The 67,780-nt window shown below is 35.6% G+C and overlaps 12 protein-coding genes across 17 annotated transcripts; 7 read left to right on the top strand and 5 right to left on the bottom strand.

The window, feature by feature from the left end:
* Positions 1–7,761: 7,761 nt before the first annotated feature.
* On the top strand, positions 7,762–11,358 carry LOC108213435 (uncharacterized). 3 transcript variants are annotated; one of them, XM_064088861.1, is made up of 5 exons: positions 7,762–8,032; positions 8,576–8,825; positions 8,923–9,612; positions 9,679–10,132; positions 10,297–11,358. In XM_064088861.1, exons 2-5 carry the CDS (start codon positions 8,579–8,581, stop codon positions 10,955–10,957), a joined length of 2,052 nt encoding a protein of 683 aa, XP_063944931.1. In that variant the 5' UTR covers positions 7,762–8,032; positions 8,576–8,578; the 3' UTR covers positions 10,958–11,358. The 3 variants fall into 3 exon arrangements, with proteins under 3 accessions (XP_063944931.1, XP_017240715.1, XP_017240716.1); XM_017385226.2 differs by having other exon boundaries at positions 7,763–8,032; positions 8,923–10,132; XM_017385227.2 differs by lacking the exon at positions 7,762–8,032 and adding an exon at positions 8,050–8,432 and having other exon boundaries at positions 8,923–10,132.
* A 2,906-nt stretch (positions 11,359–14,264) lies between these two features.
* Positions 14,265–19,438, bottom strand: LOC108214679 (uncharacterized). Its single transcript, XM_017386816.2, has 4 exons — positions 19,250–19,438; positions 18,574–18,749; positions 15,921–18,490; positions 14,265–15,793 (listed from the first exon to the last, which is right to left on the bottom strand). Exons 2-4 carry the CDS (start codon positions 18,595–18,597, stop codon positions 14,551–14,553), a joined length of 3,837 nt encoding a protein of 1,278 aa, XP_017242305.1. The 5' UTR covers positions 18,598–18,749; positions 19,250–19,438; the 3' UTR covers positions 14,265–14,550.
* Positions 19,439–20,460: 1,022 nt separating this feature from the next.
* LOC108210929 (uncharacterized) lies at positions 20,461–24,140 on the bottom strand. The gene is made up of 6 exons (XM_017382391.2): positions 23,708–24,140; positions 22,764–22,990; positions 22,297–22,407; positions 21,992–22,147; positions 21,603–21,844; positions 20,461–20,973 (listed from the first exon to the last, which is right to left on the bottom strand). Exons 1-6 carry the CDS (start codon positions 23,974–23,976, stop codon positions 20,650–20,652), a joined length of 1,329 nt encoding a protein of 442 aa, XP_017237880.1. The 5' UTR covers positions 23,977–24,140; the 3' UTR covers positions 20,461–20,649.
* Positions 24,141–25,253: 1,113 nt separating this feature from the next.
* LOC108211692 (uncharacterized) lies at positions 25,254–27,311 on the bottom strand. Of its 2 annotated transcripts, XM_017383357.2 has the most exons (5): positions 27,177–27,311; positions 26,212–26,294; positions 26,043–26,116; positions 25,814–25,940; positions 25,254–25,743 (listed from the first exon to the last, which is right to left on the bottom strand). In XM_017383357.2, exons 2-5 carry the CDS (start codon positions 26,224–26,226, stop codon positions 25,480–25,482), a joined length of 480 nt encoding a protein of 159 aa, XP_017238846.1. In that variant the 5' UTR covers positions 26,227–26,294; positions 27,177–27,311; the 3' UTR covers positions 25,254–25,479. The 2 variants fall into 2 exon arrangements, with proteins under 2 accessions (XP_017238846.1, XP_017238847.1); XM_017383358.2 differs by lacking the exon at positions 26,212–26,294 and having other exon boundaries at positions 26,043–26,172.
* A 1,543-nt stretch (positions 27,312–28,854) lies between these two features.
* LOC108210786 (septum site-determining protein minD homolog, chloroplastic) lies at positions 28,855–30,339 on the top strand. The gene has a single exon (XM_017382200.2). It carries the CDS (start codon positions 29,071–29,073, stop codon positions 30,055–30,057), a length of 987 nt encoding a protein of 328 aa, XP_017237689.1. The 5' UTR covers positions 28,855–29,070; the 3' UTR covers positions 30,058–30,339.
* Positions 30,340–34,589: 4,250 nt separating this feature from the next.
* Positions 34,590–38,797, top strand: LOC108210519 (heat shock protein 83). Its single transcript, XM_017381844.2, has 3 exons — positions 34,590–35,099; positions 35,562–35,842; positions 37,065–38,797. The coding sequence occupies exons 1-3, from the start codon at positions 34,835–34,837 to the stop codon at positions 38,619–38,621; spliced, it is 2,103 nt and encodes a 700-aa protein (XP_017237333.1). The 5' UTR covers positions 34,590–34,834; the 3' UTR covers positions 38,622–38,797.
* Positions 38,798–40,668: 1,871 nt separating this feature from the next.
* Positions 40,669–43,592, bottom strand: LOC108210893 (small ribosomal subunit protein eS10z). The gene is made up of 5 exons (XM_017382351.2): positions 43,453–43,592; positions 43,305–43,353; positions 42,367–42,646; positions 42,153–42,288; positions 40,669–40,926 (listed from the first exon to the last, which is right to left on the bottom strand). The coding sequence occupies exons 1-5, from the start codon at positions 43,453–43,455 to the stop codon at positions 40,864–40,866; spliced, it is 531 nt and encodes a 176-aa protein (XP_017237840.1). The 5' UTR covers positions 43,456–43,592; the 3' UTR covers positions 40,669–40,863.
* A 1,779-nt stretch (positions 43,593–45,371) lies between these two features.
* LOC108211217 (heavy metal-associated isoprenylated plant protein 39) lies at positions 45,372–46,693 on the top strand. Its single transcript, XM_064090693.1, has 3 exons — positions 45,372–45,449; positions 45,581–45,656; positions 45,968–46,693. Exons 1-3 carry the CDS (start codon positions 45,444–45,446, stop codon positions 46,480–46,482), a joined length of 597 nt encoding a protein of 198 aa, XP_063946763.1. The 5' UTR covers positions 45,372–45,443; the 3' UTR covers positions 46,483–46,693.
* A 2,389-nt stretch (positions 46,694–49,082) lies between these two features.
* Positions 49,083–52,827, top strand: LOC108211216 (pentatricopeptide repeat-containing protein At4g21190). Its single transcript, XM_017382755.2, has 6 exons — positions 49,083–49,232; positions 49,408–49,495; positions 50,752–50,850; positions 51,076–51,219; positions 51,304–51,516; positions 52,429–52,827. The coding sequence occupies exons 2-6, from the start codon at positions 49,409–49,411 to the stop codon at positions 52,792–52,794; spliced, it is 909 nt and encodes a 302-aa protein (XP_017238244.1). The 5' UTR covers positions 49,083–49,232; position 49,408; the 3' UTR covers positions 52,795–52,827.
* Positions 52,828–53,703: 876 nt separating this feature from the next.
* On the top strand, positions 53,704–57,271 carry LOC108213302 (probable WRKY transcription factor 27). Of its 3 annotated transcripts, XM_064088859.1 has the most exons (5): positions 53,704–53,917; positions 54,021–54,166; positions 54,522–56,080; positions 56,196–56,309; positions 56,405–57,271. In XM_064088859.1, exons 3-5 carry the CDS (start codon positions 55,734–55,736, stop codon positions 56,847–56,849), a joined length of 906 nt encoding a protein of 301 aa, XP_063944929.1. In that variant the 5' UTR covers positions 53,704–53,917; positions 54,021–54,166; positions 54,522–55,733; the 3' UTR covers positions 56,850–57,271. The 3 variants fall into 3 exon arrangements, with proteins under 3 accessions (XP_063944929.1, XP_063944930.1, XP_017240573.1); XM_064088860.1 differs by having other exon boundaries at positions 53,704–54,166; positions 55,683–56,080; XM_017385084.2 differs by having other exon boundaries at positions 53,704–54,166.
* Positions 57,272–58,525: 1,254 nt separating this feature from the next.
* On the bottom strand, positions 58,526–62,439 carry LOC108211246 (ribosome production factor 2 homolog). Its single transcript, XM_017382790.2, has 7 exons — positions 62,308–62,439; positions 61,041–61,119; positions 60,732–60,935; positions 59,409–59,654; positions 59,081–59,323; positions 58,919–58,984; positions 58,526–58,790 (listed from the first exon to the last, which is right to left on the bottom strand). Exons 2-7 carry the CDS (start codon positions 61,107–61,109, stop codon positions 58,671–58,673), a joined length of 948 nt encoding a protein of 315 aa, XP_017238279.1. The 5' UTR covers positions 61,110–61,119; positions 62,308–62,439; the 3' UTR covers positions 58,526–58,670.
* A 1,751-nt stretch (positions 62,440–64,190) lies between these two features.
* LOC108210843 (probable NADH dehydrogenase [ubiquinone] 1 alpha subcomplex subunit 5, mitochondrial) lies at positions 64,191–67,659 on the top strand. Its single transcript, XM_017382277.2, has 2 exons — positions 64,191–64,609; positions 67,281–67,659. Exons 1-2 carry the CDS (start codon positions 64,291–64,293, stop codon positions 67,481–67,483), a joined length of 522 nt encoding a protein of 173 aa, XP_017237766.1. The 5' UTR covers positions 64,191–64,290; the 3' UTR covers positions 67,484–67,659.
* Positions 67,660–67,780: the final 121 nt, after the last annotated feature.

Here is a 67,780-nt window from a genome sequence, read left to right as displayed (position 1 = left end):
TAATATATTTAAATTCTAAAAGTTTCAGTATTAATTTCGAATATAATTTTGAACATGTAGATAATATGGTAGTGGCCTCTATATCCTAACGAATTTGAATATAGAAAAATCAGTTCAAATGTTGTTTTTATCCATAAACTTTTTTTTTAAATATAGTACATATTATTACTATCAATGCTATCAGATTGCAAGTGTTATATTTCATATTTACATATTCTGTTAAAAAATAAGACGTAATAGTTATGTTCGAAATAATATGATGACACACAAATATTATTTAAAACACAACAAAAACTAGAGTCCCGTGCCTCGCACGGGCTTTTATGCTAGTTTAATCATTAAAAAACAAATGAGAAATGAGTTGGAGATTACCTATTTATAAAGAATGAAAAGTGGATCCTAAAATTTAGAGTTTGAGTGGGGACTCTGCTAGAATGAAATTTTGTCATATTTTTCAAAATTTTAGCTTAGAACATCATATAGCTAATCTGCCGAGATGTTCTAAATTACCGATGTCGACACGGGTTATAAACTACTTTCTCATTAAAGATTAGAAATTTTAACAGATAGAATCGTTCCGGTCCAATTTACGAGTTCAAACGAAGAAAATTGTGCAAACTGTGCATGTTAAATTCTAATCGTCTTCTTATATTTATATAAAAGAGGATCCTTACTAGGATGACATGGGGTCTGTCACATCTCTCCATCTAAAATTTTTATTTTCCTATCAATTCTGTGTTTTCTTGATTTTTATTCCTATTTAAAATAATCAAACTCTTTTTGCTTTCCCATCTTATTAATTATTTCGATTACATCCTTTTGATTTTGTTCTTGGACTTCACCGACTCTCCTCAACTTTCATTTGTGTGCTCCACCTTCACGTTTCTCCGACTCTCCCTCTCAAGCAGCCTCACTCTCTCCCCTCCCCGCCCGTTCAATCACCCACAAAAACCAATCTAAATTATTGATCATCCATGCCTCAAGAAAATCGGGTCTCTTTTGGGTCCGAGCAATGACACTCTTTGTCCGCGGTTTATGGAGGTCCGGGAGAAGGTTTAAGCTCATTTGTGACGCTTAGAGGAAGATGCTAAGCAATTGGCTGAGATTTGTAAAGTAAGTTTAATTATATCATGCTTTTTTAATTTTCTAAATTTCATGTTCACACCACATGATTATTTTTCGAAAAGGCTTCTTCATGATGCATATTGTTGTATGATAAAGACAAGTTACAAATGATATTTTAGTGATTTAATGTAGATTCAACTCGAACAACACCTCTTATATTCACTCTTTATTTTGTTTATATTATTAAAAACAAGTCATGTGCATAAAAGTACAAAAGAAAGTGGATGGGGAGAGAATGAGTGCTTACAAATTTATTATAAAATATTAGTTAAGAGTGACTAGTAGCGTTACAATTGAGGAGAGAGAAAAGAAAAATAGGGAGTTTACAAAGTGACTAGGAGTCTATTGGAGCAAGCAAAATTACAATACTCTTCAAATTTCAATTTAAGAGCTATTATAAAGAGGCTATTGGAGATACTCTTAATGGCTAAAGTCCAATAACAAAATCAAAAAGATGTAACCGAAATAATGAATAAGATGGGAAAGCAAACAAAATTTGATTATTTTAAGAGTAATTTTACGAAATATTGGCTGAACTTTAAAAATTACAAACTGGAATTTATTTTCGTATTTTAATAAGATGACTGCCGTTGAATAATCGTCAACGGCACTACTACGGGAACCGGAAATAAAAAGAATTTTAGATAAAATTTAAATGTCATTAACAGTGAAATTCCCATAATACCCCTTCACACTCCCCTTCCTCCTTCATCTTCCTCTTTCCGGCGGCGGCGGCGTCGTCCCAGTCCCATCCTCTCCCTCCAACCTCTGTCCAGCTCTCTTGCTCTCTACCTCTCGCTCCCCCTCCCTCATCTCCCCCGTCCTCATGCTGCTGCATAATGCCGGAAACCCAGCCCTCCCCCCCTCTCCTTTCTTTTCTTGCATCTGCCTGCTTAAAATCACCATCGCCGTCGTCGGCCTTTCTCCCCCAACCATCTTTCTCCCTCATGCTCACTCGTTGCCGACGATGAAACCACTCACCCTACAACATACCCATCAACGACTACAACCTCCAACCTCTACCCACCATCTCTCTCTTAATCACCCGTACTCCATCTTTTCACCTTGGCCAGCATCATGTGCCACTGCCTAGTTACAATCTGGTTGTGTGCCACAGCCTCGTTATAATTCTTCTTCAATTGGATTTGGCTCAGTGGGCCAATCTGGAAATAAAGAACTGGTAAGAAAGGTGGCAATTTTGGGCACTTAAACAGCAACTCAAATCACAATGGTAAAGCTTCAGAATCTGAACAGGAGCGTCGCACAGGTATTGCCTGGACAGAGGAAGAGCATAGGTAAATTATATTGTTAATTTGTTTATGAAATTAGTGTAAAAATCCGTTTTTACTCTTTTTTTAATTTTTTTATTGAACTTAACGGCCTAGATTTAACGGGGACATTGACAGCAGCCACCTTATTAAAAGACGGAGTTAAAGTTGAGCCACCAATTTGTAGTTCTTGAACTCGGCCAACATTTTGTAAAATTTGAGAAACTACATCCACCACTTTATCATTTACTCTTATTTTAAGTAGAAGTAAAAATCAAGAAAACACAGAATTGATAGGAAAATAGGAATTTTAGATGGAGAGATGTGATAGACGCCATGTCATCCTAGTAAGGATCCTCCTTTATATAAATATAAGATATAAGATTTATTATTTTTTTATAATTTTCTCGAAACACAAAAATATTCGCATTAAGATTATAATTATGTGTTGTGGGTGACAAAGTTGATTGGGTGAACAGTAAGTACACAGGATTCAGTTAGGAAGGAGGTTATTGAATCTGTAGGTGACAAAGTTGATTGGGTGAACAGTGAGTACACGTCTATAACATGGAGTTGTATTAAGAAGGTTAATTGTAATTTAGGGATTGAAGCTAGAATTATGCACAGAGGACATAATGGGTGATTTAGTAATCAGGTTATAATGCATATATTGATCATTTGTGTGGGGATTTGCAGCTCCGAGTCCAGGTGGTCGTGTCAATATTTCTTGCTACATTTGCTGGATTTGGAGGAGCAATGTGTGGAGCTTATTTTATAATTGAAGTGCTGAAATTGCATAGAAGGTGGCTCTGGTTTAGAAACCAGCAACACGATTTTGATGAAGCTAGGGAAGTGCAGCAGTCATCAGGTTCTGATCATGCGCCTCGCTCAAATCTATTTAAGCCCAGAAGCCAAAAATTTGTGGAAGGGAGCCAACTCAATTCATATTCCACCCAGTTGATTTACGTTACAGTGAACAATGTTACAATGCACTATCCTTTTTAATCTGTAAAAAAAAAAATTAATGTGAAAATAGAGAACTAAGATGTGGATATAAGGGTATTTTCCTTGAGTACTGGCAGGTGATGTCTAATCAGGGAGTAGTTGATTCGATAAAAAATGTACGGGAGTACTCAAAGGTGGCTGCAAAACATATGCCGAGGAGGCTCGTACTAAGAAAAAGCGACGATGGTATTTCCTGCATTGTTGTAAGGTTTCAATAGTTTTACTTCTATAGACCTTTAAGTTCTATACTTACATTCTTTTATGTTTCACCAGAAAACACCAGTTTAAATATGTAAATGGGAGACAAATTTCTTAACTGTCTTAAAATTTGTTCTGTAATTCGTGTTTTCAAAGATTTATAGCTTAGTTGAGTGACATATTAATTTTTTGTTCACAGCTAATTCGGTTCTGGAATCCGTTCATTTTTTTTGTTTCCAATTCTTTTTTATAATTTACCCACTTTTTGCAAGTTGGTAGTATAAGCTAATATGAATTGTATGTTTGGGGTGTTGCTCATTCTCCTATATATAGGGACCGAGAATTGTTGAATATTTGGCATCTTCTTTTCATTTGTGTTCACCTTTACTATGAAACATCTTATATGATGATCTTATATGTTGGCATTCGAAATGATTTCGGCAGGCTTACTGTTGGAGATATATCGTAAATTTTCCTAAGCCGGAATATGCTCTTAAGAGAGCTGAGGGTAAGATGCAACTTTTTTATTTATTACATTAGTTTAGCAGGTTTTGAATTTATTTATATTTTTGATTGTGGCATTAGTGTATCGGGATGTTTTAATGATGTTTGGTATTTGACCATGCAGAGCTGATTAATGTGGGTCAGAAGCAAGATGCTCTGCAGTCTCTTCACGATCTGATTACTTCAAAGAGGTACAGGGCATGGCAGAAGACACATGAGAAGATTATTTGTGTGTGTGTTTTGGTTGGTTCTTGATGTTAAAGTTTGAATCTTTTTGACGGTTTGAAATTGGGTTTGTTGAGGGTTTTGTAAAGGTGTGCAACCATTAGTTATTGAATTGGATCAACCGGGTAATTTGCATTTTTGCTCTTTTTATGAGTTTTCTTTGGTTATTGGAAATTGACATCTCAGCTTAGGAGTAACAAAGTATAAGACAACCCAACTTAATCCTATGACAATATGACATTCACCCGATCAAACCGCATATGACACAAGATTACTATTTATCAGTTTATTTTTCCTTAATCAGATTATTTTTCCCTTGAACTTGTCTCTGTGTGTGTCCGTGTGTGTGTGTTTTTTGGTTGGTTCTTGATGTTAAAGAGAGGGGAGATCAGTAAGTAGACTGCACATTGACAAGATTCTTCTTTTGTACCCAAGGTGAAGTTATTTCTTCCGCTGATAGGTCATATATATTTAGATTCTAACGACGAATTGTGAATGTAAAATATAGCATATCTAAGAAACATTTTTGGTTTATTTACCAAAGAAGTGAAGTGATATTAGCATATATATATAGATTGCTTAAAGCTGCAAGATGATTTCCAGATTTTGTAGCAGACTGGTGGCAAGGAATGCAGATATTATCTTCTTCATTACATAAATCTGTTCATAATGAGTTCTCCACAAATTTTTAGCGTCCGTGATAGCTACTTGAACTTTGTAAGTTCCATATAACAAAAATTTTAGTGCCTTAATCGTTCAGTAAGTTTTTTATTATTTGTAAATAATTTTCGCTTTCTTTGTTGGGTGATTAATACACACAGATGTCACAAGACTGAATTACTGCTAAAGGAGTGACATCATTTCGCAAGACTCTCCATGCACCTGACCAAGAAACAGGTTCAAGGAATGATTTCTCTTATGATGTGTCCGATGATGTAGCCTGTATCAGCCCTCACCTTATGGATTATTATCGGTTAAGGATCTTTTACTTTTAATTTCAAGTTACCTTTTGCTTTCCATTCCATGATCTATATCTAGAGTCTCACTAACCCGTTGGCGGATTATTTATGTATCTTGTAATTCACATTTCTCTTATTTTTTATTGATTTTTCTCTCTTCTTAATTATTATATATGTGATGATATTTGCCATGGGCAAATACATGTAGTTAATCATGACTACGTGATTTGTATGAAAATTTTATAATCTCATTATTATGATTTTATTATTTTAGTGACCTATATTAGTTTGAAATCTGCTATTAATCTATGATTTTTGTTTGGATTTCATTTGATTTATCAATTAGTGTTGGTAATTTTACTTGTAAGAAGCTTGGTGATAGTTTGGCTTTTGCTAAGATACCTGATGGTGGCATGGCTTGCTATATTTGATGCTTTTTTTCTTTATGTGGCCAGTGGTCGCTTTGATTATCATAATGCCTTGACAAAATCACTATTAGAGGCGCAAAGGTCAGCAGAATTTCCTTCTAACAATAGCATTCCTCGGAGAGGTGATTCTGCCCTTCAAGATGGTACATTGTCAGGGGCATCTAAGTTCTATGCAGCGGAACTCGAGGCTGCTGGAGAAATGGAAAATGTGAGGTGTGCCATCCTTTGGGGTACCGATTATTTTCTGAAAGCTGCTGACAGAGAGAAACTGTTTATTTAGGTCCTGGCTTAAGTAAGTAAATCTCTCTCCCTCCCTCCCTCCCTCCCTCCCTCTCTCTCTCTCTCTCTCTTGAGTATATAAATTTCGGTGTAATTATGTTTGTCTATCTCATCTGTTTATGTTCAAAGATGGCGATGAACTCAAGTTGGCAACAAGAGAAGCTGAGAGAGTTCTGTCAGGCAAACAAAATCACGATAGCTGCTTATTCTCCTCTTGGAGGGAGCCTTCTGGGGAACCAAAGGAGTGCTTGAATCTGAGCTTCTAATGGATATTGCAAAGCCGATAGGGAAATCTGATGCTCAGGTTGCTTTGAGATGGGCTTATGAGGCTATGGTGGCTTTGTTATTGTGTTCAGGAGCTTCATAAAGAAAGACTAAGTAGTATCTATAGATTTTTGACTAGGAGTTGAGCGATGAAGAGTCCAAAAAGGTTGCTGAAATTCCTCTGAGCAAGGCAAACCTTTGTGAGATGTTAATCTTTGAAACCAGTCATGTGATTCAGAGAGTATATCAAACATGTAACCATCCTTTAAATATTTATTGAACTTCACTCTGTAGTGAGGTTCCTTTGAGGCCTCTGCAACTTCTCCTGTGTATATTTTTTTATATTTTGATAATGTATATATATAATACAAGGATTAAGAAATTATAGTTCATAAAGTTTTTTTTATAATATCTTATATTTATATTTTTCTCACTCGCGTGAAGCGCTTTTTTTTTCACTAGTTTGTGTAGTAAAAGAAAATGCAGTAGAAAATAGTCAAAAATACAGGGGATGTTTGGCCGGGCTTTTAAGTCCGCTTCAGGATTTATGAGTCGGAAGCACTTATTTGTACTTTTTGTGTAGAAAGACAAGAATTATTTATAAGAAACTGAGAATACTATTTTTTGGGGCTGTCTGGGGAGCAGAAATAGAAGTTGCTTCTGTCTTCTATTTTTCTTGACTCGTTTGTGTAGACAAGCAGAAGCACTTTTAAGAAGCTGAGAATGTTAACTTCTCTCTCAGAGTTTCTTCTCATTTTCCAAACAATTTATCAACTTATTTATTTCTCACTTCTAATCCACTTCTTTACTTTAAATAAATAATCATTTTTCTTAAACTTGTCCAAATGGCCTCATTGTTTCATGGATTCACTTATTTTTCAAACACTTTAATCACTTTTAAGTCCTAACTTGCTTTTAAATTCTACTTCATTTTTTTACTTTAAACAAAAATCACTTATTTTAAGCTCAAGCTAATTTTACATGGTGTAAAAACGAGCCGGTTTTAACGAGTCGAGCGAGCCAGCTCGTATAATTTTACACTTAATCGAGCCCAAACCTCTACCCGAACTCGGCAGGGCCGCCCGACTCAAATTACAGCTCTAAGCTCAACCCAACGGCCCATCAATCATAATTAGATGCTAAAAAGAAAACTGAGAAAAAAGAATATGTGTGCAGGTGGGTTTGCTTTTAAGTGTTTTTGTACTTGGTACGCTGTTTCCAGTTATTCACATATCGAAACTGGAAGTATATAATGCACAAGTTTTTGCTTTATTTCCCCACTTTCCTTCACTTTACTAGAAAGATTCTAAACTTCTAATCACAACCTACGTCTGCTCCTGCAAAACATAATAACACTAAATTAGTTATACTGTATATACACTTTTGCAATCTTTAGTTAGCTATTGTATTATATTATTGATATAATATAATATGTAAATAAATAAATCGAGATCTACTAACTATGGGGGAGTGCTGACTTTATAAGCGGGGGAAGAAGTCAATAGGCCGTAAAATATAGCTTATTAGTTATACAAGTTGAACTCATGCTCCTCTAGAGCTGTTTGAAATTATTTTCTTAGCCTTGTTTGCTTATTATCTTCAGCTAAACATACATCTGCAGAACACACAGAATCAGCCTATGTTAATGCAGTAGACTTGGAAGATACAGAAAATTAAAACACTTTCTGCACAAATATATCATCAGCTCATATGATAGAAGTCATGTTGTCAGTTGTGGTTTAGAATGCAGTGAGATTCTGATCAGAAGCTGTTACAGGTATAACATTTCTTCGATTATTGATTTGTTTTACGCGATATTTTTCGTTCTTGACACGAGTAAGGATGATCTTGGGTTTTTTTGGAATGTGGTGAAATGGTGATGATTTGTTGGAGAAGATTATTTGTATCTAGTTGATACTCTGGTAAGATATTATGATTTTGGTTTTTGTCTTGGATATTGTGAAAATATTGCTAGTTTTAATGACTTGGCAGCGGCAGAACCAGGATTTTGGGACGCACGTGACTTGAATTTTTTTATATATATATATATGGCTTAGCAGGCCTAAATTTTTTTAGATTTTTGAAGATCGGTTGGATTCGATTTTTTTTGAAAGAAAAGAAAATCGACCGGGTTAGGGTTTAGGTTAGCCCCTTGATTTCGCCGTCCGCCGCATATCGTAAGTTTGCCTTTGTATATGATATATAGCAAAAAAATTGTTATGTGAGTTATTGATGCAATCATTTCCATGATTATTTATTTTTTAGTGTTCTGAATTAGTGAGAATTTGATTCATTTTCATGGTTGTTTGGTTGGTGGCAGACTATGTATCAGAAGCTATTAGCCCACATAATGGAGGATATGCCGATCAAGAAGAGGAGATTCTGGAAGCATTTTGTATCACCACCACCTCAGGCGTGTTCACGGACACCTAAAGAGGCCAACCCCTTTGAAGCTGACCAGGTTTTAAAAGGTACATTTCCTGCGAGTCAGAAATCGCATTCTGAATTTGGGATCATCCATGGGTCTGTTGCAGTTACATCTGCAGATGGTCCTAGTGAGGCCGGAAATGGTGAGGGGACTTGTTCATATATCGGATATATTAATTCTTGATGTTATTTGCTAAAAGTCTTATATTACTAATGGTCCTTTTGTGATTGAATTTGCAGCAAGAGCTGCACAGGCACCGGATGCTGTTGTGACAAAGGGCAAAACTCTGGCATCAATTGAACCTGAAAGTTTGGTTAAAAAGAAATCAGAAGATAGCAAGAACTTATCTGTTCAGGTTGATTCCTTTACTTCGTTGAATGATATTCATAGCGGTAAAAATGATCTAGCATTGGGGAATTCTATCCCTTTGAAAATCAATAGACTACATTGGGATCTTAACATTATGATGGATGAATGGGAGAAACCCAATGCTGAAAACGTCAATCAGCAGATGGGCAATACAGAAGATGTGACTAATAATGGGATACAGAACGAGAAGGCTGCATCTGATCCGGTCAGTATTCCAAAGCTAGAAACCCCCTCGTCCGTGCTTAATGAGACTAAAGGTCCTGATTCTAAGAGGACTGTGTTGCAAGTATCCTCTGGGCTCATGAAAACAGAAAAAACAAGTGATGTGTTTAAAACTCAAGATCCTGCTGTTGTTATTGACATGAATGAGCTTAATAACAACGTCCATTTGGATCATTCTATATGTACACATACTGAACAAAAGAATAGTACTGCTGACATACCTGTTCAACATGATAAAGATATGTCCAGAACACCTGCAACAGGGCTTTGCAAATTGTCATCACAAAGTGATACTACTGAGAAGAGTGATTCTGTTTCATTTGGCATGCCAATTGAAGGTAAGCGTACATGTTATGTAGATCGTATGAAAAATGATGGCAGTGCTGATTTCAAAAGAAATTCAGGGAAGGACCCTAGGCTTACTTCTGAAGATCTTTCATCTGGTTGCAACAACTCGAATGTCTCTGGGAATAATACAGGTCATGTGGTTAGTATGGAATGCATGAGCAACCTACAAGCAGGTTATGATTCTCCCATGGAAGATGGGGAACTAAGAGACCCTGATGCATATAGCTGGAAGAATAATGATGTCAACTTCTCAGAAACTGGACAGCTGGAGAATGGAGTGGTTAGTACAAATTTTAAGGATGCTTTTGAAAATAATTTCAAGAATGGTCATCAGTTTTGTGATTATCAAGACGATGCCAATGCAAAAGGACAAGATGGTGAAATTGATGACAATGGTTCACAAACAAGGGGGTTCCGAGCAAGGAAATACAGAAAGCTATCATCACATGATAAAAGTCCATATAATGGTAGCATAAAGAGAAAGAGTTTTGCATTGATGCAGCACCAGAGGTAATTCTCTATCACTTCCATACACCATGATAATTTTTTTCTAGCTAATCTCTTTCTGTTTCAGATCTGAATATTTGATAATCCTTTTCATGATACTTTCATTCCCTTGCCCTATTTTGCTCTGATTACAGCAATACCAATTAGTACTATTTCCCATTGTGTAGGAAAACTGAGAACAAGGGTTATGAGGTTGACTTTCCGCTCACCTGTCATGAATCAAGAAGCATTAATCCTCATACTTATCATAATTCAAAGGATCGCTACCATTCCAGGCTAAGACGTGTGGATTCTGGCCCACCTGCTAGGGGCAGTGAAATGAGCTTGTATGATAAAAAGCCATTTCCAGATAAATTCTCAAATGAAATTTATAGGCCCTCCACTAGAAAGCGATTTCCAGCTGATAGAGATGATTCGTATGAGAACTACAGGGGATCTCCTTTCCCAAGAGGCAAAAACAAACGTAAAAAAAACAAAAAGTCTGGTATGCAACGTGGTATCATAGCGCCGAAGGAGAAGGAAGGATACAATGAACGCTTTCCTGAGAAGTTTTCAAGCAGTAGAGACCATAAATCCTCTACCAATTTTGTTCATGATGTGCATATGAACAGACTCTACAGGAAGTCACAATCAGAATCTTCTCTGTGCTCCGCTACCCATGTCTTGAATGGACAGGACCGAAGACCTTCTGACAGAGTGTCCAGGCACAGCCAATGGCAGGAGAACAACCAGGTAGAGTTTTCCAGAAGATTGAAGCCAGATGATAACTTACGTTCCTTAGCAATGCAGGGAGTAAAGTCATTGGTGGTTACTAATGATAGGAAATAGTTTCGCGAACAGTGATACTGAGAGAAGTAGACATGATGGTAATTTTAAGAGTCTTAACAACATTAGTTTGAGTCTTGGAGGAGAATGTTCTGCCAGAACCAGGGGCAGAGGAGATGAAAGCCATTGTCGGTTGACTTCTTATACATGTACCATCTGCTAGTTTATATCATATTGGGGAATTTAGGGGGCTGTTGCATAAGATTTTTTCAGACTTGATCGTCAAAATTCTATGCAAAAGGTACTCTCTGTCCTTTCTTTTAACTTCCGAGAGAGAGATCAGGCAAACTAGCCGTTGCTCTCCTTGGTTGTGCCTTCATGTTCAAAGCATGACTATTAAACCTTTGCTTTCTTCGGATTTCTTTATCTTTGGATTTCTTTATCAGTAGTACTTTTCGTTCTTGTTTAACTTTTAATGCTTTGCACCTGCATAGATAGGTCTCAAGATCTTTAAAGTCTGTTTACCGGTTACGAGCCTATGTTACCCCGACTCGGCTAAAAGTGTCTGAAATGGAACGTGACTGAGTGATGGACTCAGCAATATTTTGAAATTTTACAGGTTTTTGTCCTAAAATAAGTTTCTAAGTGGCCATAACCATGTCTGAGTGTCGAGTGCTCGACACAAGTACTTGAGACAAGATGAAGAGTCGGGTAACATAAGTTCTGATATTACACAATTTCAGCACATCATAGGTTCCCAGCACAATGGTAATTCCTCTTCCTACTGCAACTTTTGCCATGCACTCTCCTATGAAAAACTTAACTCTCTAGAATTGGCAGTATCATCCATAACGTTAGTAGAGTACCATCTTTGTTAGTCATCTATCTAAACTTGATAATATTGTGTTTCCTCCCGATTATTTCCTTACTAATTCCTTTCTGGGGTGTCTATGTCAGTTCTTTACATTTTTGAAAATGGCAAATTTTTCCTTGTTTATCTAAATGGGACTCACGAACTTGTTCCTTTTTGTCCTTTACTTGTCCTCCGTGCCCAACCAATATGTAAGGAAATGGGAGGAACAGATATTAGTTAAAACATTTATTGGTTGTTAATTAAGTCTAAATTTGAAGCTCACTGATCTTGAGATTGCAGTAGTAATTATTGGTATCAAGTAGCTATTGACTTCTGTGATACATGATCATACAATAAGGAGCTTATAATTTACTGAAAACTGAATGTGGTGATTGTCTACACTCTCCATTTACCTTTACTTGTTTCTTTAATATTATTTTTTCTTAATGAGAATTTTAGGATATGAATAATTCATAGTATATAATAATTATGAGGGTGTCTGTCATTTGCTTACAAGAAACAAACTACTTGTCTGGTATTTTTTCTTGACTAAATGCAATTTCTTCCTTGGCTTATCGCCTTTTAGAGGACCCTAATTAGGAGAAGTCGCGTTGCCACCCCAACTTCAACAAAATTCTTGTAAACTCGCAATGCCTTGCATGTTTCCCATTCAACTGGCAGTAATTGTCAGAGATTATGGACAGTTTTGACGCCAGCCATGTTTTATAAACTAAATATATAACAAACCTCTTTTTCTTTTCTTGTTGAATCTCGCGTGAATCCAATATCTTGCTCTCCTTGTCAAATAAATTATATCGCGTGAATAGGTGAGTGCTTTTGTTGTTTGAGTTTCGCTTCCATTTGTGGTTTAGTGGTGAATTGGTGATAGAGTTAAGTTTAGCGAGTTATATTCTTTGAGTGTTTGGCATCTCAAAGAGGTATTCTCTTCATCCAATATTGTAACATTGCTTGTATATATTCTGCTCTCCATGAGCATCTGCACTAGCTTAGAGAAACATATATTTCAGCAAAACCTGATAATATTTATCTCGAAAGCACCTCGAATCTCGATGATGATCCACGAGACAGTTATCCTCTGCCGTATGTTACAAAGAAGCCATGTTCCAAATGCCCCTAAACAATTCCTTCCCTTGTCTCTGATCTTCTCTCTGGCATTGTTACTGATTCTCCTCCTTGCATATGGACTGCCCTTTACGAGCTTTTCCTCAGTTGCCCTGGTCTAATTTTGGCTGGTGTTTGTCTCGTAAATTGTGAAGTGGGACCACATTTGTCTAGGGGGCCTCTTTCCTAGTACTCCTTTCTCTTTATATATTTGTTAGTCTTTCATTTACCCAGACATTGCTATACATAAATCTCAGGCATAATATTTCCTACTCAAAGCCAGCTCATTGATCTTAATGTTGCAGTGAACGATTCTATTGATTTATTTGCATCAATAATGATAGGAAATGTAGTTTCGCGAACAGTGATACTGATAGAAGTAGACATGATGGTAAATTTAAGATTCTTAACAACATTAGTTAGAGTCTTGGAGGAGGATGTTCTGCAAGAACCAGGGGCAGAGGAGATGAAAGCCATTGTCGGTTAAGTCCTTATACATGTACCATCTGGCATCTGCTAGTTTTTATCATACTGGGGAATTTAGGGGGCGGTTGCATAAGATTTTTTCAGACTTGTTCGTCAAAATTCTATGCAAAAGGTACTCTCTGTTCTTTCTTTTAACTTCCGAGAGAGAAATCAGGCAAACTAGCCGTTGCTCTCCTTGGTTGTGCCTTCATGTTCAAAGCATGACTATTATGCCTTTGCTTTCTTCGGATTTCTTCATCTTTGGATTTTTTTGTCAGTGGTACTTTTCGTTCTTGTTTAAATTTTAATGCTTTGCACCTGCATAGATAGGTTTTAAGATCTTTAAGGTCTGTTTACTGGTTAGGAGCTTATGTTACCCCGACTCGGCTCCGCTAAAAGCGTTTAAAATGGATACGTGACCAAGTGATATATTTTGACATTTTACAGGTTTTTGTCCTAAAATAAGTTTCCAAGTGGCCATAACCATATCCGAGTGTCGAGTGCTCGACATCCGTACTTGAGACAAGATGAAGAGTCAGGTAACATAAGTTCTAATATTACACGATTTCAGCACATCATAGGTTCCCAGCACAATGGTGATTCCTCTTCCTACTGCAGCTTTCACCATGCACTCTCCTATGAAAAACTTAACTACAGAATATTTATACCTTTAGAAACTGAAGTAAATCAAATATGGTTCTCTCCCTCGGAAACTAGGAAAACGGTATAGTCTGTCCAAAATCGTTCAACTTTCCATTAGACTAGCTTACAGATTTATGTGTCAGCTACTCAAGCATCACGAAAGCATAGAACTAGCTGAATTTAATTCATCATGTTCCTGATTGTGAACTTCCAGAAGTGAGCAACATACTCCTATCAAAAAACCGGCTACACATACTAAATTTAATCGTACACAAGGCATACCATGTATGAAAAAACAATGTCTGCCTCTTTGCCCAAAGATCATATTCAAAATTTATGTGACCAACAATGTAAATAACTTGAACAATCTTATATGACAGGTTCTCGAGTGCAGCTCCAACATTTAAGCGTACTTCGTTCCCGTAATTTTAGGCCTACCTATAGATTCCTATATCATCATTCACACAATACTATTAGGCACTTTGATGCAAACAAAATGATGCAATATCAATTCTATCAAATGACAGCTTTTCTCATCATGAATTCACACTTCACAGTAGTAGAGAGAACTAAGTTATAATCTTCGTTTCATTCTAGAGGTATCATCGAACACGTCATCATGCCAAACCTTCTTATTTTCTCGGTAGTTCGCTTCCTCCTCGTCTAGGTCTCTCATTCTGCTTTGGGCTATTCCAGGTCTGATCTTGATCCTCCTCTCAAAGTCCCTTTTCCTTGAGCTACCTCTTTCATTGAGCTCTGAACCATCTTCTGTACTGAACCTGATAGGCCTGGGTCTATCATCAGAGTTAAATTGTAAATTTCCACCATCGGCATCAAAAAGTTGACAAAAAGAACGAATGTTATTACATCTATCACCACCCTTTCTTCTCTCGTCACCCTTCCTATCAGCATTAAGGTCTTGAAACCTACCAGAATTAATGGGGCCACCAAATTCGTCATCGTCCGGATCTATAGTATTAAGTGTTCTAGTATTTCTTGCTACAATACGATTAGATGGGCTTCGCAGATCAGAATTAGCAGACCTAGGTCGATCCATCCTTTCAGATTCCATGTCTAAGAAATGGTGGGAAGACCGGACCACATAAGAAGGAGAGACACACCTTCTGGCAAAACGACGACCATCAGGAGATCCTCTTTCCGGGGATGACCAGGGACCATTCTGATGTGCTTCAAATCTTACTGGGGATTTTGACCTTATTCGAGGAGGGGCCCTTCTCGGGATGTTAGGTAAATTTCTATTTCCCCGGGCAAACCGACTATCAAATTTTTGGTAAGCTGGCCGAGAGGGATTAAATATGGGACCAGTATGATCTTCAGGGAAATCCCTAGTGAACTTCTCATCATGCCTAAATTCATCTTCATCCGAACATCTATTTGAGAAAACATTCCCCGGAAATCTTCGCACTATTTGAATACCCCTTGTCCTAGTAACATCCCCATCTCTAGTAGAGAACCTTCTTGAGGATGGATGACAAAATGAAGGCAATACATCTCTGCTTGGTCTTATTCCTCCCCTACCTCTGCCTAAAACCCTACTATGACTAATATGGTAATTATTATCTTCAACCTGTGCATTACCACCACTAGATGCACGTTTATGTCTGGGAACTCGATAATCAGGTGGACAGTCATAATTGTCAGCACCAGAGTTATAATCAAACTTCCATTCATCCCTTTGCCTGAAACCTCTCCCTCTTCCTCTTCCACGTATCTGACCTATTCTGGGATTTCTGTACGGCTGAGTTTGAAACCTGTCCCTTCTAAATCTCCGTGGGTCATCAGCATAATTGTCAACCCTGTGAAAATGCAATTAAAATATTGTTACACCTCATAAGTCTACATAAAATCTAAAACATAAGAAAAGGGGCTGCTGTCAAAAGGTGGTTTAGTGGTTAACAGGAACATCAAGTATGCAGCAGGTACCTATTTCTTTGTAGAATTACTGTCTCATCTTCATCAGCATATCTTTCCCTTGTTGATAGCAATGATCTATCTGTTACATATCTAGGCATGCAAGGGGAAGTCATATTAGAACCTCGAGGTAAGTTTATGATCCGGTTCTGGTTACCACCACTGTTGGAAGCAGTAGCAGCATCATTAACAGTAATAGACGATTCTGGCTTTAGTAAAGTTGGATCAACTTCCTGCAACTTATTTGTTTGTGTCAACCTTACATCTTTCATCTGACTGAAGTTAGTTTCAATCCCTTGACCTTCATTAATTCCCCCAACAGACAATTTATTTCTGTCATGACCCATCTGAACATCACTCCTTGAAAGATCATATGATATGTTCTGTGTTACATTTATTGCCATCTTAGTGGCTTCAGATTCAATTGTTGATGATTCCTGAAAAGAACTGTCTCTATCCATATATTGATCGATTTCCTGCAAATAATGACCTCTACTTGTCATCTGACCACTTTCTTGGGCAGAATTCACACATTCTTTGATATGATCATCACTTGTTTCCCCCTGATCCTCAACATAACCATCACTCCAATAAGGGATTCTGGCAGTATTACCATCATCCTCGGAAAAAGCTGATGAAAGTTTACCATCATAGTTGTTGACAACAAAATTTTCTTCCTTTCTGTTTTCTTTCTGCAAGTCTGATGCTGTAAGCTCACAATCTTCACAGTTGTTACCTTTACTGCTATCATGGCTACCTCTTAAGTACACATGAACAACATTGTCATTAGTAATCTCAGCTTTGCGATTAGACTGACAAAAAAACTCTTCCAACATAACAGCCGACACATTATTGATTTCCTTATCGCTTATAGTATTCCCAGCATCTCCACAGGGATCCAGAGGTTCGTAACTCTTTGCATCCTCTGGACCACTGTAATATTGCCTATGTACATCACCATGTGATAAGAGATCCATATCTGCAGTAACATGATCAACAATTTTAGAGGTTCCCAAAGTTGTGTGTGTTCCCAATTGTACTTCTTCTCTATGAATGGAAACTTCAAACTGACTTGTTGCACCCCCACTTTTCAATTGCACTGGACAAGTATGTAAACCTGAAGAACTTGTGGAAGAAACATTAACCTGAAACTGAACAACTTTTTCAACTGACGCGCAAGGTATAACATCTGCTCCTTGAATACCCAGAACTGGTTCAGATTTGATGGATCTAGGTTCAATTACATCATCACGGTCAGCAGTTACGAAATTTACAGCTTTTAAACTGCATCTTTCTAACATATCCTTGTCTACTAATCCAGGTAAATCCATGGTATCGCATTTGTTCCCCAAACAATCAGGTTTAACAATTTCAATATAAGGTTCAGATTTTACTGTGTCATTACCAACAGAAGTAGAGTTTCCAGCAAAAACCAACACATTAGTCGTATTTGAGTTGACTGGAATCCTGCATGAATCTACTTTAACTAGTGAAGCTAAGGGTTCCCCTTCGAAATTTGGATTCATTAATGTAGACGAGCCTGGTTGAAGGGAGTTGTCATATCTGTATTGCCGACTAGGCTTTGAAGATGGCATACAAATGGAGTCAGTTTCTCCACGAAACTGTTTTCCAGCATCAGGCGCACAAGGTATATTACCAAGTACTCCACTTGAACTTATAACAGGTTCCAGAGAATTGATGTCAGCCTTCTTCTTTGCTTCAAGTGCATCAGATATATTACCAAGTATTCCACTTGAGCTTATTACAGGTTCCGGACAATTTATATCAGCCTTCTTAGTTGCTTCACTATTAAACACAGGTTCTGGAGTAGCACCATCACCACCAGGACCTTCCCAATCATCCATTGTGGTATTGAGGTCCCATTTCAACCTATCAGCATGGACAAGAGGGCTAGCAACCTGGGACTTAACATCATCACTTTTGCATTCATCAAGCAACTTATCCTGATTTATAGAGAGGCAAAATGACGTATAATATGATTTATCAAGATCCTGCTTGAAGTCATCACCATTCAGACCAATCATCGATGCGGGACGGGGTTCATTAGTCCCTAAAAACATTTGGACGGTCTCTGGCATCCTAAAAATTCCAGGTGTACAACTATCATCAAGTTTATTAACCACTTCCTTCTTTACCACAAGTGGAACAGGAGCTTCATTAGGAGGCAGATCAACCTTAAGAACCTCTTTCATTTTCTGGTCCCTAGATAGTAAAACGTTCTCTTGTCTGTCAACAGTGTCCAGAGGGTCACAATGAACAGTAGGTGCCTTAGCTTTACCAGTAAAACGATCTGCATTCGCTCCCATCGAATTAACAATCATATTAATGGCGATTTCCCTTTTAATTTCCAACACCGACTTCTTATCTGCATTGGAGCTTGTTCCAACATCAGCACTCAGAACAGACGATTCCTGACAACAGCTAGAACTATTATCACCCACTAAATTATTTTGAACACTTTCGACAGGAAGGCAAGACCGCTCATCCGGAGGGGGTGGAGAATATCGAACCATCGGAAACTTCCTTTTCTTGATAGGTATAGTCGCATAATATTTACTCATCTGCAAGTTAAGGACAAAGTTAATACAAGAAAGATTCGAAAACTAAACCTAAAACAGTAACAAACAAAAGTAAATCTAGACACCTCTTCATTCCCCGAACTAGACATTACTCTTTATCTCCGGTAAATGTAACAAATTAAGAAGCAACTTCGAGTTCCAACAGACCCGCGTTTCCTTACAAGATATTACAAATAAAGCCAGCAGCCTTACACAGCTACAACAACCTTTCTCACAGAGTTTGCTATCCAACGCAGACAGCCTATAACGAAAACAACAAAGATCAAAAACCAATTTTCCCGAAATTCCTATACAAACAAGTAGAAATTTCATAAAATTTAACATAACAAACATCCATATGTAACAGTTACCCTAATGGCAGCTTAACTTAAAGGTTCAAGATTTCAACTTTACTCGTTAACAGCAATTACTACAGCATTATTACAAATGACAAAACATTACTAAAGCTTCAATCTTTATATAAAATTCATCAAAATAAACAGACTATTACCCAGACAGGACCCCACAAACTAGGTCACATAAACAACAATTCAGACACATCTCAACACCACTTTCAAAGGTCAAATTGTACTTACAAAAAAAACCCACAAATCTAAAAACAATGAAGCACCAACGTTATCAAAATTAGCAAAAAGTAAATAAATCTGTATGATTAATGTAAAAAAATTCATACACAAATTGAGATACAAAAAGTCAAGATTCTGAAATTTTAGAGCATGAAAAAGAGAGAAAAGAAAAAACCTAAACAAAATACAGATGGGATATAGATACAGAAAATCTTGCATATATAGATCTCAAGAAAGACGATGAGCAGAAAATTTGTTGAAGGATAGCTTATATATAGATGAAATGAAGGTTTGGTAATTGTGAGACTTATAGAGGGGTATTTGAGTAATTTTGGAGCTTTCTTCGTTCCTCACTTATTCGAGAACACAAAGATAGACTAGTTTTTAAACGACGGCTTGTGTTGTCGTCTCTGGGTATATTTGTTTTGGTCCAGGCCCACGCGTTTTGTTTTGTTCACAGTTCCCAACCTGGCACAAGTTTGCAGTCACTACTTCTAAGTTCTATCTATTTTCTGCCTACAAGCCACACAGAGTAATTCATTTTTTTAAATATATCATCTATTTTATTTATAAATTTTGAATTTTCATTTAATTCATTTAAACTTTCTTAATTAATTATATTTTTTATCCATGTATTATAATTATGTCATGATAAAGAATTATATTTATAAAACAATTTTAATTTATAGTATTATTTACTTCATTTTATACTAGAATTGGGAACAAGAAATTTGATATGTGTATGTTTGTTTTCAAATTGAAAAGATTTGAAAAAAAAGAAGTTGTATATCGTAAAAAATATAAAATATAATTGTTATCCTACAAAATTTATTAGATTTAACATGCAGTCAACTAAATTAAGAAAAGTTTATATTTGGAAAAAAAGAGTTAAAACTTCAAAAAAATCTGAATTTTTTTTTGAAAAAATACTTAATAAATTCATAGTTTTAGATTTTTTTAATAGATTCCATTAAAGTCAAATAATACTTAACAGTGTGCTAACGGCAGTTACGTTGATGCAAGTTTTTAATAGTTCAACTAGTTGATTATAAGTCAAATCTTGTTTTGTGATCTGTTTACAAGTTTTTTAAGTTCAGTAATCTAAGTGCTGACAATCCTGAAGTTATGTATCATGAAATTAGTTATTCTAATTTATAAACAAAGCATAAGTTTGAATATGATTGATAAAATTTTGTTTTAACTTATAATTTTTGTTTACATAAATTTTTTCATGTAAATACTATATATTGATATAACAATTAATGTTTAATATTCATAAACTTAGACTTATAAAATATAATAATATTTAACATTCAATTATGTTTCTACTCATTTTGATTAATTTCGAGTAGTATTTCCCCTTAGCAAAAAATATAGCCAACCATGTATCCACGAAAGTCTTTTGGTATAATTTTAAATAAGCATGAATATAGATACTCCCATTAGAGTAATCATTGTCCACTTAACAAAAAATTTACATAATGAATTTAACCAACGAAAATAGCCAATCATTATACATATCAAAGATGCTCTTACAGAGCAGAGGAAATATTTCAACAAAGGCAGAACACTATTTTACATGTATTTAAGCACTGCAACTCCGAAACCAATGCCGAGAAATGTCGCAATTGCAATGCCAAATATCCCAGCAAGAATACTTGGCACGACTAAGGTGCTCCACCCTTTGGCTGTTGCCATTCCACAAGCTGTTGTAGGGCCTCCTACATTGGCATTGGATGCTAAAAGCAGCAGCTTCAAGTCTAAGCGAAGCAATTTTCCAACCCCGAGGATCACGGCTAAATGAACTGATACTTGAATAAGAGCAAATAGGAAGATACTGGGAGCTATATTAATGACATTCCATATGCTCCCACTTGCGCCCACCACAGTGAAAAATACCTGATATAGATAAACAAAGACCGTGAGCTCAATGACTTCATGGATTAAGAGTTTCTCCAACAAGGTTATACAGCAACATAACGAAGTAATAGAGGATAAGCATAGAGTCAGAACATATGACATTGGCAATGTGTTCTGTTTTTCTTTAAATAGCTATAGAAGTGGTACATACTGAAAGTAAAGAATGAGATCCTGGTCGAAGCAAATTAAAAAATGGCCCGTACTAGCTCTTTATGTCATTACCGTGGCCACCAGGACTTGCAAACACGAAGAGAGACATATAGAGATTAGGCTTGGCAGCACTTGGCCCGTTAAAAGTTATCCCAAAACAAGCATTTACTTGGCACAAGAATATCAATTTGTGGCCATTGTAATCCACGGATGTACAGTTATCTTTACGTGTTCATTATTACTTGTTACTGTTATTAGCATTATAGGCATTGCAGTTAAGCAGCTCTAAAACGTTCAGTGGACATCCTACAGGTGATATTCTTGTTTGATTAAAATTCCCAACTAAGCCCACATTCTTTTGGAAGTTCCTTCGTTTGTGAGGATAACAAGGCATGTCATTCATATTTTCAAGCTATCGTTGTATGGAAATGTAGATGAAAATCACACAGAAACTTCACCTGCATTAGAATCATTGCCATAGCCTCCCCAGAAGGTGCAAGCTGGGCAAACTGCTTTGGAAATGCAGTTGCTAGAACCACAACGATTGCAGTAATGGCTGGCAGACTGCCTCCTTGAATTCTGAAATAATTAGTAATAAAGTTGGCAGTTTTGCAGATGGCGAAGGATATTGCAAGAGCTGTAGCACTCTTCAGTACAGGAAGCTGGCTGTTGGTTTTTGATTCGTTATCATTTTCAACATCTATCAACAGTTCCACACATTAGTTGAGCTACAAAATGTATTACAAGTAAGCATCCCCTTCTTAATACTTTTAATTATCAGATTTTTCTATGAAACAAATGCTGCTTTTAATAAAAGCTGAAGTGGATTAAACAGATTACCACACACCAGATGTTGCTGATACCGCCTCGGGAGGTATATTAGCAGCTAGAGCAAATAATGTTGTAAAGTATACTGCACATATAACATTATCAGCAGCTAGTCCAGCAGCTAAAACTGACCGAGAGACCCCTAAGGCTTCAGCTATCGCAACATAATTTACAGCTGCAAGAAAAAAAAAATGACATTTAACACAACTCAGTGCAAGGCCCGACACAATTCAAAGGATTAAAATATAAGTAAAACTATGTACAACTGTACATATCTTCCACAGTTTAAAAGAAGCCCACAAGAGATATCTTTCCAGACATTACCTCCCCCAATGTGTCTACCCATCAATGCAGCTGCTATCTTCCAACCATCCTGACCAAGCCCTCGCATTGGCACTATCAAAAAAGCTACAACAGTCCCCACTATTGTTGCAACTGTAATATAAGAACAGAAAGAGTACATTAGCAAATGACAAGTGAATTCTCTGGACACAAACCCCCAAGAAACTTATGCTATGATGGTCACCAATATATAATACTCATTACATACTAAACTGTCACTGCACAACACAAAATTGCTAGCTTGTTCTTCGTGATTAAAAAGATACATAATAAACTTTCAATATTTATTTATAAATAAATGATCACATCTGAATTCCGCAAAAGAGCAAGGATATTACTGTATTTGTCAGATTTCTTCAGTCTCCATTGTGCGTAAGTGAAGAATTTAGCTAGTCCCTAATAGTACAATGTTCAAATATACAAAGCTTGTGGAATATCACACGAGTTACCTGATCCAATCAAGAACGCCAAAAGCAGTGTCCCTGTGGACTGTATAACTCGTCGCAAATCTGCTCTATACAACAACAACGGAACAGCTAAAGGGAGTAAATACCCCAAAACAACGTTATACGCAGGTGCTTTATAAGAAACAATTCCCAAATTACTGGCAGCCAGTCCAACTAATGTGCTCACCAATGCACCACTTAATGAGCTTCCAATCTTGGTCTTTTCCGACCTTCGCCAAATACCAAAATTAACATACGCCAAAAAAGATCACCTTTATAAAATCATTTAAGCAAGGGAAAAAATAGCACAAAGATGCATCCTTCCTTTCCTATAGCAATATCATAAATCACTTAAAAGAAATACACAAATGTATACATAAGGGGTTAAGTATCACTAACACCACTCAACTCTAAGCGTCAAATATCACATCATTTACTACTATATCTAGTCGCCAATAATGCCCCTGTCTCGCTAAACTTATTTAGCCAAACTAAGTACTTATTTTAAGGGGAAAAAATTCACATCTATATAATTATTTTCTAGAATCAAGTATTTACATGGAGTTTAACATTTCTCATTCGCACAATAAGTACTTAATTTCGGAAAAAATATATTCACATATACTGTACTTTTTTCCAAAAATAACTTAAGTCAACAGGCTCAAATACATGTTGATTTATATAAATAAATTTTGCAGAGTAGATATCAAGGTTCTGTATTTACTACTAATGGGTTCGACTCTGGCTCATTTCGAGAATTGGCTCATTTTGAGAATTGTTTAGAACAAATACTCGGCTGTAAGGCTATAAGTCATATTAGTAAAAAAAAATATATTTCACGAAATAGATATAAAGATTCTGCAGATACTACATGCCGTTAATTTTGAAATTTGACTTGACGAGAAAAGGTTTGACTTAAAAGTGAGCTTAAAAGGCGAGTGAGATACCAGATACCAAAAGCGCCAATAGCAAAGAGAGAAGTCCAGTTGCCCCACTGATCATTTGGGGAAATGAGAGGTAAGTTGAGTTGAGATCTCACTTTAATACATCGATTTGAATTCGAATTTGTGGGGTATGAGTGAGGTCGCAAAATCAAAGCTCTTTTCTGGTCGGATTGAAAAGGTAGTAGTCTGTTCGACAAGTTGGAAATGTTGGTTAAGTGACGCTTGTGAGGATTTGTAATTACCGGCTGGAGATGCAGATGCTTGGTCGCCATTACCGGCACCCAAGTTGTATTTCTTTGAACAAGTGATGAGTCTAGGAAGTAGCCTAGTTGTATACAAACTCTCACATGTAGTCAGCAAGTAGTCTAATGTAATGTTCTGGGATTGCAAATTTAGGCCTTACTCCCGAGTTTTTCAGCGGAGAAAACAAGTGAATGCAAGTGAAAGTAAGTGTGTTTTCATTTTTATCTTATTTTTGGAGTGAAAGTTTTGCAGTGAAATTATGCTATATTTTCAGTCACTTTCACTTGTTTTCGTCCTTTTAAAGAGCACGAGTAAGAGTGAAAGTTAGATAACTTTACTTACTTTTCACTTGCTTTCCTCCCTTTTTAAAACTCGAGAGCAGGGTGTTACTACTCCCTCGCCCTCTTTTAGGGCGTTCCTAAATATGACTGTATATACATGATTAACATTCAGAAAAATGTCTCAAATATCATTTTTTAGTCCTATATGATATAGCGTTTTGTATATTTATGTAAACATTACATCCTCTAGTGTTTTATATAGTGTCGCGTTTTGCTGAGGTTAAAACATCAAAACAATATCCCATATAATGTTTTCTCCCAAATTGTAAACGCTAAATTATCAAGTGTTATTAAACTCTATTATTCTATTCTGGACATTATTTTCAAAATTTGTGAGATCTCGGACCATTTTTCCCTCTTTTAATGGTTTCATAAAGTAAGTATAACTATATGATTTATTTTAACAATTTTATTCTTAAATAAAATTTTAAAATTTAGAAAAATAAATTTTAAAATTAAACTATAAAATTGTACTTTATTAAAAAATTAAAGTGTGTATAAACTATAAAGCAGTGAAAAATATATGAAAATGGGTAAAACAAAAGGAATACCATTCTTCAAAATATATATTATTAAACTCAAAATATACTAAAATATATCTCGGACATATTTATTTAAAGGTCTTCTAACGGATATAATTATTAAAAATGTATTTAGTATGTTAAACACAAATGCTAATTAGCATATCTAACAAATAATTATATATATTAATTGAAAACATTTTTTAATTTTTAATTAATTGATATTTCATTTCTCATGACGCGTATTGTTATATCATAAATATATTTTTAAAGTACAATTAGATATCAGAACATACAAAATAAGTTAAACTAATATTTCAAATATATTTGATCTAAAAAAGGGACGGATAAGTCTACCAAAAAAATAAATGATTTTCTTGATTGCTAAGTTTTCAAGCGACCATTACAAATGAAAAATCTCGGAATGTAAAAGTTAAAACACAATGAATCAAATGTTCAAGATTCTTCAACATAGAAAACATTTGGAATGGAGAGATACATTTCATCAATTTTCCCTAGTACATGAGAGCCCAGGTGCTTCACTTTCAAGTTTAAAGCTACAGAAGCTGGGGTGCATATAAGATGAAAAAGGGAGCCTTTGTCAACATTTTTCTTTTTGTATTCTAGACATTTTCTTTTTCAATTCTTACTTCATTGTTAACTAAAGGAATCAACTGCCTTCATCTTTTTTTGGCCTCTTTGTCTCATGGTTCTGCTCTTCCATATCTTTTAATTTGTTCTTTATTGCAGCGATTTTAGCACTCCGGGTCAGTTGTCCTGGACAGCTTCCGGTAAGGCCTGGTTTCTTTGCATCAATGGCTTTGTCGGAACTTCCTGCACCGTCTACCAAGTCTTTCTCGCTAGCAAGACGAACTACCAAAGGGCGACCATACACCAACTTTCCATGTACCTTTTCCTTTGCTAGTTTAGCTTCCTGCATGCTCACTTTAAAATTGAACTTCAGGCACTGCTTACAAATGAAGAACGGAGAATGAGAAACTTACCTCTACGGTACGATACTGGACAAAAGCATAACCACGAGGCTCTCCACGTTTTGGACCTCGAGTATGCCATAGGAAGTCCTCCGATACAATAGTTCCAAATGGTGAAAACATCTTAATCAGTGCAGCTCTGAAGAAACAAATATATAATCATGAAACAACTATCACAGGAAAACCAACTAACATTGAAATACTCTTGATGACATGTGGCTCAAACACATAGTGCGCTTACTCTGTTATCCTAAAATCAAGGTTCCCAATGTAAAGTCTGCTTTCATACTTGTCACCCATAATATTATTGGGCTCCTGCAATCAATAAGCAGAGGGACACTATTAACTTATTTGTTGAGGCAGCAATCCACCTGTGAGCAGACGACAAAATAAATTAGCAGACGAGTTACCATGTCACTGCACATAAATCTACTGACAGATTGTCCCTCCTTGCAAGAACAGAAAACAATGTACTATCTCAAATCAATGCAACCTACATACAAATATAAACAGAGTACCAAACAGTTAATACTTTTTCAACCACAAAATAATCAGCAAATCACACCTATGTTTGCATAACATCAAGCTTCTAACCAAAACAGTACCAGCATAGAGTATACATTGATCAGAAATTCAAAATCGGAAAATTCCGACCATTAAAAGGACAGGCTGCTAATATACAATTCCATATACAGCTAACACGTCATTTGATTGGCATGGATGAAACTGGAAGACGGCATGTACTATTTTGTAAGTAAATTTGTACAGCAACTCCTTCCTCCATTGCATTCATACGAATGTAACCCAAGCTCAATCCGTCCAATCGAGGGATAAATGCTCATTCATCATTCCTAAATCCTATCCACATTCTTCACAAACCTAATGGCAGAAAATTTGCACTCTTTCGCTGTATTACTCTAATATCTCTCTCTTAAGCCTTACATTATGTTCAAATATGCCCATTCCGTTAAAGATCAGTCCTTTATCAGCAAAAGTCGCACTTATTCATTATAGCAGCAATCGGGGTTTTAGATGACTACACACACCTATCACACTACGGGAATCATAGTTCGATAACAATTCATCTAAATTCAACAATTAACATTTCGAACCAACAATCAGAATTCCATTACTCAAAAACAAAAAAGACTTATAAAAAAAAAAAAAAAACCTCTTGTATTAAGAACAAAGGGGCCGATTACAAAAATCGTATGATTAGATAACTAAACACATGAACAACAAACAAATAATTTTAACAAAGATTAAAACCTAAAGCATATAATCAACAAAGGCGATGTAGCTACAAAATCAAAAATGAAATCTTTACACAAATATTATAAGAACAAAAATTGAGAATTAAAGAAAGTGATCTTACCTGATTAAGAATTAAGAATGGTGAGGACTGAAATTCACGGCCGCGGCGGAGTTTATTGCGCTTATGATTCTCAACGCCGTCGTATGATAACATTGGACTAGGGGCTGTTTGGCTTATTGAAATGGGTCATGTTACCTTGGAAATTGGAGATTTTTCTTTCCGGAAAAGATTACTACAGGAGTTGATTTGTGAATTCAAACGGGGATAATTTCTGTATTTTATTATTTGATACTTTAACTTGTGACACACACTTTTAACTTTTTGAGGGGTTGTTAAAAATATTATTTTTAAAATTTTTCTGAATAAAAATATATAATCAAAATTATAATTCACAAAAAAAATCAATCAAAAATAATATTTTTAACTAACCGGTCAAAGCACTTAAAAATATGTATCAAAAGTCAAAGTGTCAAATAATAAAAGACAGAGAGCGTAAGTCTCAACAATTATTTCTGGATGAGTAGAATTATTGAATAACCAATTAATTTGAATTTCTTAACAAATGATATTGTTTTTTCCCTTCATTTGTAAGGAAAAATATATAATTTATCTTTTATAAATTTCATGTTTGTCTTGAAATAAATACTGTTAAAGTTAAAAATTATTATATAATTCAGGTTTGTGTTGTAGTAAAATACGTTAGAATTAGAGTTAAAGAATATTTACATGATTGTTTGTATTTGTTTCTGATTGTTTACATTTATATATTTGAAAGAACAGAAAAAGGGTAATTTAAGAATAAGAAAAAGTATTTGACCAACCAGATTTTAAAATTACAAACTATCCATGTATCTATATATTATAGTGATGATATATATATTAAAAATAGGGATAAATATCAAAATCATCACTTATTTGGTCAATTATATCAATTCTTTTGATAAAAAAAGTCAATTCATTAGTTACAAATCATACGACATCTACAAATAAAATCGAAATTGGAGATACGCGGAAGAATATCACTGTTGAATCTAAGCGATGTGAAGATGGTTTGAATATATTACTTGTCTTGACCTGAAAGATTTTCACCACCTGACCGTTCTGAACAATTGACCATAGATGTGATCTTATAATAATCTTCGGATCTGAATCAAACCCATGAAAATCATGCCGATTTATAACCCCGGTCATGGAAAACATCAAAACGCACCAAAATAAAAATCAACTCTCATAAAAAGAAAATACTAACAAATTATAAATAAATTAAGAACTTACTAAAAGGAAAATTCAAACAAAACAATGAAAGAAGGAGACTGGGGCTTTTCACCGGTGAAAACTGATGGAAGCCCCCTCAAAAATTTCTAATAAAGGCTAGGGTTTGGGAAGGAGTGAGGTGAGAACTTTTTCGAAAAAAAAGACTTTTCAAATTAATCACTCATTTCAAAATGTACTCAATTTGGTTATGAATTTGAAATTCTACATCAACTTGATCATTGAAAAATTTAAAAATTTGTATATTTAGTCACTGAATTTAGATGAAATAAAAGTTTAAGTTAGGACTAAGCTGAGTTAATTTTGAAATGAATAATAAACTTCATATATATGAAATAAATGAGTAATGATTATGATATTTATTCCGAAAAATCTAAAATAAAATGGAAACCAATCCGAATTAAGAAACTACACTCAAGATGATGGAGGTACAAAATGCAAATTCGAACAAATATTGAACCATGCGTCCTAGTTTTCCACTTGTATTTTCCCATCCAATTAGCCCATCACCGGCCCTAAAACCCAATTTACACCTTCTCCACTCGCTCTCTCCCAATCTTGAAGCTCAAGTACACGAGTTGTACACTTTAACTCACTTCGATAGTTCGATTGCAAATTAGCAATGTCCTTGCATCTCTAACCCTAACCCTAGATAACTCAAGAACCCTAATCATTTTCAACCATGATATCTCTCCTCACACACTCAAATCCCTTGTCATATCTCCCCCACTCTTCTCCCACACCCTCAATCTCACCTTTTTTCACACACACAAAAACCCTAAAACCCTCCAAACTCAAGTCCCTCAAAATCAACTCAATTCTCCAGTACAATCGGAAGCCCGAGCTCGCGGGCGACACGCCTAGAGTCGTGGTCATCACTTCAGGCAAAGGCGGGGTAGGAAAGACGACTACTACGGCTAACATTGGCCTCTCTTTAGCTAGATTAGGCTTTTCGGTTGTCGCGATTGATGCTGATGTTGGTTTGAGGAATCTTGATCTTTTGTTGGGTCTTGAGAGTCGGGTTAATTATACGGTGGTGGAAGTTTTGAATGGGGATTGTAGGCTTGATCAGGCATTGGTGAGGGATAAGAGGTTTTCGAATTTTGAGTTGTTGTGTATATCTAAGCCGAGGTCGAAGCTTCCGATGGGGTTTGGGGGGAAGGCTTTGGTTTGGCTTGTTGATGCGTTGAAGGATAGGGAGGAAGGGTGTCCGGATTTTATTCTAATTGATTGTCCGGCTGGCATTGATGCAGGGTTTATAACTGCGATTACGCCTGCGAATGAGGCGGTTTTGGTGACTACACCGGATATTACTGCATTGCGTGATGCGGATAGGGTTATTGGGTTGTTGGAATGTGATGGGATTAGGGATATTAAAATGATGGTGAATAGGGTTAGGACGGATATGATTAAAGGGGAAGATATGATGTCAGTGTTGGATGTTCAGGAGATGTTGGGGTTGGCGTTGTTGGGGGTTATTCCTGAGGATTCAGAGGTTATACGGAGTACTAACAGGGGTTTTCCGTTAGTGTTAAATAAGCCGCCTACTTTGGCTGGGTTGGCATTTGAACAAGCTGCTTGGAGATTAGTAGAGCAGGACAGCATGAAGGCGGTTATGGTTGAGGAAGAACCCAAAAAACGCGGTTTCTTCTCATTTTTCGGCGGGTGAGATCGGAGAATAGCTTTAGCCACATTTGTCAAATTCTTTTGGGGGTTTTGGTTTTTGGATGAGGAGGATGTGTATCATGCTTTTGGCCTGTTGAATCGAAGGATAGCGGACAATGTGTACATGATAGGTAATGGTTTCTTTAGTCTATTTGTTAAACCTTTATGAGCTATATATGTTGGAGGGCGAGTGTTATAGTTAGATAATGCTTTTGTCTTATGTAAGGAATTGTATTGAAGTGAAATCATTTGCTGAGGCCAATTGAGTTTGTTATTTGATCTGAAACTGTGGCATTTTTGTCTTTTGTTTCATAATATTAAGTAGATTTCATTGTATTTAGTCAAGGCCAAAACATTAATGTAACTGACAAGTTTGACGTAATTTATGGGTCCAAAATTATCAACTTGACAAGAGATCAATGAGTTGATGTTGTGAACTAGATTATTCCTCACATAATTAGTGTCAGATGCTTTAGAAACCTTGTATTAGCAATTGAACATGCAATGCGGATACTTGGTAAATATGTAACCACTTGATGCATTCAAAAACTTCGACCAATTGAAGCTTTCATTAGATATTTAAAACCAAACAGAATGAGTTTAGCTAATGCACTACTGAGAAAGCATATCATAATAATAATGTAGCAGCATTCATTGAGTTATACCGAGTTGCTACTGCTTATAGCCTATAGGTTGTCTTGGTATGCCGAGAAAATCTGTACTTGCTTAGAAGTTATCTTCTTGAAATCGTTAATATATGGTTTTAGAGCCCTCTTATGCAAATTTGCATCCTCCAGCAAGACACAAGTCTGTTATAGTTGGAGATTGTTGTGATCTGTTGAATTGGACCTGTAGCCGGTAATAACCTGTGTCATCTTCATCTTACCTCCAAGAGAAATTTATAGAACTTCTTGTTTGTTGCTGATTTGCTGCAGCTTAAGGGGTTTGTTAGCATCTTCCCCAGTACATTGCTTTATGACATGAACTGATGTGGAATTTTTATTAAATAATAGCTTCCTTATATGATTCTAATCATCAACCTGAGAGGTGGAATAGAAGTGTTGAAGCTCTTGCTTTTCTGCCTTCTGGTTTTGTTAAGACTTTGTGATTAGGATTTGTTTCTAGGTAAATTACTATTAGTTGGTCCTTATCTTAGAAGATATATAAAGATGTCAAACTCGTACTCTATTTATCTGTTTCTGTAGCTCGTAGCCCTGTGCTGCAGAGTTTATACGTTTATATGCACACATTTATATAAACTTCTCTTTTGAAATCTATCACAGGACACCTGGACACACACACACACACACCTGGATGCTGCTCCAGCCTGTAAATTTATTTAGTCCCTGGACTCGAGTACCTGAACAACACCGAATAATTAATGTAACTGATAATTTGGCATAATTTATAGGATCAGAATTGGTCTGACATGGAATGAGGAATACTACTCGCATATTACAGACATCAACATATACAAGGACCCGTATAATTGAGCTCGACTGAACGCACTTATTATCATTTAGTTACACAGAAAGCGGATGGCAATGTTTTGCATATATTGTGTATAGCCAATTTATAAGTCACGAACACATGCGGACCTTGTAACGAAATTTCAAGTGTGTCTTCTTTTTGGCTGACTGATACATCTTCATGTGTGTGTAGAGGTTATAGAGGATGGTGTAATTACCCAACCACTCAGGTTCCCAAAGTAAAATCCAGAAGTTTTAGTTAGGACCTGGCTTCATACCATCTTGATTCTTGAGTAAGTAGATAATCACCACTACGTGGCTTGAGACATGCCAAATCGTAGTGGCATTAGCAAAATAATAAACGAGGCAATTTTGCTCACTCGATCGGTGAGCTATTACGCACTCCCTAGGTTGCACGGAGACGGGTACGGGAACATATACGGGTACGGGGACGGGGACATGAAACGACAATTTCAAAATTAAAGGGTACGGGGACGGCACATAATATATTAATAAAAAATTAAAAATTTAATTTAAATAGGACAAATGCAACATTCTCAAATATTAGTATCACCGGAGATCAACTCGTTCTCCATTTCAGGCTCACAAAGGAGGTTGATTTTCAGATCCACTTCCACTTTCATCATGTCCATATCCAAAGCCACTAGTTCCATGTTGTGATTCCATTGAAAACTAATGAGTTATGTCTATTTGGTTGAGAGAGAAAGTAGTTTGAGAAGAGTTATGATTGTATGTATATATGAAGAACGCGTGAATAATGTATATCTTGAATAGAAGCCACTGAGTTGGGGTTTTCTATGTTATGTTTAATTGGGGACGGGTATATTTATCATTTTACTCTAGGAAACGTCCCCAATTTTAACCTGCTGTCCCCAACTTTTTGGGGACGTCCCCAAGCCGTCCCCAGCCGTCCCCGTGCCGTCCCCGTCCCCGGGACGTCCCCAAACTGCGGTACTCCACCTAGTAGGCGTCCCCGTGCAACATAGCGCACTCCTTGTAAGGACACATAGCGTACGATAATGTTTTCCATTAACATTTATACCTATCCACCAACATTTATACCTATCCACCAATCAAAAGTTAGTATTGTCATAAGAGTTAGTGACTATTGTGTGCTCATGAGCACACCACATGAGCACACCACAGAAAATTCGTAATGTTTTATTATAAATATTGTTTCTCCTTGTAATTATGTATGTTCAGAAGGATGCTGGAGCGGCAAATTTTCCCGGCATGTTATGTTTTCTTTGATCAGTTACATATTTGCATTACATCAATTCTCAAATCTTTGTTACAATTCAATTATTAACCGGACCTTTTTAATATTATAAAACTTCTTCTGCGCTTTGGATGAATGCAAAAGTATCTTTATATGTATTAATTATCCGTATTAGAAGAAAAATTGAGCCTCGGGTCTGCCATGGATGATGGATCTCTTTCTCCAGCTCCTCCTGCCAAGTGCCATCCCAGTTCAACTTTTTCTGATAATATAAATCAGAGACAATATATCATATGCATGCATGTATAAAATGTATGCCTCCATGGTTCCATTTGCCAAGCGAATTTGCAATAAACAGCGAAGACAAGCACGGATGTAATACAAAAAGTAGGCGAGATTGCCACAATATAGGAAAGCCCCCCATCAATGCTCCGAAGCATAGTTTTCCTAGAAGATGTTCAGGACAAGATTATTGATGGTCTTCACTCCTGCTATCAATTTGTTGACATCTTTCGAAGAATTACACGAAAAGTTTATCAACAAATAATTGTTCATTCAAATTGTTGAAGCTGCACTTTCACCTTCTCGATTTAATCGATTATTCTCATGCAATGTTGTCGACCGATTCGATTTTTGAAGGGCTTTTTTCATATATACTCAAGTGTAAATGAATTTTTTAAAAATACTGTTACTTTTTAAAACAAATTGTGAAAATACTATATTTCAAAAAAATATTTACAAAAATACGGAGGTTGCAACTGCAACTGATAACAACCGTATATGCAACTTTGAAAAAATCTTTTGAAAATTATTTTTAGTTGCAAACTAATTGCAAATGAATGCCCATGCGGGACCGATAGCAATAACACAAAAACAACCACAAAATTAACTAAAAATAATCACAAAATCAACTAAAATCAACGAGTTAAGATGAAGAAGATGGGAATCTCCTTCGTCTCCGGTACAATTATAACCAATTGAGACGGATGGGTGTGGATTTTGAGTTTAGTGGATTTGTTGATGCGTTGGGGAGGTCGGGGCCTCATAGTTGAAGGGTTGCACGTCGTCGATGGCTTGGCTTACAAGGCAGAGGTTGGTGCGGCGTCGAGAGAAATGAGAGAAAGAGGGCCGGGAGAATGGAAGAGACGAGATGCCTGAGAAAGGGGGGAGAATGGTGTTTTTCACGACGGTGTGAGGTTACATTTCAAGAGTAAGAGAAATCGTGAGGCAAGAGTGAGACGAGATGCCTGAGAAAGGGAGGAGAATGGTGTTTTTCACCACGGTGTGAGGTTACATTTCAAGAGTGAGAAAAATCGCGAGGCAAGAGGGAGAAAAATCGCGAGGAAAGCTTTGGAGATGAGAAGATGTAGATGATGAAACTTCCTGAAATAAGAACTAACTGCGTACTTTTACTAATGTTTTAATTAAAATTATAAAAAAATTCGTATTTTTGCAATAATCTGAGGCAAAATTATAAAGAAATCGTATTTTTGCAATAATCTGAGGCAGGTCGCAAATATGCAATAAAGATGATAAAAGGTGGGCATTTTTGCCAAATTCCTATTTTTGAAATTCAATTTATCTTTACAAGTTTTTATTAATCAAATATATATAGTAATTTATTAAAATTAAAAAACTATATCATTTTAAATATGAACAATTATAGAATTTATGATATAGTAAAGATATATATATTTAATAAATAACCAATATAATAATAAATAATTTTTAAAGAATATTTATATAAAAAAATAACCGTAAAATGCTCCTAGTATAATATTAATTTTATATATAACTCTTAAACAGCAAATATTACCCTTATTATTTGTATACAATTTAATATATTTGTTTCTTCATATACGCTATAGAAAGATCCAGAACGTCAGTCCTCCTAAAACGCTCACAGAACCTCCTAGAACCCATCACACACTTCCAGTCTCTCACACCCATCTCTCTCTATATAAACACACACAACAAATCCCCCTTAACATACATAATCAAACACAAACACAATCTCTCATTCTCTCTAGTTCTCTAAAATCTCTCTTTGAAAACTCTCTTAGAATAACGTGATGGCCGACGTCGAGACATTCGCATTCCAGGCCGAGATAAACCAGCTCTTGAGCCTCATAATCAACACTTTCTACAGCAACAAGGAGATTTTCTTACGTGAACTCATCAGCAATTCGTCTGATGCGTTGGATAAGATCCGCTTCGAAGCTCTCACTGATAAGTCCAAGCTCGATGCGCAGCCCGAGCTTTTCATTCGGATCGTGCCTGATAAGGTTAATAGGACGCTGTCGATCATTGATAGCGGCGTTGGAATGACGAAAGCAGGTATGATATGAAAATCTCAGCGCTTTTTTTGTGAATTTTGTTGTATATGCATGTGAATGGGAATTTTATTATTTATACGCTTTTGTTAAAATATTGATATCTGTGTTCGTAGGTTTAATTTTTCTGGATATATGTGTTGTTAGGTTTTTTATTGAATTTTATTTATGCGTTAGTAATTTTTTCATTTGTGAAATGTTTTTTTCAAAAAAAAATTCTCGAGTTGTATGATAATGAAGTGTTAATTTGTTGCATTATGTGTGTTTTTATACACAAAACCGGGGGGAGGGGGGGGGGGAAGGGGGTTAGCTGTCAGTAAGCTTGTGTGAAATTGGCTAAATTTTGAATTTATATGTATTATTTTTGAATTTTTACTTTAGTGCGTTATGTCTGATTTTGTAATTGTTTAGTGAAATGAGTGTTTGGATTGGGCTGAATAATTTTTCTGATTTGTTTGTGTTGTAGATTTGGTGAACAATTTGGGAACGATTGCAAGGTCAGGAACGAAAGAATTCATGGAGGCTTTGCAGGCAGGTGCGGATGTGAGTATGATTGGTCAGTTTGGTGTGGGATTTTACTCTGCTTATCTTGTTGCGGAGAAAGTGATTGTGACTACTAAGCACAATGATGATGAGCAATATGTTTGGGAGTCGCAAGCTGGTGGTTCGTTTACGGTAACAAGGGATGTGGATGGAGAACAGCTTGGTAGGGGTACTAAGATCACCCTCTTCCTTAAGGAAGACCAGGTATTAATTTCAGTTCCATAGTCTTGTTGGTCCTTATTCAGATATGAGTTAATTGCAGTTTGTAACCCCTAGGATTGCTCCAAACGCACTTAAGATCCTGAACTATCAAACGTGACATAATGCACCCTGAACTTTACATTCCCGTGCAAGTTGTAACCCATAGTCACTATTCCGTCCAAATATGCCGTTAATTTTAACTGTTTGAGAGGTAACAGTGTGTATATTAGTTTCTAACAGCTACATTACTCCCTGTGACTCCTCAAAGTTTATGTATTATATTTTGAAATTATTTCTGAACACACACAACGATGTACAAAATATTAAAATAATTTTTAAAATATGTATTTATTTTAAAATTTTAAAATAAGTTACATCGTTTATGTAAAAATAATAATAAATTTTCAGATTCTAAATCTAGATACATATTTTAAAACTTATTTTAAATTTTTTACATCGTTGTGTGTGTTCAGAAATAATTTCAAAATATAATACATAATTTTTGAGGGGTCACAAGAGGTAAAGTAGCTGTTAGAAACTAATATACACACTCTTACCTCTCAAACAGTTAAAGTTAACGGCATACTTGGACGGAATAGTGACTATGGGTTACAACTTGCACAAGAATGTAAAGTTCAGGGTGCATTATGTAACGTTTGATAGTTCAGGATCTTAAGTGCGTTTGGAGCAATCCTAGGGGTTACAAACTGTAATTAACTCTTCAGATATTTACATCTCTATAATCAGTTGTTCACTCACTAAAAGTTTGATTGAATAAGACATGCATGTATGTGTTATTTGTATCATATATATTTCAGTTAGTATCCTGTAGTTGATTTTTGTCCTCTTCATTTGTTGCAATGCAAATATAGGCTACAGATTCTTTGCATTACGAAATTTTAATTGCATCGCTCATATCTGTTAGTTCATGATATGTTGTATGTTGGATTTATATAACTTGTCAATTTGTCATAGTTGGTGAGTTTATGTATTACATGTTAAATGATTTAATTGTTCTGTAAGAGCGCTGCTAGTGTTTATTGAGGATTGAAGATGCGGACATATTTTAAGATAAGAACATTGTTCTGAGGCATTTATAAACTGGTTAACTTATAACCAAAAAATTATATTAGCTTTACATCATATGGTTGTATTGTTTTTGTCATTTACAAATATGTGTCACTGTTTTATGTTTTCTACTATCACTGATTTTGTTTACGTGCAGTTGGAGTATCTAGAGGAGAGACGGATCAAGGACCTCATCAAGAAACACTCGGAGTTTATTAGCTACCCAATTTATCTCTGGGTGGAGAAGACAATTGAGAAAGAGATCAGCGATGATGAAGATGAAGACAAGAAGGAGAAGGAAGGCGATGTGGAAGAAATTGATGAGGAAAAAGAGAAAGAAAAGAGTGAGCCTAAAAAGAAGAAAATTAAGGAGGTCACTCATGAGTGGGACTTGACTAACAAGCAGAAGCCTATCTGGTTGCGCAAGCCTGAGGAGATTACTAAGGATGAATATGCTGCTTTCTACAAAAGTTTGACAAATGATTGGGAGGAACATCTTGCTGTGAAGCACTTCTCTGTTGAGGGGCAGCTTGAGTTCAAGGCCGTTCTGTTTGTGCCCAAGAGGGCTCCGTTTGATCTGTTTGATACGCGCAAGAAAATGAACAACATCAAGCTTTATGTTCGCAGGGTTTTTATCATGGACAATTGTGAGGAGTTGATTCCTGAGTACCTGGGTTTTGTCAAGGGTGTTGTTGACTCTGATGATTTGCCTCTCAATATCTCTCGTGAAATGTTACAGCAGAACAAAATACTTAAAGTTATCAGAAAGAATCTTGTGAAGAAGTGCATTGAACTGTTCAATGAGATAGCTGAAAACAAGGATGACTATGCCAAGTTCTATGAAGCTTTTTCAAAGAACTTGAAGTTGGGAGTCCACGAGGACAGTCAGAACCGTGCAAAGTTGGCAGACTTGCTAAGGTACCATTCGACCAAGAGCGGTGAGGAGCTGACTAGTCTGAAGGATTATGTTACAAGGATGAAGGAAGGTCAGAAGGATATATTCTACATAACAGGGGAGAGCAAAAAGGCAGTTGAGAATTCTCCATTCCTGGAGAGGCTGAAGAAGAGGGGCTATGAGGTTCTCTTCATGGTGGATGCAATTGATGAGTATGCTGTTGGACAACTTAAGGAGTATGACGGCAAGAAGCTGGTTTCTGCGACAAAGGAGGGCTTGAAACTTGATGATGAGACTGAAGAAGAGAAGCAGAAAAAGGAAGAGAAGAAGAAGTCCTTTGAAAATCTGTGCAAGGTGATGAAGGAAATCCTTGGCGACAAAGTAGAAAAGGTGGTTGTTTCAGACAGAATTGTGGACTCCCCTTGCTGTTTGGTGACTGGAGAGTATGGATGGACTGCCAACATGGAAAGGATCATGAAGGCTCAAGCTCTCAGGGATAGCAGCATGGGTTCTTACATGTCTAGCAAGAAGACAATGGAGATCAACCCTGACAATGGAATCATGGAGGAGCTGAGGAAGAGGGCCGAGGCTGATAAGAATGACAAATCAGTGAAGGATCTGGTGATGCTGCTCTTTGAGACTGCTTTGTTAACTTCTGGATTCAGTCTTGATGATCCCAATGTCTTTGCTGCAAGAATCCACAGAATGCTGAAACTTGGGCTGAGCATCGAGGAGGACGAGGAAGCTGGAGAGGATGTGGATATGCCTGCACTGGAGGAAGTTGAAACCGAGGAGAGCAAGATGGAGGAGGTGGACTGAGGATCTTGGTTTTATCATATGGTTTATGAGTACTTAGTTATAATTAAGGAGTTTTTAAACTGTTTCCTGTTTGCTGTTGAAAACTTTGTTAGAGTTATAAGATGCATGGTCTGTGACTATTTAATTCCTGTGCATGTTAAGACTTGAGGGTTTACTCTATGAATGGTTTTCCAGAATGTGATTGGTATTTTCCTTGCAACTCTTTTACTCCTGATGATCATTAATGTTAGATGAGGATTGAAATTGTTGAGCTAAAGTTAAATGTCTTGCAGTGACCTGTTAGTCTGTGATTGTTTAGGCAATTGTCCATTGGTGGTATTCACCTTGGTTTAAAGTTTGATAGTATCGCCTTCAAGGTATTTGGAAGTACTGGAATAATTGATTGTATGAACTTTTTCATTAAATACCTCTAATTAATATCTTGAAAATGGTGGAATACCCTTACTTTATGTCTTGAAAATATGAATTCAACCAAGTTCCTTGAAAATTGAAATTATGGAGATATATTTGAAAAACTATCATTAAATTAGTTTTGAAAGTATAAATGGACAGATAAATAGGGACAAATTTTTACTTCCAAAATAGACAGATAAATAGGGACGGAGGGAGTATTAAACTTTAAATTGGCGGTATTTACTGCTTTAAAGTTGCCCTGGCCAAACGAAGATATAAAATGAAAACATTTAAAGATGAGTGAACATTGCTAATATTTGTGGGTTTCTGTTACCAGTAATCGTACCATTTAAAGCTGTTCATTCTTCCACAAAGAAAAAGGTGAGTAGAATGGGAAAATGAACAAAAAGGTGGGCATTGTGGGAAAGTGAACGGTAGTGTTGGGTAGTACTAGTACATGAAAGGATTCTCAATTAACAAGTGAACGGCCTGGTAGGAACGGAATGAGTTTTGTTTGAGAATCGACGTATTGGGAGGATATGACTAACTTTTGTCTGAGAAATATCGTTTCTGAACGAAGTAGGAATCACCTACTGTTTGTTCTAATGAAAGCGTAAGCATAACCTACCATGAACATTTTTACTTTATTAAATTTAATATTAGTCACCTATTCATTCCCTTTTTTCCCTCTCCCTTTTAAGTTAACAAATATGTAAGGTTAAAGGAAAAGGTAAAATTTATGCTAGTTATATTTTCAACAGTAACGGTGTTTTAAGTGCCGCAGCTATAGAAATCCTTGAGAGCAGAGCACTAGGCCAGTAGCCGTAGCCCGGGTTTCTTCAATTTTCGATGAAAAGGTGGTGTTCGAGCATCCGTAGTGCTAGTTGTTTAATTCCCATCTTTTTGACCCCACTGATGAGCCACGCAAGCAAAACTTGGTCCTGCAGTAAAAATTAGGCAATTTCCTCCTACGTAAATGCACAGCTTTTCTACTTTTTTAACATGAGTTTTTTTTTATTTGAACTATAAATACCCAGTTTTTATTATAAAAAGCTGTATAGGAGAACATGCATGGCTCCCAAGTATAGGTTTTCAGAGATTCATTTCTCAGTGTCACATCTAAGTATCAGTGTCCACTGGTTTCAAAGTCGCTAGCTTTCTATTGGTATATTGCACTGTGGTTTTATCTACTAAGGAGTTTTCAGCCTCTCTGAAAGAAGTTGATGCTCTGTAATCTGTACGCGGTTGGTTTTAATCAAAAATTCGATTTAGCCAAAAAAATAAAAATTGCTCCATCAAAATAATATTTATTATTATTGTTGAATTTATCTTATCTAATTTGTCAAGACTTTTTAACTAGAAAAACATGATTTCAGCTTTTAATTTACTGGTTAAGAATTTGCATTTCACAGTGACATTATAATAAATCTTGACATTCGTAATAAACATAATGGTGTTGACGTCTGTTACAGAACATAAATTACATGTATTGTAAAATTCTCTGGTCATTTGGATCTAATTTACTTTGCCTGTTGAAACCAAGACCAGAAGATAGTACCTCCCAAACTTATGTCTGGGTCATAAATTGCAAATGATCTCTGTAAATAACGGATTTTTAAAATATTTCACACATTCGTAGCTAATGCAAGAGGGCAACAACAAAGCAAATCAATTTATGTCAAAAGATTTGGAACATGTAATATTTAATTAAGACAAAAAATATCAGCCCAACATGACATGAAACCCTATTAATTGTCAAGAGATAAACTCATATATTCTTAGAAAGGAGTTCATAAACTGTTTGAACCAATCCCTAACTCGTTAAAACTCAGGCATATGAAGAAAAACTTCAACTAGGTGGGGCTCCTCCAAAACCTCCTGAGCCACGTCCAAATCCTCCCCTTCCAGAACCCTGCAGTTTTCATCAACATAATATCACATCAATTAGTTTACAAATCAGCTCTTAAATAGATTAAGAAAACTCAACCAAATTAGGTTTTTAGCAACTTCACATATATATCAGAAACACAATGTACAATACCACACTCTGCACCCAATTTTCAACAGATAACTCAACTGGTTATTTGTAGTGATAGAAACGGCAAAGAATGACACAATGAGTAATACATAGTTCACTTTCAAATTTCTTTGGTTTTAATGTCAGCTTTGACATTAATGCCTATCATCATCAAAAGCGATGAAATAAGATGACAAGCACATATAATGATTCCATAAATCAATTAGCCTGTCATCCTAAACATTGACCAGGTAGAAGCTCAGACTACAGAGTACAGTAAAATTACTGGTTAAAGCCAAATGATTAATTAGAGCAAGTCAAGAGACAAATATCATATTACAGAGTCGAAGTGTTGATCATTGTTATCAAGTCGACGACTAGTCGACAAGTCGTTTTATAGAAAAAGTCAAGCAACGACTTATTTACTGGCGACTTGTTTTTTCAACATGTCAATGTCTCCCAAAACTTTATATCATTTCAACTTCACATTATTATTTCCTTCCAGTCACAACTTTTTGGCTTCAGGCTATGTAATATTTGTATCATTTTCAACATATTAAGTATATCCCTAATCTTTGTATCATTTCAACTTCACATTAATATTTCTTTCCTATCACTACTTTTTGGCTTCAATTTATATGTTAACTAACAATCTGCTACGTGTATACATCTCACTGTTGCTTATTATCTTTTACTTTTGATTCAAACTATAAACTGATGTGCGTTCAACTATATTTTATATATTAAATCTAGTAAAATATGTATAAGAATGACTTGTCGACTTTTTACGACTAGTCGAGCGACTTGTCGACTAGTCGATTCCAAGGTATCCCGGCGCCGAGGCTCGACTTGGCGCCGTAATAAGCTTGGTGTTGATAATGAGGTTCTTTAGGAGTTGAGACTAGTTGAAAACTTTAAAAACTTATAAATCTTTCAAGTTTAAACACACATTTACAGCATCCTATCATATCAAGCATTCAATCACATCTGATAAATGCACCTAGATAATCTTATAATAACTTAATTAATCCATATTCACAAACTGAAAAAATCTTCACCACAGTAAGTAACATCAGAGCATAATTCTACAAAAAACAGAAGATATGGGGCAGAAAATTTACCCTGAAAGCAGGCTGATAATCAGCTGGAGCTCCTCCCTTCTCACCGCCAAATTCACCAGGAGGCCCTCTTGGTCCAGCACGATATCCATCCCTATCACCAAACCTTGGTCTCTCTCCTTCAAATCTTGGAGGGCCACTACACATATCCAACCAATCAAATCATAACAGAGCACAAACACCATAAAACAATCATACAAAAAGACTCAAGCATTACCGTGGGCGATCACCAGGTGGGCCACCCATGGGCCGGCCAAGTGGCCTAGCAGACTTCTTCAAAGTAGAAGGCACAATGTCTGATGGAAGGTTAAGATAAGTCCTGAGGAACTCAATCCCATCATTAGTAAGGTACCAGTAGTAGTGCATCCAAGCGAATGTCTCCCGAACATACTCCTTTGATTTGAAGCTCTGCATTAACTTAATCACTTGCAGGTTCGGCACATCAATATCAGGGTGCTTTGCCAAATTGTAGTCTTTCTTCGCATAGCATACGCCCTCTGAATTCCCCATCACACACACAAAACTCAAAATCATTATACAATATTAAACACCACATCTGTTATACATACTAACTCCGTTCCTAACCATATATACTTCCTTTGTTCCTGATTATACGTCCATCTAGACATCATTTTGGACAAATCGACCGAATATTGACTTCGAATTTAAATTCAAAGATTCATACTTTGATATTGTGAAAATTGTAGACAAATAGTATCCTACCTCAAAAGTAGTCTCACATCTATACTATTCTTGTACATCATATTTACAAAAAGCCACATTAGTTGCATCTACTACCTTCATTCCTAATTACATATACTCGCTTTTGTTCCCCTTCCTTCATTCCTAATTAAACATTCATTTCGACAAATCTCGACTTCAAAATTAAAATCATCAGTTCGTAATGCGATAATTGTAGAATATCGTATACCATCCTACTACCTATCAAAAAAATCCAATAACATTCTAAGGTCAACATTAACAGCCAATTTCCCTGAATCTCTCTTCGAGAAACATCCAAATACAGAGACAGTATTTAAGTCACATATATATACACTATCAAATGTTAATATCCAGCAATATACTACTACACATAACCATCAAATATGAACAAAATTATACAATAAATATAAGTAGGCACGGAAAATGACGAACCTTGAAAGAGGTACTTCGAGATTTCACGGCGATTCTTCTCCGTTATGATCTGAACACAAAAATAATATATTGATCAATTAGCATATATGTAAACAAATCTATACACACACATATAGATTCAAACAAATGTAAAACTGAATTTGCTTACCATGATTGAAGCGAGAAGAAGCTGTGAGATAGAGGCGCCGGAGTTGTGATAATTAATTGGGGAGCAGAAGAGAAGAAAAACCCTAGAAACCTTACCGTTTTATATTTTGTTTCGGGTTTTCGGGCTCGGGTTTTGGTTTATGAAATGGGCTTGGGTCTGTTTTGTAAATTTTTTATTACTGATATGAAAGTTAATACTGATTCTCGGCCCAATATGTCCAAGTTAAATATTTTAAGAATAGGGCTGCTCCAATTTTGTTTCAGTTTTAACCGGGGGTTGACGAAGGAGTCTCATTATTAATGTTGTCATTAAACATCTCCGATCATGAAAAATTCTGACGAAAAATTGAGTTTGCATATGAAAAATAAAAAATATAATCAATCTCTTCAAAACATAACACTTCAACCATACCAATAAATCAATCACTTAGTCTATAATTATAATCGATTTTTTATAAATTGATATATTTGTCGATTCGCTAAAAGCCTGTAATAAATTTGTAGTAGGATTATATATCACTTAACATATTAAAATGATGTATATTCTATTTATAAAAATTTAAAATATTAATAATAGTCAATGTCTTCGAAGAAAAATGTTCTATAAGTCCAGTTTAGTCTATCATATCTCAACTAGGCATATATATTTCTAAGCTTTCATAATTTTGATTTGTATATTCATAATGATATCGTGAGCGTTTTGGGGCGTCCTCAAAATATGTTTCCGGATACCGCTATACAATTACAACCTGTCTTTGCTCAATGGATATGAAACACCCATGCTTTAGCACCCAGGGCAACGGCTCCGGGTGCAACAACAAGCACCAGTTTAATTTGAGGAGGCGGTGATTTAGTAGCAGTGGGTGGTAAAGTAGCTTTGAAGATGCTCTTAGTTGAATGGATAAGACTTAAAATCTTTGTCGAATATGTTCATTCATTTTGACTCTATTAGTTAGCCAATTAAATTTAAAAAATTATTTGGGAATATTTCTTGGGGTGTCTACCTTTTTCATTTTTTTAAGAGGAACGATTATGATCTACCGAGCTCCACCAATGTAACATTCAATTTCGACTCATCATAAGCAGTGTTGTAAAAAGCGTATTAAATGGCCGCCTAAGCGGAATCGGCCATAAAGCGCTTTGATTTTGTACTAAGTGGGAGACTAAACGTTTTTGAAAATTAAGCGGACAATTAAGCGGATTAAGCGGTAATTAAGCGGTCAAAATGATGTTGACTTGTTAATTTTTTTTAAAAAATAATTTTGAAATATTAATTTTTTAATAATATAACTATAATTATGTTATAAAATTAAAAAAAATATATTTTATCAAAAATATTAAAAATGCATATTCTTAACACAACATATTATTATATTTAAATATATTAATATAATAACTAAATATTTAATAATATTTAATTAATCCGCTTATTGACCCGCTTAAAATTCCGCTTAAGCGTCCGCTTTACCGCTTAAGCGCTAGAAAGTCCTCCTGCCGCTTAAAACCGATTTGCGTTTTTCACAACACTGATCGTAAGTGAGTCATTCTTCAATTATTTGAATACTTTATCGATTCAAACTCGACTTTAAAATTGGCGGGTTAGTAAATCTCATGAGTTTAATTGAATTTGTAGTATTGCTACCAGTTTATAAATTATTTGTGTAATTTTCTTTTTGGTTGATACAAATTACAACCCATCGCAGATGCTTAATTTACTTTAAAAATATTTATATTCGAAAAAATGAGGATTCACGAGCCAAATGATGCTCATTACTCCAGTATGAAGAATAACAAGAGAAAGACGGCAATTTCCAGAATACAATCCAAATCGTAACGTTATAATAATCACCAAAACAACTTAGACAATATCTTATTTGTCGCGTCACGGCTGTGACTAAATTTGACCAGGCTGCTTCTTTCTCCCGTATAAAAGAAACCTATCAGATTCCTTGCAGTCCACAAAGCTTGTCTTCATTAATACTGCTCCTCAACATGAAGGTAACCTACTTCTCTGTTAATCATCAACTTCATTCTGCAATGCATTCGAAGATACGATCGTAACGTTATAGCTGTTAGTTTGACAAGATTCTCTATGCATTGCATTCATTGAATCATTGTGCACATTGCAGAAAATTGTGTTGAAAGTGGAGTTGTATGATGAGAAAGTGAAGCAGAAGGCAATGAAAGTAGTCTCTGGTCTCTCAGGTATGCTGCAATCTTTCGACTTTCGTTTATGAAAATGACCGAACAATTTACATTTAGGCCCTGCTCCCGAGTTCTTTTAAGAGAGAATGCAAGTGAATGTAAGTGAAAGCAAATGAACTTTCACTGAGTGAAACTATGTTATAAATACATCCATTTTTATTTGCTTTCGTCCATTTAAAAAATTCGGGAGTACAAATAGGAGTGGAAGTTATATAACTTTACTTCCTCTTCACTTGCTTTCCCCTCTTTTTATTACTCGGGAGCAGAGCGTAATATAACTGTGATATGTATTATGGAATTTTTGGATGAAGGGGTGGATTCGATTGCAATGGAAATGAAGGAGAAGAGGTTGACAGTAACCGGAGATATAGATCCGTTCACTATAGTGGCTAAACTGAGGAAACTGTGTCACACGGAGATAGTAACCGTTGGACCTGCTGTGGCGGAGAAGAAGAAAGAAGATAATGCTGCTGGTCCTGGTAAGAAAGAAGACAATAAGAAACCTGATGCAAAGAAAGAAGAATCCTCGGGAGGCGCCAAGAAGAAAGAAGAACCAAAGAAAGAAGAACCAAAAAAGAAAGAAACACCGAAAAAGGATGAGAATAGTTCTCAGCAGGCAGCTGCTATTATTCCTTACCATCAAATGCCTTATGGCCCTTGCTATAACTATCCCCCGGCTCCTCCACCTGTTTACAATTATCCGCCACCACAACAACAATTGTATTATAATCAGCAAGCGTATACTTACCAACAATCTCCAGCACCCGCACAATACTATTATCACAGAAGTGCAGAAGAGGATCCAAACTCTTGCGTTATCTGCTAGAACAGATAATACCAAGTTTTGCAGATTAGATGTTTGCACAGCCTGTAACCTGTAGTGCGAGGGTGCTTAATTAGATAATAATGTGATTTCTTTCACTGTTGAACCTTGGAATGATTCTGGTATTACATCACTTTTACATTGAAACCTCAAAACAAACTAGAAGTTGGACTAGGTATAAAGTATAAGAAATACACTTTATCTATTAATGTCAGGACTGAGTATATATATATATATTTTTTATAAAGGTTATTAGTTAATCGAGGTTCTATTGTATTTCATGTCTTTATATGAGAAGGAAGCATATATGAGACAGCATATATGAGACAGAAGCGTCATTCTTCCCATTCCCATTCAATAAATGACCTATTTATTGCTAACTCATTGGCTCCTAACTTGATTGAATCCATACCAGCACAAGACTGAGCACCCGAAAGGGGGCAGCTTTGGTGTCGATGTTAAGAGTAGGATCTTACAGAGTAAGTTTTGACAGTATAGGTACTGTTTGGGTGACGTTGTGAAGCTTGGGGAAATTGTGAGCTGAGTGACGAATTCAGAGGTGGCAATGTTGGTGATGGGGAAGGAATAAAAAAAAAGGGCTCATCGGGACTTGGTCGGATGTATGAGCCTCAGATTAAGGAGTGTGATAATCGACTACAGGGTAGGGGAGAGTGTTAGTTGATTATAAGGCAGCATTTGTTGAGGCTGGAGACGAAAAAATTATCAATTCTCCACCCTCAACCAATATTAAGGACTGTACACTCACTAGATATTAACGTATGGGAAAAATGTATTGGCACCATCATATAAACTTTTGCACGATCTTCTTTTAGGTATGACACATCTTTATATAAGGAATCCTACACTAAGCAGATAATATCTAAACTGTCAATTTTTTTGCTGTAGGATTAGAGAAGACTGCAGAAAAATGTAGCTGTGTTGTTAAGACAGGCAGAATGCAAGAATTAGTTTCATAGTAGTCAGTAGTACATGTATTAGTATTACATAAATACATAAGCTAGAACCAAGCAAAGTTTTTTCTCCCAACTATATACATTTCCGAGCTAAAGAACTTACGTTGTGTTTGGTTGGGGTGAATGATTCCGGAAGGAATGGAATGGAAAAATGAACTATCTTATGCATAATTTTTAAAAAATTTCATTCTTCCCTCCATTCCATTCCATACATCATAGGTTAAATATTACACCTCCAATTTGAGATGGAATGCTCCATTTGCTCCTATCCTCAATTTCTTCATAAATCTCATCATAGCAATTTTGCCCTCCCTCAATTTTTTTCCAAAACTTTCATCCTATCTCTATTAATTTCAAGTATTTTTACTCATTCCATTCCATTCCATTTCATTCTCCCCAACCAAACACAACATTAGAGAGGTCAAATAGATTTTTAAGAATATCAAATCATCATGATTGAAATTATTTAGTTTATTTCTTTGTTTGGTGATTACCTTAGATCTTTGAAGACAGTAGATCAGATATTTGTCGCAGGGATACTCATGATCGTTGTTTTACCCTAAAATCCGCTTTTAACCATTCTATTTCTATTTTTTTTATTTAACGGTCTAAGTTTAATAGAGCTACGTCATCTACCTTATCAAAATATGTAGGTAAAATCTATAACTACTAATATATAGTTTTTGAATTCTAACCAACATTTTATAAAATTTAGCAAACTACAATCACCACTTTATCGTTTACTCTTATTTAAAATATGATTTAAGACCTTATGACAAATAAATAAATAAATATATGATTTAAGTTGAAGGTCGTATCTTGCACGAGGTTTTATACTAAGTTAAACAAATTTAAATTTTATCATTGATTTCTAAATTGTATTTAACTAAACTATTATTTTATTTTATTTTCGATCTATTACTCATCCAGAAATTTAACTATTCAAAATATATATCCAAATTGAACTTTCCAACTCAATTTAAGGGGTCGTTTGGTTGAGTGGTACGAGGAATCATGTATGGGTATGAAATCAACCAAATCCATATCTTATGTTTGTTTGGATTTTTTTTATTCTACTTGAAACTTCGAGATTATGTGTTTTCGAAACCCAAAGCAAGAGGTGGGTACTAGATGGTAGTATGGGTATCATTATGAATGTTATTTTTCTATTTTTTTAAAAAATATTAATAATAACAAAAAAAATATTTAATGTACAAATAAATATTATTAATAATAATAAAAATATTTATAACTTTTTATCCACTAAAATAATTTAATCTAATCAATAACATAATAAAATTTTAAATTAAACAGATATATTCTCAACCAAACACATGATATCATGAAAAATGATATCATAACCCCGTACACCAATTCTTCAACCAAACACATGATATAATGAGAAATGCGAAATGATATCATAACCCCGTATCACTAACCCGATTCTTCGTTCTAACCGCGCTCCGCAAATCAAACTACCCCCAGACTCTTGAGCACATCACCTGAAGCTGCCGGGGTGAGAGAACCGGCCGGAGACAAAGCCGAAGCCACAGGCGACTAATCGGACGGTCATTGCCGACTGGATCACCAGCATTTTGTGTTGCATCCGTTAAATAAGATTATGCAAACTTTCTATCTTCTAGCCAAACGTGGTCTTAAAAAACGATTAAAAGTCTAAACTACCCCTGCCCTTAAAAGATAAAGCTGTGAAATTTATTTATCGTTAGTGCTCTGTGAAGCAGACAGTGTAATACCCCCGGTTTCTATATCTAATCGCCGGTATGTATGTAATTATATTCTTATTGTTAGGGTTTGTATGCACATGTCACTGTTTTTATTTAAGAATTGAGTATTCGATTTATGTCTGTTATGCTATTTTTAGTTGATTTGTTTTGGTTACTTTCTGGAGTTTTTGTGTGAAATGTTAATTTATTTTCTGCTTGATTGTACTCAGAATGCTGAGTTTGAGACATTTTCCAGCGGTATTCGCTAAAAGATTGGAATCAGTTCAGTTCTGCAGGAGGTTTGGTAGCCCGGTTGTGGTGAGTTGAGCCGAATTTTTGCAGTTTTTTTTGGGATTTTAGTTAAAAATGTTGGTATGTATCGTGATGTGAAATTTAATGGTTTTGTGCTTGATAGACATAGACCTGTGTTTACTTGATATATTAGGGCTCTGTATTTGTGCTTAACTGTAGTGGGAAGACGTTTTATTTTCGAGCCTTGGTTCCCCAGTTGAATCACTTAGCGGAATGGTGGCATTTACCTTCTAATTTTTTCACTTTGCAGCATAAAGCTTAGTGTGACAACAAAAGCATCTTATGAGATAGAAAATGACCTGCTACGTCTTTATATATTATTATAAATGCTTAAGATTTGATTTGCACTTTATCATGTTGCTGGTCTATGAATTATTTAGTTTGAATTGTTTCGAAGCAATCCTTGCCCACTGTTTTATAACAAGGAAATAGTAATAGGTAGAACGTGAAAAGAAAAAATTGTCTTCCGCTTTGATTGTGAAGAACTTTAAGGGGCAGCTAAGCTGAAATTGATTTCTAAAATGGTTGTTGTACTTATAATCTTTAACCTGAATATAAAGTATTTTTGGTTGAGGAATTTTGTCTTCTCTTTCCTATTCACAGGATTCAAATGATATGTATATTTTCATTTCGCATATTAAATCGTGGTTCTGTTGCCTTGTACTCCCTCTGTCCCTCTCATTTCTTTATAGTTTTTTCACACTGCTCGACACGCATTTTAAGGCGCATATAAAACATAGTTCTTTAATTTATTTTTAAAATTTTTCTTTTTTATATAAAAATTTAAACATCAAATTTTTATTCAGAAGAAAAAAAAGTTCAAAATAATTTATCGAACTACGTTTTACGAGAGCATTAGAATGCGTGTCGAGCCCCCGTCCCCCAATGTAAACAAATGAGGGGGACGGAGGGAGTAATTTCTTAAGATGATTCTTTGTTTATAATCGTGGTTTTGTTGCCTTGTACTCCCTCTGTCTCTCTCATTTCTTTATAGTTTTTTCACACTGCTCGACACGCATTTTAAGGCGCACATAAAACATAGTTCTTTAATTTATTTTTAAAATTTTTCTTTTTTATATAAAAATTTAAACATCAAATTTTTATTCAGAAGAAAAAAAGTTCAAAATAATTTATCGAACTACGTTTTACGAGAGCATTAGAATGCGTGTCGAGCCCCCGTCCCCCAATGTAAACAAATGAGGGGGACGGAGGGAGTAATTTCTTAAGATGCTTCTTTGTTTATAAATTGCCTTGATTTCTAGGTATGTGCTGCAAAAGGTCCTCGACAAAGGTATCCTCGAGTATGGAAAACCAAGCCAAGAATAGGGACCATTTCTAAGTCGTTAAAGCTCGTCGACACTGTGAGTCTTTTGCAGCCTTTGCTTATGTTTGTGAGAAAATATATGCGCTCTCCTGCAGTCCTGCTAGTATGAGTTTAGTTTTGAGTTTGAGTTCTAGTGTCTGAAGAATTTCTTAAGTTTTGAATTATTCTGACTATGATGCTGACTGGGAACTACTTAAATAATCTATAGATCTATATTTAAAATCAAACTGATTGCGCTTTATTGATGTAATATCTTATATAGATTAAAGAGCTATCAAATGTCAAAGAAGAAGTATATGGGGCCCTTGATTCTTTTATTGCATGGGAGTTGGAATTTCCCTTAATTACAGTGAAAAAGGCTTTGAAGGCTCTTGAGAATGAAAAAGAATGGAAAAGGATAATTCAGGTATTTATATTTCAAAAACTTTTGAGTAATCTTCGGTGATGAGGAACTAATGGTGAATAATCCCTGTTCATATATGGTATGTAGGTGACAAAGTGGATGCTAAGCAAAGGTCAAGGAAGAACAATGGGGAGCTATTATATGCTGCTAAATGCTTTGGCAGAAGACGGGAGACTTGAGGAAGCTGAAGAACTATGGCAAAAGTTATTTGCTGAAAATTTGGAAAGCATGCCTCGTAATTTCTTCGATAAAATGATCTCTATTTACTACACGAGGGAAATGTATGATAAGATGTTTGAGGTACTTTAATGCCAGCTTAAATACTATAATTACATATCCTTCCTGGAAGAAGTGAGATAAGTCATGCCTTCAGGTGTTGCCCATGTTTTCAGTCATGAAGTGGCCAATAATTCTAAACTAGGAGCCTAAGACGCATTACAAATCATGAGAGTACAACACAACTGTGTTGTTATAGCACAAAAAACATACAAACATATTGCGTTTTCTATTAGAATGTGATATCTCTACTTATTATTACTCTTTGATGATATCTCTAAACTTAAAAAGACAAGTACAATATATCTGTTTATATAAATATTATATGGTCATTGTAATGGTTGTAAAATGCATTTTGAATAAATTCTGGTTCAAATAATGTATTTCTAATTAATTAAGAGCAACTGAGCTAGCAAGTTCATTGACCAAATTCTAATAATGTAGATTAGACTCTCTGGTTGAAATAGTTTACAGACATAACTGCATTTCAGCTTTAGGGACTATGTTTTTGGTATATACCGATCCTATTTCTGCCTAGATTTATATAATAGTAAATTTTTATGACAAAATCGTCTCAATAAATATACTGGATGATGAGCTGACTTGAGCTGTTTAAGAATAATATGGTGTCCCTGACAATTGGATTAGAGACCCCACTATTAAGCTTAGCAACAAATAAAGACGGCTCACATTTGATTTTTAAACTTATGTCATTTTATGTCCCCTCGCAGATCCTTTGATTAAATCTTGATCCTTCTTAGTTGGATATACTTTTAATTATTCTATAATATATTGCACTGACATATTTTATTTTTCAAATGTTGTGCCTTTAGCTTATTATACTAATATTAGTTGGTCTGAAATTAACTTGATTACTGAAAGGCAATCTTCGTTTTACTGCACAAGCTCTTATTTAGTGAATGATTTACTTGACAGGTTTTTGCTGATATGGATGAGCTTGGTGTGAAACCTACTGTATCAGTTATTGCAATGGTTGGAGATGTATTTCAGAAGCTTAATATGATGGACAAGTATCAGAAATTGAAGAAGAAATATCCTCCTCCGAAGAAGGAATTCCGTTATATCGAGGGGAAGCGTGTGAAAATCAGATCGAAGCCTATCAATCGATCTAGGTATGTTAGGAATCCTGTAATCAAAGCGGATGTGGAAATTCGCGAGACTTTGCCTGAATCATGTGAAAGTACTGATGTTAGTTTAAACAAACCTAGTGATAACCTTAATGAACACGGGGTTGTCGAATCATCTGCATTTAAACATGGTGACTTTATTGATCCTTCTTGATTAACATTAGACAATTAGCTGCTTTGGAATATATGTCATGTTTTGTTACGATAAAATAACCTGCTACTTTCATACGTTTAGCTATGTAGACACCCCCTGTATATTGTTTTATTATCTTTGCATAAATGCAAAAATCAGTCATCAACATACTGCAATATTATTCACACAGAATAAACCATGTGTATTTGGAAAATTAGCTGTTAGTCACATGTAGCAGCACCTGGCTGTTATCAATATAAAACTTACAAGTGTATTCACAGCCATGCCTTGAAATGGCTGATTATCATCTGCATTCTGCCAAAACACTATTCTGTTATGAGTAGCACGTCTGCATGCCATGGCAGAGGCATAGGAATGTTACAATCTTACTTATCAAATTTTCATTTTGTATTAACCCTTTTTGTCGTAGCACTAGTAGATGCTCTTTTGTATTGATCTCAAGGTGTTCCAGATGTTTACAACACCTTCCTGCTAGTAAGCTCTAGATGCCATGAAGCCTAGCAAGCAGCATGTGTTTTTTTTTTATGAGAAAGTACTGCCAAAATCCACTGTTCTCAATGGTGTCTGAAATGTTAATTTTTAGAGTCGCTGTGTTTCATATGCTTGTTGAGTCGTTGAAGATGTCTTTGAACCCAAAAATTAGTAGTGAAGCAGGATTCTTGACGATTAAATGGTCTGTTGATTGCCAGTTGGGGTTGAAATCAACTAGCCAACCAGGTCCACTAGGATTACGTGGCGGTCTGGGACTATACGAGTAGGTGTTTCACAAATTTCTCAGAAAACACAGCCTTCTGCTCTATGAGGTGTTTAATAATTAGTGGTGATTAAGTTTATCTATTTTGCAACTTCTGCTTTCCCTAATTCATCTTAGAAAACAAATTTTTGATATCATATCACATTTTTTGTGAACCCTCTCTCACACGTATATTTATACACATGAAAGTTGATTAAAATGTTCTCTTATGTGTATAAATCTAGAGTTGATCATTGTTACGAAGTGGAGTTACATTTGATTTAATCTTCCATTCAGATAGCTGTTTCTGAAACATGGCTAGTGATTTAGACTGACAACTGAACTTCAATGGTTTCTGACACTCTGCCAGAGTGATCCAGACACTCGATGGTAATGTTCTTGGCTGATGAAAAGGTTATAGCTAAGCCTTTGCAGCTGGTTCATCTCGGAGATGGACTGTATATGCTGCTGATGTTCAGTATATATTGTATAGGTATTAGCTATGATCCTAGCAGATAATCTGATGCTGCCAGTTCTATATGCCGACCTTATATGTTTATGCGAGCACATCAAGCGGATGACCTTAGGAGTGAAGATGGGCTGGTAGAAGCTGGAAAACATTTAAGAAAAGGTTTCTAGGTGAGAAAGGCATCTGTATTGCACCATCACTTGTGTTTGATATATCTGTATGCCTCATTGTGATCCCCCCCCCCCCCCCCCCCCCCCCCCCCCACACACACACTCTCGCACAAAAGAACCCCCACCCACCACTTCATCGTGCCAATTTACCAAACCCACCTCTATTCTCTTTCTTGTTGATGCGTATGGATTATAGAACAGACTTTAGGAGCTCATTGTAAGTTCATAGACGAGTTTCATTTATCAATTCCAGACTAAACAAAAGTGAAGTCTGGGGGTATGATTTACGCAGACTTTACATGTACTCCTTATAAGAGGCTGGTAGGATTATGGAGGATTGTTTCCGAATTTGTAGGAGACCATTTATGTTGAGTTACTTTGATAGAAGAATTCGAGGGATAAGGACTATGAGTACAAAGACAAATCGAGGAATGATGGTTATGATTACAGAGTCAAATCAAGCCATTAGTTACTGTCAAATCTTTCTTTCATCCTGTCAGATGAGAAAGGCCAAGGAATTTCAGGTCTTGTCAGCATCCTGTCTTTTAACGGATCAACTGACCAGCAGATTCAGAGATGGAGATTTCTCAAGCACAAGAGAATGCTCCAATTAGTAGCAGTCCTGTCACTTAAGCCTATCGGTTTCTTATTACTAATCATTTCGCGATACTAAGAAACACTCTTTTCGGAACCTTTTTCTTTCGTGATCATGCGTTAGCGATCTGAAACGATGTGTTCATTGGCCGGCTACGCCTCTAGATGATAAATGAAGTGGAATGAGAAATGTTTTGAGACCACAACTAGTGTATCACTTGGATCACAAAAAGTGGTATATATTCTTTCTTGGTTCACAGACGTGCTGAGTTTATAACCCCACGTATATTTGAGGATTCAAAGAATATGGGGGGCCAGTGCCCCTACAGCAACACGGATGGGACATGTTTGAGATTTTGAAACCAACCCCTGTGGTGGTCACTCTCCCACACAAGGGGTCAACCAAGCCTACAGCCCCGAACGTCGAAGATTGGCAGAGGATTTTATTCATAAGCCGTGATATATGGTTAAAATCGGTAAGACTTCGGTTTTTAAGCCCTGGCTGAACTCCAAAATTTGATGATTTATCATGTAAGTCCCGAGTATTTCGAAATCCTGGTTCCGTCAGGTAGAGACGAAAACAGACTAGGGTGTGTATGTTTAGGCTGTGACTGTAACTAATGGTCATGTTTTGCAACAGCTAGGAATGGTTAAGATGATCAAGTGGTTCCACCTTTGACATTTTCCCAAGTCAATGGCAAAGGAAATGAAAAGCTTAGTTTATTTTTGTAATCATATCCAAACACACAATCTAAAGCACCCACTTGCTTCATTGATTCAATCATGACTCTGTTTCTCCACAGTAAGAGTTATTGACTTGTTTATGTATATATATTTGCATTTAACAAATCCTCCTTAGTGCTCCACCTCAATTCTCTTCTCCTTCCATTTCAAAAGTCAGCCCTTGGTTTCCTTTTAGCAGCTGTCTCAGAACAGAGAGCTCACAATCAAGTTTCTATTCACATATGTTACAATGTCGGATGGGGACTGGGATTTGTATGCAGTGGTGAGAAGCTGCACTACCTCCGCCTCTGTCGTTGATCAAAATCGCATGGAGGACGAGCAGGAGGAGAAGGAACAGCCTTTCGCTGATCAATTCTCCTTCCAAAATGATGATTTTACTGATCCGTTAACTTATGGTCTGCAGAACACTACCGCAGACTATGGCCTCGAAGAAATTCATCAGCCATTCTCCAATTTTAATGCAGAATTCGAAAATGAACAGGTTATGAATTATCCTCCACAACAGGAGCCACAGTCCAATACCTTCACTTTGCCCATCTCAAATCCTTCTAGCTCTACCATACGATCTCGAAGAAGGTACTACTTAACTACTTATTCTGACATCTGAAAAAAATAATCATATTAGCAGCTTTGAAAAGGCCTGTTATGCATCTAGATCACTAACATTGAGTTTCTTTACCACCTTTCTCAGGAAAAACCAGCATCTGAAGATGGTATATCAGATGACACAAGAAGAATTATCAGGCGATACTTGGGCATGGCGGAAATATGGTCAAAAACCCATCAAAGGCTCCCCTTATCCCAGGTTTCATTACCCTATCCATCCCTGAATAACTGCATTTTGCGGACTTGTTAAATTTTGCAATTAACCTTAACCAAAATATTTTTTTTTTCGGGTAGGAACTATTACAGGTGCAGCACATTGAAAGGGTGTCCAGCAAGGAAACAAGTAGAGGGGAGTCCAACAGATGCCACCATTTTTATAGTATCGTACACTGGAGAACACGCGCATCCACGTCCAACTCACAGGAGTTCTCTGGCTGGCAGCACCCGCAGCAAATTCTCCGCTGCAGCAGCGCTGAACAACATAATCAAATCAACTGCAACTTCCTCCGAGTCCACCTCTGTGGCTCCCAACTTCTCACCATCAACCTCCCCCCACTCCGCCCTCACATTCTCTCCTTCTTCAGTTCGGTATGAGAATAATCCTGACAATACAGTCGACGACACTGACATGGTGGACGTGGACGAGGATGATTACAACGAGGACAATAATTTAATTCACGACGAGGAAATATATAGTGGACTTGACAAATTCGATGGAGATGATCGATTTTTCGACTAGCTTGCAGTGGTGGCAGGGATTAGTCAAAACGCAGCATTATCATCAGAAGTTGCATGACTCTTTTCATTTTATCTTTGATTATAAGTGCTGGACACTTTGACCTTCAAGTGGGGATGAAAGTGATGGACATCATCTTTTTCTTCTTCACCACCTTCTACTTATATATAGCTTGCTTTTAATAATTCACCACCCATCACCCATTGTAGACTGTTATAAAGATTATATAAGATGTTACTAGAGACATTTTTATGTTGGTAATTCATACACATTTTTATGTTAGTAATTCATGGTAGTTTGATGTGGCTTGAAGGGAAAGGATGTACAAGACTAGAGACAGGCAGGGTGGAAGCTGTTAAGATATGGTTTGTGGTAGGCCGGATCCCATCGGTCTAAATTCATATCTATATCTATTTATTTTATCGGATTCGGATCAGACCGGGACCCGATTTTTGATAAGTTGATCCATATCCAGATGCATGATCATATCTATTTAACTTTTTCTGCTTTTTTTTACTTAGATTTGAAAGTCTTTTAAAAATTGAACAAATATTTGAATTTAAAAATGAAGTAAATGAATTATAATATTTTTTCTAAAAAATGAATTATAATATATTTAGAACACAAATTTCAGCATAATAATAAAATTTTCAACACAAATACAAATTAAAGTCATTTTAGAATGGAAAAAAATCATGTTGATGATTCTTTAAGTTTGGGAAGGATAAAATTGAATAAGACACCATGATGCAAGTAGCTAGATACATTTTTGTAAAAAAAAAATCATAAATTAAGTTCGTAAGGAAAATACACAAAATGGTAGAATTCCCGAAAGTACCAACTCTAAAGTCTAAAATATAACTACTGTAATTAAAATATTTTTTACAATATATACATTCTACCAGATCGGGTCAGCTTAAATCCATATATTATCGAACTTTTCTTATCCGATCGAATTTCAAATCGAATTTTTTTAACAAAATCATATCCGCTAAGAAAACCCTGGATCGGATAGGTCCTGTAGCTATACAATCCACTCAATAACTCAACCCTAACAGCTTACCTTTTTTCTGACACTACTTTCTTCCTTCTCCCCATTTTACCCCTTTGCTTAAATTTTTTGACCTGCCTTCTTGAATTTACTATTTCGCCTTGCTTATTCCTCCTTGCAAACGTTATCGGTTTCTTAGATTCCATTCAAGGCATTACAAATTACTTACTCTACTTTGCTGCAAGGTTTCTTAGTTTCCACTCTAAGGCATTGCACTCTACTCTGCTGTGAGGAATGGAGTTATTCCTAGGCTGCGGAAATTGGACTTGGCAGTTTGCGATGCAGCAAGCCTGCGATATGATTCCATTGTTCAAATCCCTACTTTTTTCTGTGCTATGCAGGGACAAATTCCTCCTATTCATTACTGTATATAACCTGTTTTGAGGTTATAAACTGTAATCTTAATACTCACTGTGAATCTTACGAATTATGATATTCCAACCTCTCCTGTGGCTACAAGGGGATTGAACGAAAAAGAATTAAAAGATTCCCTGTTCTATTATGTTAAATTAATGGTCTTCACCACATTCTACTTTCCTTAGTTGATCATTTTTGTGACTTGTAGGAGGATGCATAAAGCACCTGATTCCCATTTCATTGTATTGCTGCGCACCACACATTATCTATCTATCAAAACTGAAAAGTATGCCATAACTAAAGTGTGTATCCAGAACAACAAAATCGATACAAAAAAATGGATGTTTCAATAACTATTAAGCTATAATCATGTTTCAGGAACAAGAGAACAATAAGTACGATATGCCAGCAGAGAATTAAGAATCTTGTTGCTTGGGCTTCTTATCAACATGTGTCTTTCCTTCACCTTTTGTCTTTGCTTCGCGGCGCTCCCTTTTTAATCCTTTGGATTTGTTAGGCAAGGGCACGCTTCCAACCTATAGACACAAATAAAAATTAAAAAAAGGAAGAAACAGAATTTGAAAGACATGTTATCGCCCTTGACAAATCAAATATGAGCATCTTATATATGAATGAATCTCTAATAGATTGATATTTATCTCACCTGTTGATCCGGAATATAAACTTTTCCGATTTTGCCTTCAATAACATCACGGCTAACATTTTTCTCCTGATTAAGATAAAGAAACAAAACAAAAGTAAGGTAAAAGGGGTTGGGGCATGGAGAAAAAGGCGAGCATCATTAAGAAGAAAATTAAGGTCAAACCTTTCTCATTTTCAATTCAGGAGCTGTTTTCATGGATTGTTTTCTTAGGCTTTCGTCAGCAAGACGATGCCTTCTGATAACCAAATCCATGGATGGACCAACTTCTACCAACTCCATCCTTGGCACTATGGTACCAGACTTCTTCATACGCAGTGCACAATGAGTGAAAAAAACCTTATTTGAAGACACGGCTGTACACACATAAACCCGGTCTAGGCCAGCAAGGTTTAAATTTGTCACAGCCTAAATTAAAAAGCATGACATTAATGTTGCTTACAGCACATACAGGAAAGCAAGATATAAATATTTTGGGCCGAAAAAAGAGCACCTGTCCATGGAACAGATCTAGCAAAACTTCCTTAATATGTTTCAGTTCTTCAATGTTTTCAAATCCTTCCCCAATAAAAGCAAAGAAAGGTTTTGACCCGATGAGAGGAGCGAATCTCTTATCATACGAGAATGATTGCATGCTTTTGAAATTTTCAACCCCAACCTCGACAAGATCATATATGTGGTGGTCATAAGTGCGGCCTATAACAAGGTTATCAGGCCGTTTTTTTGAGTGAGAACCATACTGCAGAAACCAGGAACAAGACATATGATAGATATCTCAGTTATTAAACTACAAATAATACGTTGACAAAGGGATTAATAATTTTTTCAACAGTAAGATTATAGATCATTTATTCAAATACGGCTAGTCCTTCCATAAGTTCAAAGGTCTGCAAGGAACTAAGAAACATCAAACATTATAATAACCTCAAAAATGTGTTTGGAAATAATGAAAAATTAGAAAAAAATTCAAAAGACAGATTTGTATAACTATGTGATTAGCTTTGCTTTCGAACTCTGGACATCATTGGAGGACAGATGGATATGAACTAGATGAAGACATCTTAACCTCTTTAACTATTATATAAAACTGATCTTGATATTACACCCTTTCATATCTAATAAAGTAATTGTGACTCAAAAAGCACTTTTTTATTTTATATGAATTCTTCATCTATCTATCCACCCAGTTTAACCTAGCCACGGCAAACCTCTTTTAAAATAAATTGTGAAACATCAACCATAACAGTACTCAACTAACAAGTAACAACTATATTGGTATAGTCTCTGTTGTGTCTCCAACTACAAACCTCCAACATTTAGAAATCCACTTACTTTGTATTAATAACAATTAATAGAAATCCACTTATTTTGTATTAATAACAATTTAATATATATTAAACTAATTTACATGTAGTTTGCCAAAAACTGTTAAATTTTTTAACTTTACTAAATAGGTAGCTCTATTGAAATTGAATACTAACTACAACAAGAGCAGCCAATCTAATGAATACAAACAAAGAACACTCCACCCACCAACTTGATCACGTCATACACAACTGTTTTTAGTAATAAAAAATATTCTGAGCACTGCAGAACATTGTCTTTTGTTCAAATGCTCCAATAATCACAGTTAAACCAAGAATTCTAAACTATGAAACGATATACTTTTTCATAATTTTTAATAGAAGCTTGAGTGCGGAATTTGAACCTAAGAGGTCATTATATTCTTTTAGGTCATCAAGAGACTAACACTTTATATAAAATGTAATAAAACATTAATCATATATAATAAAGAATCCCTTATGTTTGGGCTTACCACGAAGAGACTGCAATCAGTTTTAAGAGAGTAAAACTCTAGTGATGTTTCACCGCCGCTTTCAAATGGTCTAATATTGTCATTCCTCTTGGTATATTTAACAGCATTATCCTTTTTCAAATGATAAATTTCAGTCAGCACAGAATTTATTACATTGCTAGTTTTTGTCCCGTGAAGTATCAGTGTTTTCTTCCCAGTTTCAACCTGCAACCATTATTTTACACTTAGATACCAATATTATGTAGCACCTGTAATTACTTCATCATACAAAGATGCACTCAAATTATTACTGGGACAGTTAGAACTTACAAGTTTAGGAGCAATTTTTTTTAGCTCTCTTCTGGCTCTTCCTGTCTTCGGAGTTTTTATATGCAACATGATTGGTTAGCTGCAAAAAGAAACACTATACAATAAGAGGAGAAGAAATTGTTCCTGAGCAAAGTTTACTTTTACAGCAATATGGCATGATCAACACTAGTAATTTCAAAATGTAGAGAACTGGCAGGAGCCTTGCATACTTTCTATAATCCCAAATTATGATCAAGGTGAAGCGCAGAGAAAAAATAAATAAATTTGGAGGCTATAGAATAGATTTCTGTTAGCCAACCCAACCTTGCAGCAGTTGTTCCCGGAGTATAAAAGATAAAAGCTCACGAAAATTCATGCCCTTGCCAAAACTAAAAGGAGATGAGTGATGACTCGTTAATTGTTTGATTTGTATGTTTAATATAAAGCTCTCAAATTTTACTACTTAACATAATGAAATTTAAAATTTTAACCAAGTAAACGAAGTGTACATAACCGCCAATAATTTAAACAAGCTAAAAGAGCTGCCCGATAATGAAATTATTACCAGTAAATAACCATGAAGAAAAAAAGACCTAAAAGACTACAACACAAGACAACTGCACACAAGGAAAGAGAAACAAACAGCATACCCAGCCTAGACTCTCATGATGTAAACCTTAGGTCCACCCTTAACAGTTAAGTAATTCTAAAATTATGCTCCCAAACTATATGACCACCACAAACTAAAACCATGACAATGAACTGCAACATGTGTTCTTCATTAAGCAAATGCGAAAGAACCGCTTTAAAAACAAATATAAAACCCTTTTACAAGTACTTGCTTTCTTAGGACCCCAAATTCCAATCCTATACACAAAAAGAGAAAAATGGTGCTCCATCACTCAGCAAGAACATCGGAAAAAGCAATTCCCCTAATCACACTCATGTAGCCTCACCAATCACCTAACTAAATCAAAAAAAAAATAGTCACCACATATTGCTAAACAAGCCCAAGCCATTAAAATTAATTTTAAAAAATTAAGTTCTACCACTAAAATCAAAAACCCAGAAACAAAGCCACCTAAAATACTGCACAGAAGCTAAAAAAAAAAAAAAAAAACAAAGCCAAAGCCAAACACATACAAACTACATATCTATATACATAAACAGGAAAAAAATATTTAATCAAGAATTTGAGCAACAACCCATTAATGAAACAAACATAAACTGATACATACATACATATATGCATACATATATGTAATAAAAATGAAGGAAATAATCATACCCAAGAAGAACGTTTGAAGTTTTTGAGGTTCTTGGTTGAAGCGCCTAACGTATTTGTCCGAGTAGTCTCACTTGTCACTGCTGTGTACTTAAACCTAACTAAGGTTCGGTTGACTACATTTGAGCCTTCGGCTTTTGGGCTTTGCTTTTGGATATCCGGACGGCCCGATTCAGTGATTTTGATTTTTGAATTGGCCTTTATATTAAATTTTTTCCTTTTATGGTTTTAATGAGATTAAAATAAGTGATTATTGTTTAAAACAAATAAGTGAAGTAGAGGTTAGTAACAAGTTAAGGCTTATAAGTGATTAAAGTGTTCGGGAAAGAAGTAAAAATCATGAAACAAATTAGTATTCTCAAACTTTTTATGATTATCCGTGGAGGAGTATATTAGGAAAAAAATAAGAACAAATCAAAAAAATTAACAGGTTTGGGACTTTCAGCTGTGAAAATCGAATAAAGCTATGACTGTGACTAGGAAAAGAAAGAGAGGTAGAGACTTTTCAGGAGGCTAGGATTTTAAATATTACCTTGGGTAAATATATTATGTAATGGTTATTTCGTAATTTGATTTTTGTCTTCGATTATAATTAGATATATAAGGTTTTATATGGAAAATTGGGTTGAAGTCTTTTTGCATCATTTGTTTAAATTATTGTGTTCATTTCGACGTGGTGCAATAATTGATAGTTTTTTGATCGTATTTGATTTTATTTTATTTTGACAAATATGACTTATAGCCTTACAAGTTACAAGTGAATATTTGTTCTAACAAATTGTCAGGGTGAGCCAGAGTCGTATCCAAGACCTAGGACGATAGGGTATAAACGCTTAACCACTAAAGTTGATTATATTATTTTTTTTTTTGACAAATATGGCTTATAGCCTTAGAAATGAGTATCTGTTCTACGAAACTCTGTCGGGGTGAGCCAGGATCGAACCCAGAACCTGGGACGACAGAGGATAAGCTCTTTACCCCTGAACTATCCGACCGTGCTCGTTGATTATATTATTTTAGATGACTTTGTTTTGGTACCGAATATAAGTCTTTGTACTTGTTTCCTTCTTTTTTTTTCCTCCCTTTTTTTTCCTCCCCCTATGTTTTCTTCTTTTCCACGGATCTTAATCTTAGAGGGGTGTACATGATTATTATTTTAAAACATTTTTTTGCATTCATGAAATCCGAGGGTATTCGATTGGGATTGTTTGAAATTCATTAAAATCTTGAGGTATTCGATTGGGATTTTAAATTATGGTACGAAATCTGGTGGTATTCAATTGAGATTTTAAATTATACTTTAAAATCCGATGGTATTCAATTGGGATTGTTTCAAATCCATTAAAATCTGATGGTATTCAAATGATGATGGATTTTTCTGGATCTCATAAAATGATGGATTTTGTGGCATTCTCCAGTGTATTTTAAGTTTTTTGAAATCCCACCAAAATCAATGGGATTTTGAAGTATTGTGCTTAAATCCTATCACCTCTATGACATTTTATCAAGAATCCGCACAAAATCGAAATCACATACAATCCATTAAAATCCATAAACTGAAAACAATTCATTAAAATCCCAATCGAATACACCTCTCTTAATTATACAACAATTTTTATTTTCCAGCGTCATATTTGTACAATGTAAGTTATAAGAATATATACATTTTATTGCCACTTTTTTATCTAAATTTTCGTGAGATACTGCTGTTGGTTAGATAAAAGAATTTTATGTATAAAAAAAACTTTTCCTTTTTTTATTATATTTCAATATAATTTATTGTCATGATGTGACAACAAAAAAGAGTATATTTCATAACAGTTATCATGACCTTCCGAATAATTAGCCCAGGTCATATTTCGGGTCCGCCCAATACAACTTGGGCCAATCATAAAATCCACCACAACTTCTAAAACACAAATCATCATTTCCGGTGCTGTTTCATTTCACTGCTCCAGCAGAGACGAGACTGAGAGAGCGAGAGAGATGTTTCTACGGAGATTGACGCGGCCATTGATGATGATGGCAAAGGTAAAAGAGACTACAGGCATCGTAGGTCTCGATGTGGTCCCCAACGCCAGACAAGTTCTAATCAATCTCTACAACAAGACTCTGAAAGAGATCCAGGCCGTTCCTGAAGATGAAGGCTACAGGAAAGCTGTCGAGAGTTTCACGCGCCACCGTCTCAAGGTTTGCCAGGAGGAACAAGATTGGGAAGCTATCGAAAAGCGGCTCGGCTGCGGTCAAGTCGAAGAGTTGATTGAAGAGGCTGAAGATGAGCTTAAACTCATCGATAAGATGATCGGTTTGTTCACATTCCTCTCTTATTACCCTTTTTATTCTATTTTCGTGTTTTATTATGATTTCTTCATTTGTACGTGTGTGATTTGATGCTTAATTAGGTTTTGTGTCCAGTGTTGACTGTTTTTTATTTTGATGAATTAGATAAGTGCCTGTACACTGGAAATTGTTGTATATTTTAAAATCAAGTCAAATTCTGATATTCTGTGGGAGGTAGTTGTAACTTGCATATTAGTTTCTGAATTCTAATTACCAATTGAGGACTGTGCAATTGTTTGATTTTCCCCAATGATTGGTTTTCAGCTTGATTAAGTAGCAATTGGTTATAATTGTGGAATGTCCAAAAGCAAACTACTGGTTATGTTTTTGTGAAATTTAGGACGGTCTAGTAATTTTTATTATGTTATTAAAGAATCCTCTAAGCTGCTTAAAGTTAGCTCACTTTTTATATGGATATTTGATTAAAATTGTTATATAAGTTTTATAACACATTGTCTCTAGTTGATCCCCCAGTGACAAAAGGCCGAAGTATATTTTTTTATGTTGGAGTGTGATGATGTCCTCTAGTGTCTTGTTAAATGTTCAATGTAGGTGGAGATCATATATTGACCAAGTTTCCCGTTGAATTTTTAGATTAGTAGCCTTTATTGATGTATGGCAAGGTTAAGAAAGTGTTAAAAATAAGAATATAACCAATTGGCCATTGCCATAGAGGATCAGTAGAAACACAAGTTAATTTGTCCTATCCATAGGAAGAATTCAGAGTTCCTAATTTGAATTCTAGACCTGTATCTCTATGTGGCGTATTCCAATAATTAAACCTTGAGTAATAAGTTAATACAATTTACAAGTAACCAACTTAACTCTGCTGCCTATGCATTGGGATGCAGTTTGTACCTCTAGCATTACTTATAATATGACTATAAAAAATGAATTAAAAGCACCTCGCTAAAGAATGAGAATTGGAAGTGTGAAATTTTCCTAGTTGTAATTGATGTAATTAGTAACTTCTAATAAAGATCGAGGAATGTCATATTGTTTGATTACCCCTGTTATTAGTGTTCAACTGGGACTAAGAGACCAACTGTTGGAGGTTTAAACTTTAAGCAATTGCTCCAAGTTAAATTGTGTTATGTGGCAACTGCTTGCATCTTTCAAGTTAAACTCTTGGTTATATATATTCAGTTTGGGTGGTGGTGGTAGCAATATACTTCAATGTCCACTCCTACATGGATGACTACTGCAAGTTGCTTTAACTTAAACATTTCATTGAGCTGTTAGAAAACTTCGCTAACATGCAGTCTCTAATTTTAATCATTATTTGTTTCCTATTGATATGGCAAAATCTTTCCTTACTTTTCATGTAGGAATGTGTTTCTGTATTCAGAGATCATTTTGGCAGTTATTTGTTAATGAAAATTAGTGATTGACTTGTTATAAGCTGGAATTGTTTTTAGATGATTCCAATTTTCAGGATTAACAGTATAATATAACTAGCAATCTTTAATCTTTTCAAGGCTATCCTTCACATTTGTCTCTTCCGCATTCTAAAATGTGTAGTTCAATAGAGACACCACTATATATGTTTTCTGACTTTTGTCCACTACAGAACTGAACTTGTTGCCTCAAAAATTAGAACTTGCAAGAGAAGGGTAAAGTTAATGCTAAAGTCGTGGCTCTCCTTGCGTGAATGTTAGAGAAGCGTTACCAACATATCATGGTAGTCATATCATATATATATATATGGGTCATGTTCCTCTTAGAACCCTTAGTCTTATTTCTAGTATTAATTAGGGTTTTGCAGCAGAATTGCACATGCAAAAAATTGTCGTGTTTATGTATTATATTTTGAAAACACGCAAGGATGTAAAAATTGTGTAGTTAGATTAAGATCCTGAAAGTTTATTTACTCCCTCCGTCCCTCTCATTTCCTTACAGTTTTTTTTCACTGCTCGACATTTTAAGGCTCTTATAAAACATAGTTCTTCTGTAACTTATTCTTGAGATTTTCTTTTTGTGTATAAAAATTCAAACATCAAATTTTTACTCGGAAGAAAAAAGATAAAAAAATAAGTTACGGAACTACGTTTTCTAGGAGCATTAGAATGCGTGCCAAACTCTCGTCCCCCAAGGTAAACTAATACTAATGTTCAGGGTATTATTAACCATTTTAGATATATTTTGTTGGCACATTATTTTATGTTGCTTGTTAGAAACCATGTTTGGTACAGGCATTCTATGGCTGCAGCATGCAACTGGCCAGGGCCTAGCTATAACTCTCGACATTTGTTTAGTTGCAGTTATTATTAAATTCCATTTTGCTATTGATTTGACGTGCTCCGTGTGTTGTAGTGTCTGACTTAACTTGGCACTCAGTCTAAACTTCCAGTTCATGACAAGGACTATATTAGCTTCTTAAAAATTTCTAGAAAAGTTCAATCGAACCATTAAAATATAAACTCAAAGTCTTGTTGAAGATGCTTTCGTGTTTCTGTTGATGTTGGTTTTAATATCTTATTTAATTTCAAAAATTTTCCTTGTGTCACTGATGGTATAGTCTCAGGAGCTGTAGTGTGCATTCTCTTTTATCTGCACCCTGAAACTAACTGGAAAAAAAAATAATTGTCAACAGAATTAAATGATTAAGATATAAATTTTCTGCCTTTTTATCACAGAGTGGGATCCTTGGGGTGTTCCGGAGGACTATGAATGTGAAGTTATTGAGAATGATGCTCCGGTTCCCAAGCATGTTCCTCTACATCGTCCTGGTCCCCTCCCAGAGGAGTTCTACAAGACGTTGGAAACAGTTACAACAGGCACACTGGAGGAAAACGTTAAAAAGGAATCGCCTGCAATAGACTCTAGCGGGTCACAATGAATTATGTAGCTAGCATCCGTTTGTGGTTGCTCAAAAAAATTTGTTTGACTGATGAAATCGTATTTTCCTTTATGGTCTGTTGTTTTATGTTTGTAATCTGAAGATAGTACTTCTCCGCTGTAGCGGACAGTATGCTGACTTTGAAGTTAATAATTACAAAACAAGCCCTTTTTTTCTGTTGGGAAAGAACTACATTTCTAATCTTCATTCGTAACAGTATCCGGATCTCTAATGGGCATTTCCTGCTACATTAGCAACATTTGAAGGGATATTGTAGTAGTTTGTAACAAATGCTAC

Source organism: Daucus carota, chromosome 3 (genome assembly GCF_001625215.2).
Source record: "Daucus carota subsp. sativus chromosome 3, DH1 v3.0, whole genome shotgun sequence".
NCBI lineage: Eukaryota > Viridiplantae > Streptophyta > Magnoliopsida > Apiales > Apiaceae > Daucus > Daucus carota.
This window is presented reverse-complemented; position numbering and strand designations above follow the sequence as displayed.

Excerpts from the sequence above, each read along its gene's own strand:
- LOC108210843 (XM_017382277.2), top strand. The coding sequence starts at position 64,291 with ATGTTTCTACGGAGATTGACGCGGCCATTGATGATGATGGCAAAGGTA. Across the intron at positions 64,610-67,280 it reads ACTCATCGATAAGATGATCG|AGTGGGATCCTTGGGGTGTT; the intron begins GTTTGTTCACAT and ends TTTTTATCACAG.
- LOC108214679 (XM_017386816.2), bottom strand. The coding sequence starts at position 18,597 with ATGTCTAGTTCGGGGAATGAAGAG. Across the intron at positions 18,491-18,573 it reads CTAGTTCGGGGAATGAAGAG|ATGAGTAAATATTATGCGAC; the intron begins GTGTCTAGATTT and ends CTTAACTTGCAG. Across the intron at positions 15,794-15,920 it reads GTAATTCTACAAAGAAATAG|GGTTGACAATTATGCTGATG; the intron begins GTACCTGCTGCA and ends GCATTTTCACAG.
- LOC108210519 (XM_017381844.2), top strand. The coding sequence starts at position 34,835 with ATGGCCGACGTCGAGACATTCGCATTCCAGGCCGAGATAAACCAGCTC. Across the intron at positions 35,100-35,561 it reads CGTTGGAATGACGAAAGCAG|ATTTGGTGAACAATTTGGGA; the intron begins GTATGATATGAA and ends TTTGTGTTGTAG. Across the intron at positions 35,843-37,064 it reads TCTTCCTTAAGGAAGACCAG|TTGGAGTATCTAGAGGAGAG; the intron begins GTATTAATTTCA and ends GTTTACGTGCAG.
- LOC108213302 (XM_064088859.1), top strand. The coding sequence starts at position 55,734 with ATGTCGGATGGGGACTGGGATTTGTATGCAGTGGTGAGAAGCTGCACT. Across the intron at positions 56,081-56,195 it reads ACCATACGATCTCGAAGAAG|GAAAAACCAGCATCTGAAGA; the intron begins GTACTACTTAAC and ends CACCTTTCTCAG. Across the intron at positions 56,310-56,404 it reads AAAGGCTCCCCTTATCCCAG|GAACTATTACAGGTGCAGCA; the intron begins GTTTCATTACCC and ends TTTTTCGGGTAG.
- LOC108211246 (XM_017382790.2), bottom strand. The coding sequence starts at position 61,109 with ATGTTGCATATAAAAACTCCGAAGACAGGAAGAGCCAGAAGAGAGCTA. Across the intron at positions 58,985-59,080 it reads CTGAATTGAAAATGAGAAAG|GAGAAAAATGTTAGCCGTGA; the intron begins GTTTGACCTTAA and ends TATCTTAATCAG. Across the intron at positions 58,791-58,918 it reads TTTATATTCCGGATCAACAG|GTTGGAAGCGTGCCCTTGCC; the intron begins GTGAGATAAATA and ends TTGTGTCTATAG.
- LOC108211216 (XM_017382755.2), top strand. The coding sequence starts at position 49,409 with ATGCTGAGTTTGAGACATTTTCCAGCGGTATTCGCTAAAAGATTGGAA. Across the intron at positions 49,496-50,751 it reads GGTTTGGTAGCCCGGTTGTG|GTATGTGCTGCAAAAGGTCC; the intron begins GTGAGTTGAGCC and ends CTTGATTTCTAG. Across the intron at positions 51,220-51,303 it reads AATGGAAAAGGATAATTCAG|GTGACAAAGTGGATGCTAAG; the intron begins GTATTTATATTT and ends TATGGTATGTAG.
- LOC108210893 (XM_017382351.2), bottom strand. Across the intron at positions 42,647-43,304 it reads CTCGAAGTACCTCTTTCAAG|AGGGCGTATGCTATGCGAAG; the intron begins GTTCGTCATTTT and ends TGGGGAATTCAG. Across the intron at positions 42,289-42,366 it reads CCACCTGGTGATCGCCCACG|TGGCCCTCCAAGATTTGAAG; the intron begins GTAATGCTTGAG and ends GGATATGTGTAG.
- LOC108210929 (XM_017382391.2), bottom strand. The coding sequence starts at position 23,976 with ATGGCGACCAAGCATCTGCATCTCCAGCCGGTAATTACAAATCCTCAC. Across the intron at positions 22,991-23,707 it reads ATTGGCGCTTTTGGTATCTG|GTCGGAAAAGACCAAGATTG; the intron begins GTATCTCACTCG and ends TATTTGGCGAAG. Across the intron at positions 21,845-21,991 it reads GGCGGTATCAGCAACATCTG|ATGTTGAAAATGATAACGAA; the intron begins GTGTGTGGTAAT and ends AACTGTTGATAG.
- LOC108213435 (XM_017385226.2), top strand. The coding sequence starts at position 8,579 with ATGTATCAGAAGCTATTAGCCCACATAATGGAGGATATGCCGATCAAG. Across the intron at positions 8,826-8,922 it reads TCCTAGTGAGGCCGGAAATG|CAAGAGCTGCACAGGCACCG; the intron begins GTGAGGGGACTT and ends TTGAATTTGCAG. Across the intron at positions 10,133-10,296 it reads GCATTGATGCAGCACCAGAG|GAAAACTGAGAACAAGGGTT; the intron begins GTAATTCTCTAT and ends CCCATTGTGTAG.
- LOC108211217 (XM_064090693.1), top strand. Across the intron at positions 45,657-45,967 it reads AGTAGTCTCTGGTCTCTCAG|GGGTGGATTCGATTGCAATG; the intron begins GTATGCTGCAAT and ends TTTTGGATGAAG.
- LOC108211692 (XM_017383357.2), bottom strand. Across the intron at positions 25,941-26,042 it reads CTTGATTTTAGGATAACAGA|AGCTGCACTGATTAAGATGT; the intron begins GTAAGCGCACTA and ends TTGTTTCTTCAG. Across the intron at positions 25,744-25,813 it reads TCCAGTATCGTACCGTAGAG|GAAGCTAAACTAGCAAAGGA; the intron begins GTAAGTTTCTCA and ends GTGAGCATGCAG.
- LOC108210786 (XM_017382200.2), top strand. The coding sequence starts at position 29,071 with ATGATATCTCTCCTCACACACTCAAATCCCTTGTCATATCTCCCCCAC.